The sequence below is a fragment of the Silene latifolia genome, chromosome 7, assembly GCF_048544455.1.
Source record: "Silene latifolia isolate original U9 population chromosome 7, ASM4854445v1, whole genome shotgun sequence".
NCBI classification, from domain to species: Eukaryota; Viridiplantae; Streptophyta; class Magnoliopsida; order Caryophyllales; family Caryophyllaceae; genus Silene; species Silene latifolia.
In genome coordinates this window covers 24128707-24189654 of record NC_133532.1, presented here as the reverse complement: position 1 = coordinate 24189654, position 60948 = coordinate 24128707, and the positions used below count along the sequence as shown (strand labels likewise).

General features: G+C 39.8%; 3 protein-coding genes across 3 annotated transcripts; 1 reads left to right on the top strand and 2 right to left on the bottom strand.

The window, feature by feature from the left end:
* Positions 1-1391: 1391 nt before the first annotated feature.
* Positions 1392-12869, top strand: LOC141591964 (sucrose synthase). The gene is made up of 15 exons (XM_074412492.1): positions 1392-1697; positions 5908-6040; positions 6848-6999; positions 7095-7287; positions 7415-7533; positions 7815-8031; positions 8470-8565; positions 8647-8820; positions 10282-10398; positions 10552-10718; positions 10886-11110; positions 11285-11606; positions 11766-12010; positions 12087-12225; positions 12504-12869. The coding sequence occupies exons 1-15, from the start codon at positions 1603-1605 to the stop codon at positions 12576-12578; spliced, it is 2469 nt and encodes an 822-aa protein (XP_074268593.1). The 5' UTR covers positions 1392-1602; the 3' UTR covers positions 12579-12869.
* Positions 12870-12902: 33 nt separating this feature from the next.
* On the bottom strand, positions 12903-17449 carry LOC141591967 (pectinesterase-like). The gene is made up of 2 exons (XM_074412494.1): positions 16214-17449; positions 12903-13849 (listed from the first exon to the last, which is right to left on the bottom strand). Exons 1-2 carry the CDS (start codon positions 17379-17381, stop codon positions 13152-13154), a joined length of 1866 nt encoding a protein of 621 aa, XP_074268595.1. The 5' UTR covers positions 17382-17449; the 3' UTR covers positions 12903-13151.
* Positions 17450-26187: 8738 nt separating this feature from the next.
* LOC141591965 (uncharacterized) lies at positions 26188-28633 on the bottom strand. The gene is made up of 3 exons (XM_074412493.1): positions 27025-28633; positions 26607-26804; positions 26188-26445 (listed from the first exon to the last, which is right to left on the bottom strand). Exons 1-3 carry the CDS (start codon positions 28573-28575, stop codon positions 26281-26283), a joined length of 1914 nt encoding a protein of 637 aa, XP_074268594.1. The 5' UTR covers positions 28576-28633; the 3' UTR covers positions 26188-26280.
* Between the last annotated feature and the right edge of the window lie 32315 nt (positions 28634-60948).

Sequence of the window (60948 nt, the reverse complement as noted above, 5' to 3'; positions counted from 1 at the left end):
TCCGAGTCACGATTTAAATTTCGTCCTATTTTACTAATTAACAAACTAAATGAAAAATGGGTTAAAATTTCATTTTAAATTTGCACGGGTTCTATAAACGTGCACACGTTTGTCTAAATGAAAAACATGTTTAACAATTTGCACGGGTATGTAACTATTTAGACCAATTCACTTTTACAAGTTTGTGAATATTTCAAGGGTCAGAAGCAAAAAAGGACTGAAGATTATGATTTGCGATAATAATAAACGCGTGTCAACTAGAACAAATAACGTAGTTTATAAAGAAGTTTTCGAAAAATTATAGTACAATTTACTTATGATTTTACACCGTAACAACGTATTGTTATGCTTTGGAAATTTTGAGGAGTTATTGAGTTGGTTATATTAATATTATTACCATATATGCCATATTTCAGATATTTTCTCGATAGATACAACTTTATTATTACTATATTATATTTTAGATACTTTGGATAGATACTTTAGTTAAAGAGCAACCACTATTAAAACATTTTTCTACAACAACCTAAACAACAATCCCGTGCAAATTTGCACGGGTATAAAACTAGTTTCTTGTAAATAGGAAGGTGTGATAAAGATAATAAGGTCATTTTACTTTCTTTTTATAGTAAGTGGTAGAGTAGAGTTGAATGAATAATTATAAAAAAGTGATAGAGTGGAGTTAAATGGAGGAAGTATCAATGTATTAGATCAGCTCGAGTCATTTTCACCTCACTATATTAAAATTTCATCGAATAATATCTCAAGCTACTTGAATCAATCCCTCAAATCCAATCAACTTTTACCAACTTTATTTAGAACATTACCTCCCCATCAACATCACCAAACCACGTCCTCAATAAATCCAACTCCTAGATTACCCCAACATGATGATGACCATCATCCTCTAATCTAATCCAAATGTACCGACCACACTACACTATACTCTTACAAAAACTAATCCATTTACACAAGTATGTAGCCCCACAAATTTGTGCCAAAATCTTACACGACATTAAAACACAACAATTAAAACGAGCACTATTATTCACAGGCTTACAATTAGTCAAATATATATCAAATTATAAAATACCAAAATTTTATTGCTATAATCACTATAAAATAATATTTTAACCCGTTTTAAGTTTTAAAATAGATAATCCGTCCTAAGCCAGAACTTAAAAGCACCTAGTTTTATTTTCACAAAATCTCATTTGTGACGGCACATATCCGTCACTTTGGAGTGACGGATACCATTTCCCCTCACAAATGACCCAAATAGAGAAGAGAGGGAAGCACATGGGGGTGTCCCAACCTTGTCCCCCCTATCCGTTTTGTGAGTGACATTATCCGTCACTTGCTCTAACCCGTCTTCAGCAAGACTAATTGTTTTATTTTACACCTCTTAGAATTTGCTTCTTCAAAATGCCACATGTTCCTCTTATATAATGCCACACTCTTCTACGTTCTTCCTTTTTCTTCACTACACATTTCTCTTCCTCCTCATTTCTCGTACTAAAACTTTCTAAACAAAGCAAACTTAACTAAAAAATAGGAGTTACTATTCTAAGATCATCAAGAATTGAAGAAGTAAGATCAAAGATGACACAAAAGCTTAGAAAATTACCTAGTATGAGGGAAAGAGTAGAGGATACTCTTTCTGTTCATCGTAATGAGCTTGTCTCCCTTCTTTCAAGGTTTGATTTTATCATTTCATTTATATGGCTTTTATTTCTTTCTTTTTTGTGGTTATTTTACACAAATTCATACTTGTGACGATTCAGCCCCGATTTAAATAATATTAAAAGGGTAAGTAGTCGTTAAATGTCACATCCTTGTAAACTTCACAGGCAAGACTTAACTTCTTGGTTATTTTATCAGTTCAATGACTGAGAAGCGGGTTAGCCAGGAGATTTTAGACCATCAGTTTAAGGTTTTGGTTAGGTTTGATCACTTGATATGTGGTATCAAAGCTACTGTGACTAAAAGATCACGAGTTCAAATATGATCACTGCATAACTGTATTAGGGGGCGTGTTAAGAATATACTCCTAAAATCAATCCTTGGCCTCTAACCATCGATAATATTTAAATTTGTAGTTAAAAAATTCCGACTTTTTTCCGTTTCACCTTATCATATTTCTAGTTCGCTCCGCTGAGCTTTAAATCGGATTAGGACCCTCTCCATTTCTGAGATGGAGAGGCTATTTCCTCTCAATAGTCAATCCCTTTTAATAATAATTTCCTTTTAACCCCATTTTTCCTTTATTTTTATGCGTAAATTAGAACCATTAGATACTCCCTCCCATTCACAATAAACCTCCCTATTCAATTTGACACAAATATTAAGGAAACACACTACCCCACCATATAATTAAATTTGAACCACACAAATACACTAACCCACCATACAATTAAATTTGGACCACACAAACACTTACCAAAAAAGGAAATAGGGAGGTTCAGTGGCGTCTCCAGGATTCTAGTAACGGGGTGCGGATTTCTACGAAAGTTTTTTCATTGAAAATATTATTTTATCACTATTACAAATAATAAAATATTTATCTTGGTCATCCATAACATCAAAACATAACAATTTATATTATCTATAGAATAACACTTAAACATATGGTAATAAAGGTTGCTTAAATGAAATAAATTTTTTTTGAGGTTCATACATTTTTTTTGAGGGAAATTTTGAGGTTCATACATGAATACATCTAAATAGCTAAAAGTAGTAATTAATATTTTCCATCAAAAAAAAAAAGTAGTAATTAATCTATATAAAATAATAAAACAACAACCATAACATATTTTTTTTCCCTCCAAAACTTCACTCCACATTTAACATAGATTTTAGGATTCCTTAAAAATAGGCCCACTAACTAAATAGCCCAATATATAAAATTTATTTTATGTTGTTAACATAAAATTTATACCACCATATTTTATTGTTGTTTTTACTAACTTCTCTATATTTTAAGGTCTCCATAATATCATAATTAGTTTTAGAATTTTCTATTTTTTTTAAATAATTTTCAAATCCTATATAGGATATACAATTGTTTGATGGCATGAATTTAAATTTTTTAAGCATCATATTTTTACTCGATTAGACAATATTGTTTAATCATGCAACTTAGATAATTGTTAGTCTCAAAATCATTCCTTTTACATTTTTAAACCGATGTGAATAGCTATTTGTTAAAGTGGCCAGTCATGTTAAAGTGTTCATAATTTTCAATTTAACTATCTATACTAATTAATAAAACAATAACAATTGCCATAGTATCTTGATTAATTTTGTTTACTATGAACTTAATGTTTTGTTGCCGATCTTCGATTATCATGTTATTATAGCATCTCCCCTTTCTTTGCACGAGTAAATTGAATAATCTAACAACTAACAAATTGAATTTGAGAAACATTGGGTAAATGTCTTTAGAGAAGGTCTCATAATAAATTTATTATGAGCTTATTTTATAATTATAATACAAAACAATACCACGGGCAATAAAATAGATGAAAACATGGTTAAAAATAAAATGAGTACACTTATTATAAGAATATATACAAAGTTAAAGAGTTGTTTCAAGTCATGATTAACAATATAATTATATAATGGTCATGAAAACGATAAATGATTACAATGTTATATCAATACTTCTTTAGAGATTATCTCCAATTTCCCTCAAAAAAATTTATTAGTTAATGCAATTTATACGAATGAAATTTGATTATGAGTAGGTTGACATTGTTTAAACATTAATAAAGGATTAAAGGGGTTTACACTCTAGAGTTTCAATGGCCTAATTCTCAAGCACAAATTATACTATGATATGATACCCTGATATGGTGAGACCACATAAAAATGATCATTTTATGGTAAAAATTTAGCTTTTGATAGTAAAAGTTACCACTATTTTGTTACTAGCAGTGACTACTTAAAAAAAACATCATTTTTACACATAATATTCACTATTTCTTATAAATTGGTCACTTTTAGCAGTCTATATTTTAGTTACATTGATAAAATGGATCAATTTCTTATTTCTTATAAATAATAAAACACAAACCATAAATATCTTTTTTTAATTTTCCGCTTAAATACTCACCTCATACTAAGCACAATTTTACCAAAATTCATTAACCCACTAATCAAATGGCCCACAATGATCATCAAATTTATATCTACCAACTCATACACGACTAATATTACTATGAAATGAGCCCACCATGTTAACAAAAATGGACCTCAAATTAATTTTTAAATTGATTTTGTACCAATTTCTACCAGTTAAATATTGAATACCTTGAAACTAAAAAATAAATTCAACTTAGTTTATAACTTTTGAATGTGTACATCAAAAGATATGAGACACGAGTAATGTTATGGGACATAGAGACCAAATATGTTTCGCGATTAACGGGTCGTAAAATAATTTCAAAAGCTCAGAAAGGTTTTACTATGATCATTTACATATACTGTTTAGTACAGTATATCAAATAGAAAATAATTTATAGAGATATCATAATGTGTAACTCATAAGCGTTCTTTCTTTTTATGCCATGTTTTCAAGTGTATACGTTAACTGATATTGTTTTGACTTAGTTCGTAATTCTACTTTTTATTTTGTCCTCATTTCAATTTTAATTTTTGTGCAAACATTTCAAAAATTATTCTATATGGTAAAATTTGCCGATTTTTGAAATTATTAACATGCTTTAACCTAGGTGTAAACATGTCGGCATATGCATGCTCTAATCAAAGATATGAGATACGACGGGTGTAAGCATAATATACAACAAGAGTATAACTATGTTTTTACAATTAATACTCTCTTAATACTAATGTTATTTTGAAAAAAAAAATTAATACTATAATTTAAATATGTAGATTATACTGTTATAGAAGTATTGTATTTGTAATTGTAACTGTCAAGTATATAACTTCCATGTAACATATGGGAAATCAATTACCTCAAATAAGAAACCAAAACAATGTTGTAAATCTAAGAATCTACGAAAAATTTTAAATATATAATCTATACACGCCCGTGCAACTTTGCACGGGTTCTAAACTAGTATTTAATATAACCCAAGTATGATAGGGGTAATAATGCCATGAATATATGAAATGGGCTAGAAGTTGTAATTAATGCTTGCTTTTTTAGTTGATGAAATGGGCCAATAAATCTCGAAACCCAAAGACCACCAAAAAAAATAAAATGCTAGTAGCTGGATTTGAACCTGAATGGCAGGGGGAAGATGGTGGGACTCAAACCACTGCACCAACTAAATACTACTGTAACATATACGCTGTTTGTTTTACTTATTTTTGCAGAAACAGGGGGTGCGGGTGCATCCACTGCACCCCCGTGGATACGCCTATGGGGAGGTTATTGTGAATTGACGGAAAAGGAAATAGGGAGGTTTATTTTGAATGGGAGGGAGTAGTTGTCAGAACTGTTGGTAAATGGACTCTCCATTTGTTTTTAGGAAATGGAGAGAAAATAGAAAATGGAGTCCTTTAAATCCCGGTTTCCTTACTGCTGTAGGGGCGCTCGCCCTGAACAATGAACAATGAAATTTTAGTTTAAATTTCCGAATTTCAACGATTTTTCCATATCATATTACTCGTGGTTCGCCCCCATAGGCCCCTACAGATCCTAGTTCCGTCACTGTGTGAGTTAAATTTGTATCATGAATTATTAGAATGGTTTTATAAAATTGATCAATAAATGGACAGACTTACTATGACCTTATAATAGCTTATGTATCTCATTTAATTACGCAAATAATTGTATTTGCTAATACGGGTTTGTTATACAGTGTCCATACTTGTAGAGTTTGTGCAAAGTTTTGATGTTGGGGTAATTGATTTAATGTTATTTTGAAATATGTATAGGTATGTGTCACAGGGGAAATGTTTGTTGCAACCACATCATTTGATAGATGGATTAGAAAAGGTAATTGGGGAGGACAAAGGGAAGCATTTGCTCAGTGATAGCCCTTTTAGTGAAATTCTTAGGTCTGCTCAGGTAATTCGTTTATATTGATTAATTAATTTTCCTTGTTTTTACCTATTCTTGTAATCGCACATTCACGTATTCTTGTATGAGACGGTCTTTTAGGAGACCAAATATTTTTGGTGTATAAGACCGACACAATACTATTGTGTCGTAAACATAGTAGATTCCTTGGGATTTTGAATCAAATATCTTGTAACAGCTTATATTAGAAGGGGTGGCAGCTGGTAGGGTGGTGGATGAATCATGTATGTGATAATTGTCGGTCTAGATTGGTACTATTGTATGCAGATGTTTTCTACTATGAGACGGTCTTTTATGTTAGAAAATATCACCGTTTATTGGTCAATTGCAATGACCTGTTTCATCTTGATAAAGTTTTGGGGTTTAGATCACTAGATGGTTGAAGTCATGAGAATATGAGAAGCGATTGAAATTTGAGAACATTCCAGTTAACAAGTTCATTTCCGTGTTTTTACTCCCGTTATATATATGACAGAATATTTATTTACATGAGACTGTTGCCTGATTGAGATTTGAGACCGGTATTGAGTCAATGAGTCAAGTGTATGTGCGCCCTCGTGCATGTATCAATGTTATGTATTTTTTATAGTTTCAAACATGTGATTATAATAGAAAGCCGCTTCCTTTGCTTTCTTGGGGCAAAATAATTTCCATTTTGTAAAATAGAACTTCGAAAAATAAGGGCAATTATGTTTTTGATATTATAGCCACAAATGTTCTAAGTCATAAATATCAAAATGTACCCACATTCTAAATTTTACCTCAATTGTTTTTGTTTGCCTTTTTTCGCTGTAGGAAGCAATTGTTGTCCCTCCTTTTGTTGCTATAGCTGTCCGCCCGAGACCTGGTGTTTGGGAATATGTTCGTGTTAATGTTTACGAACTAAATGTGGAGCAATTAACTGAATCTGAGTATCTTCACTTCAAGGAAGAACTTGTGGATAGAGAGTGAGTATTACCGTGAAATTTGTTGACTATTAATGTAGTTCTACAGTGCTTGTTTCAGATCTTGTGTAACTATCTATATGTTTTTTGTGTCATAGGGGCGATGATAACTTTGTGCTTGAGCTTGATTTTGAGCCTTTTAATGAATCAGTTCCTCGTCCAACTCGGTCTTCTTCAATTGGTAATGGTGTTCAGTTCCTCAACCGTCATTTATCTTCGATCATGTTCCGGAACAAAGATTGCTTGGAGCCGTTACTTAATTTCCTTCGTATCCACCGACATAAAGGAGTGGTAAGTTAGGTTGTTAAGGCCTGCAACTTTTGATTGGAAAAGATTTGAAATGCTAATATTATTAATGCCAATCGTTGGACCAAACCTAAGGTGACGATGCTCAGAGCAACTTGTGAATATTATGCAGGCAATGATGTTAAATGAGCGAATACAGACATTATCTCGTCTTCAGTCTGCATTATCTAAAGCAGAGGATTACTTAACCAAGCTTTCCTCAGATACCCCTTACTCCGAGTTTGAATTTGTGTATGCTTTCATTATATGCCTCTAATGCCTGTAACTTGTTTCTTCCTGGTGTAAGATCGTCCTACGGTAAAAAAATTAGACATGGTGAGTTTTCAGGTTTTAAGAGTGAGTTTTCAACTTATTTATAAAGCTCACCCAAACCTGTGAGTCATCGTCACATATTAGTAGGATGGTCTTACCAAATACTTGCCTCTCTGTGAGATACTGAGATGGAAGTTATCTGAGAAGTTTAAAGCAGATTGTTTCAGTAATCTTACATGTTCTTAATATTTCATGTTCAGACTCCAAGGTATGGGTTTCGAGAGAGGTTGGGGTGATACAGCGGAAAGGGTTCTGCAGATGATGCACTTACTCCTTGACATCCTTCAGGCTCCGGATCCCGCTACATTAGAAACATTCCTTGGGAGGATCCCTATGGTTTTTAATGTTGTTATTCTCTCTGTGCATGGATACTTTGGGCAGGCAAATGTGCTGGGACTGCCCGACACTGGAGGGCAGGTATAAGGCTCCTCCCTGTTTAAGTAAATACGTGTATGCTCTCGTAAACATGAAACTCACTGCTAATACACCCATTGCATTTCTAATGGAGACAAAGACCCCCTATTTTGGGTTATAAAGAACGAAACAAAATGGCTCACTGTATAGGTAGTTTTTTTTTTTTTTAATCGAAGTCATTCAATTCAATTTTCGACACAGTTTTTATTACGGGTCATTCAGAAGCTTCTGAGATGCGCGGTAACAGTGTATACATGTCGCTCCCTTCCCTTACCCTGCCACTTTAGGAATCCGATCCCTTGTTGAGGCACTGGAGTAAAATTTGTTGTATTGCTATTACATTACGCTGATAATTACTGATATCCATGATTCTTTGTGATCTAGATCTCTATAGCACATGAAACTGATTGCAGAATATCTGGTTTTTGTCGTTGAATGTAGATTGTCTATATACTCGACCAAGTCCGATCTTTAGAGCATGAAATGCTTCAACGCATAAAGCAGCAAGGACTTGATGTGACTCCTAGAATTCTTATAGTAAGTCTTCTACTGTACCTTCTCATGATCTGTTGATGCTACAAAGCTACAGTCCATAACATGATAACCCACTCGAACTAGGTGACTCGATTGATTCCTGATGCTAAAGGAACCACATGCAACCAGCGTTTGGAACGAGTCAGTGGGACAGAGTATGCTCATATTCTGAGAGTTCCTTTTCGGTCAGAGAAAGGAATTCTTCGTAAATGGATATCGAGATTTGATGTGTGGCCATATCTGGAAACATTTACAGAGGTAACTCATGTTTAGCAATTTCACTTGTACTAATTTGGTTCACATGCACTAAATTGTTCTTGGTTGGTAGATCAGCCAATCACCTGGATCCTGGCAACTTTTCTGCGGGAGCAGATTGTTTAGAACGCCCACCAACCACGACTACCACGTTATAACAATAGCGCTATAAAAAAGAAACCACGTTAAAACTCACTTAAATGCTCCAATCCAGTTTCCATGCCTTGTAAAAATTTACTTGACTATTGAGCTGAATAATTGTATTTAAAAGAGGGAATATTTATTGCATGACATCCTTCCGTAGGTTATGATAGATGAACCAACTCAACCAAAATCTTAAGGTGATGGTTGAGGCCCAACTATTATAAATATTCCTATTACGCTCCCTCACTCAAATGCCCGTTGGGCTTGAAGAGTGGTTAGTTGTGCACCGGCTCCCACGGTACTTTTTGAGGAGTTTTGAGGTTGCCAGGATTTGAACTTTTTGAGGAGTTTTGAGGTCACACTGGCTCTGATACCGTGATAGATGAACCAACTCAACCAAAACCTTAAGGTGATGGTTGAGGCCCAACTATTATAAATATTCCTATTAGGTTATTCCTCTTATCAAGTAGATTAAGCTGAGAAAACGGCCACGTAAGATGAAAGGGTGTGATTTGCAAATGATTGGAAGGTGCACTTATGTTTCAATAAATACCTATGCAAACTGAAACTTTTCTTTGTCTTGGTTGTTTCTCAAAGCATATTATTGTCCTACTTCCTCCCTCTTGAGTCTTGACCTTAAAAGGAGGTAGTTGCTTCGGTATTGGTCAAGTATGTTATCCTGTAACCCGTTATTGCAGCTTTGATGATCTTGTTAATGATGCGATGAATGTTGTCCACTCGAGCCATGTTTGAATCTTATTTCACTATTTGGGTTCCGGACAAACTAATATAGAGCTCGGTGAATGTTATTGTTCTAAAAGACGATAGGTTATTGTGATTTGTCGAACTTCTGACATATTACTGATAAAGTTGTGCTTGTGTAGTAGGAAACAAGCAAGTGGTCTTTTATCAAGTCTATTTTCTTTCTAAAACGACACTCCTGCTAATCTCAAGGAGTAGCTGAGGGATATTTATTTTTGTTAGGAGGGTCGGACGGTTATATAACATGAAAATTATATGCAAAAAGGAAAAACTTCTTGAAGGTAACTTAACCTGCTTGTCTGGTGGATTATGGTGATCCACTGTAAATTCCCAGTGGGAATGTAATAACCCTTCACCTTTACCAAATCTCTAAATTATTTGAGATGTGTTGCGTATTGTAGATGTATGAGGTATGAGGTATGCGCTTTTATGTCACACACCAGAGTGCGACATTGTTTGTGGCATTTCATTTACTTAAAATCAGTATAGGTTCAGATATTACTTATTTACTTGTCAAAGTGCCAAACTAATTTCTGTGCAATCTGCCACCATTATCAGGATGCGGCCGGTGAAATAACTGCTGAGTTGCAGGGTCCTCCAGATTTGTTAATTGGCAACTACAGTGATGGAAACCTTGTTTCTTCTTTATTATCCCACAAAATGGGTGTCACCCAGGTTAAGTCTTGAATTTCTGTTGTCCATTTTTTTTTTCCCATAGTAAAGGATTTCTCTGATTTTTCCGGTTACATAAATATGAAACTCAGTGTGTCCCCGAAGGGTAAATGTGTTATGCATGCATATTTACCGTGTGACAAATTGTGTCTGCAGTGCACTATAGCGCACGCGTTGGAGAAAACGAAGTACCCTGATTCTGATATATATTGGAGAAAGTTTGAAGATAAATACCATTTCTCATGTCAATTTACAGCAGATTTGATAGCAATGAATCATGCTGATTTCATTGTTACAAGCACTTACCAAGAAATCGCTGGAACGTAAGTATAATTCTTACTCACAAGCATGAGAGATCTCAAAGATTTCTCTTCCCTTCACAGTTATTATTTTTGCCTATCTTCATTTCTTGTGCTCAGGTGAGATCTCCAATGTTCCACCAGTTTTAAAATTACTGCCATAAGTCCATAACGATACATTTTTCTTTCAGGAAAAACACTGTTGGTCAATATGAGAGCCACACGGCCTTCACTTTACCGGGGCTATACCGAGTGGTTCATGGGATTGATGTCTTTGATCCGAAGTTCAATATTGTCTCACCAGGAGCAGACATGTCTATCTATTTTCCCTATTCTGACGAGGAGAAGCGGCTCACTGCTCTTCATAAATCCATTGAGGAGCTTTTATTTGATCCTGCACAGAATGACGATCACATGTAATTCTCTCCTTCGCTCATTTCGTTGATGATATTTGCGTCTGCACAGAAACAAAAAATCAGATTAAGTGGTATTATTATTGCATAAATACTTATTCGAGGTGGTTTTACATTATTATTGCAAACCCACAAGGCCGCATGTCATTTACTTAGCTGGTCTTTCTATCACTGCAGCGGTACAATAGATGATCCCTCGAAGCCCATAATATTCTCCATGGCAAGGCTAGACCATGTGAAGAACATATCAGGGCTGGTTGAGTGCTATGGCAAAAATGACAAACTTAAGGAGTTGACAAACCTAGTTGTTGTTGCTGGTTACAATGATGTAAAGAAGTCGAATGACAGGGAAGAGATAGCTGAAATCGAAAAGATGCACAGCCTCATCAAGGAATATAATTTGAAGGGACATTTCCGATGGATCTCCGCACAAACAAATCGAGCAAAAAACGGTGAACTTTACCGTTATATCGCTGACAAAAGAGGAATCTTTGTGCAGGTTGCCTATCTTCTCTCAGTCATTATCCTGCATTGTTCTAACTTATTTTGGGAGTTGTATGATTTTGGGTTTAGTTTCCAACCGATTCACCGCCTCATAGAACTTTCTTACAAAAAAATTGTCGCCCTTTTTTACTTGGACTTGTTATTTCCTCTGCAGCCTGCATTTTATGAAGCGTTTGGGCTTACGGTTGTTGAAGCAATGACATGTGGCCTTCCCACCTTTGCCACGTCACACGGTGGTCCCGCTGAAATCATAGAAGATGGCGTCTCAGGATTTCATATTGATCCATATCACCCCGATCAGGCAGCAACTAAAATGGCTGATTTTTTTGGAAAGTGTGCCGAAGATCCAAGCTACTGGTGTAAAATCTCTGAAGGAGGATTGCAGAGGATCAATGAAAGGTTTGGGTTGATATAAAAAAAATTCAGGTTTCAGTTTTACAGATCTCTGCATGCTCATTTTAAATTTATGTTTCAGGTATACATGGCAGAAATACTCTGAAAGGCTGATGACCTTGGCGGGCGTCTATGGTTTCTGGAAGTATGCCTCTAAACTAGAGAGAAGAGATACTCGACGCTACCTTGAGATGTTCTACATTTTGAAGTTCCGTGACCTGGTAAGCAGGTTTTATTTTTGCAGAAAAACTTGCAAGAGACGGTCTTATAAGTCACTAACCATATATGCGGAGTAATAAAAGAAGTCAAATTGATTTTTGCAATCAGCATATATGGTTAGGACTTATAAGACCGTCTCTTGTAAGTTTTTGTGCGACTGTGTCATATCCTCTCTGCTTTCCTCTCCGCTTCTCAGCTTGTGTCCATTAGCATGGAAAGACGACTATGTACAATTTTTGCAATTCAAAACCTAATTTTTGCTATATGAATGTCACATCAGGCGAAATCGGTTCCCCTGGTGACTGATGAGGACCCTTCGACGACAGAAGGAGTTGGAACGTTTCGTGGACCGTGAAGGGTGACACCGATGCCATGGCGGCCACATTATATGTAAAGTTTGTGAATACATGTTAAAATAAATGCAAAATGTTTGTATTTTCGGTATCAGACACTCTCTGGTACGGAAATGTACAAGGAAATGCATATCCTTGACGACTCAGAGAGTGTTACAGTCCTAGGGTTTGGCGGGATTTGTTACTATATGTATAATATATCCGAACCAGTGTATTCAAACCCTTTGATGATTGCCCGGTTTCTTCATGTTGTATAAATACGATTGTAAGTAATGTGATTCAGATTCGAGCAATAGGGTTCCGACTCTTGCAGACCACTATGAAAATTTTGTCGAGAATTGTGGCCTCCCACTGCAATTACATCATACCATGCCGAAGAAAAACTCTCATCTGTCTTTATTTTACACTATTACCGGTCCTTACATAACATGCGAACCGACTATTACTTTTCTACGTAAATGCTTGAAGTACTTCGAGCATCACGATACTCGAAACAATAAACGATTATGAATCAAATGACAATCTAGACCATCTTAAATCAATGTCCAAGACGGAGTTCCTGTTATCTGTATGATCTAAGCAGTCAAATTGAGATAGAAAGGAAATCCGGTCTTCGGAAGCCATACACCGCCTTCAATAAAATTCGCGACGGTGAAATTGCTTGCTTCGGAAGAACTATTGATTACTCTGTACCCAGGCCATTTAACTCTGGCACTTGTATTAGAGCCTGGCCCTCGATTCATGTACTCGCCATAATACAATGTGTCGAGTGCAAAATCACCGTCCCACTCCAACCAACCAGCCGGGTCCACCACATCTTCGATATTTGAAAACATGTAGACTGTCCTCGAGTACAATTTCCAAGGTCGGCCCAGGTACGACTTGAAAGCGGTCTTATTCGGGGCCAAGTCTGAGGCTGCTGAGACCTTACAATTAAGGATTGATATACCGGTGTTTTGATTAGGGTCTTCTCGGCCCTGTGCCGTAAAAATATTCTTTTGATTGTCGAGAGGCTTACGCGCGTATAAGTTACAATTTTGAAAGACAACAGCCGCGTTACCAAAGATGAAATCAACCGTCCCATAAATGTCACATTCACGGTAGAACTGACGAAGGGAGTGGGTATAGAGGGTGTCTTGGTAGCCTATGAAGCTACATTGGTAGAACGCCGAGAGGTCAGACCCGCTTCTCAAGGCTACGGCTTGGTGTTTGCTTGGGCCGGCGTAATTCTCAACCGTGATGCCTTTTGCTATGAATCCGGTTCCAACCACAGCTGCATAAATGATAAGAAAAACTGATTAGTAAGTGGTCTTCTATAGCGAGATACCGTCTCTCATACCTATTACGAGCAGGGCGAAAATTTTCAGCGGGGGCGAAAGGGAAATATTATAAGGGGGTCTCGGAAAAATCCGAAAATTTTAACTAAAAAATTCGAAATTTTCAAACTTAGCGGAGGCGACGACCCCTGCTAACCCCCTCGCTCCACCACTGATTACAAGTGAGTGAGTGAGTGACCGTGTTGATGAAAAAGTGAATGTGTCGGCATGATTGGGAAAGAGCAGTAAAAGGCAGTAACGAAGAGACAAAATAGGGAAAGTAGGACCTAAGTCGTAACTAATTGACTAGATATAAAAAAAGCCATCAATTATTTAGCGATATAGCAACATCATTTCCACCATTCCTATTTATTATGTTCCTGCATGTGCATTTTCGTGCACATTTATAGCTAGGAGAGTAGGACTATCTTTACTTCCCTACTTCACTGTCATTAGTTACTACACTCATCCTACCGACTGCCGACAAATCTATTATCCTTATTTTTTCCAAAAATCATAGAATAAACAGTTAGTCTTGCTGAAGACGGCTCGGAGCAAGTAACGGGTAATGCCACTCACAAAACGGATAGGGGGACAAGGTGGGGGCATCCCATATGCTTCCCTCTCTCCTCTATTTGGGTCATTTGTGAGAGGAAATGGGGTATCCGTCACTTCAAAGTGACGGATACGTGCCGTCTTCAATGAAATTTTGTGTAGAACAAAACCGTTTTACAATTATTCTTGTACAAAGTACTAATACTTATTATCAATAAATAAATGTTATTATATATAAAATGATTTTCTCACGTGATAAGGCTGTTTTAATGTGTAAAAGAATGATGGCATTTCAAACTTTAATCATAAACATAACACTTGAATAAATTAAAGTTCATAATAAATTCAAACCTGGAATCTATAGTTCACAACAACATAATACGTACTAATTTGTACTCTATACTCTTTCGATTTTAGTGAATAGTTTATGTTTATTTTATCTTGTGAGAGAAAAATAAGGCAAACTAAACTATTGACAAAAACCTACTGGGACAGATGCTGGATAGGCTATAAATTAGTAACCGAGATAATAAACATATTAGCGTACAGTTAGTCTTGCTGAAGACGAGTCGGAGCAAGTGACGGGTAATGACACTCATAAAACGAATAGGGGGGACAAGGTGGGGCACCCTCATGTGCTTCCCTCTCTCCTCTATTTGGGTCATTTATGAGAGAAAATGGTATCCGTCATTCCGAAGTGACGGATATGTGCCGCCTTCAATAAGATTTTGTGATTAGTGTAAATATTTAATGAGTTTAACCCTAGTCATAAACTAATACAGAGTATCTTGAAGTGACTCTTGTCGGATATCGGTGATGTTGTTTCATGGTTACAGGATAATTACACTAAATATTCCATTATAAAAAGACCATGTTGCAGCGTCGGTCACTAGATTTTCTGTCATTTTCCGTCACGTGCAGCGTAATGTCTCATTGTATGTCTGTCTATGACCCTGCTTTTTACATAACATTCCAATTTCTTTGCTCAAATCTATGCTGAACCGTGTAAGCAAGTTCGAAAGTCTTGCTTGTGATCGTAACAAACTTGTCATTTTCAACACTATTTAAATTGGGTGTGATCCGTTATAAGTTTGTGAGTTATATATAGTTGTTACAAATAAGAATTTAAAAACTACTCCATATAGTAAGAATTTGTGATTTAAAGGAATGAAGTATTACGGAGTAGTAAAATAACAATGTTGTTTACGAGGGAATTATTGATTCAATGGTCGTCTGGATAACTAGATAAGTCTTAATTAAAGGCTTGGCATAAATACGCAGCCTATATCAACCAAGACACTGGATTTGTTTGTTTGTGCACACATATACCCTTGACTTTTCAATGCCTCATAGTGGATAAGGGCAAATTGGTAAGCAAGCAATATAAGTTCCGTGTTTTAGTTGATTCTTTCCGTGCTTTTATGTGCTCCCTAATTAAATGGTAGACACGTAATCTCCCTAGGGTTAGAGGTAGTGGCAGAGCCAGGATTTTAACTTAAGGGGCGAATGCGTAATAATATAAGGTGAAAAAAAATACCCTGCTCCATCAAGCTCCACCACTAGTTAGGTCTAAAATCCCTCCAACCTAGAAAATAATTTCGAGTCGATAGATATCTACGGATAAAACTCTCGTCCGATCCCAAAACATAATATAGTCGAGCAGTGTCGACTGCCCGACTGCAATCCAACAGTCGATGATACGCATTCTTAAGCACAAATTCATAACCTAAAATGTCAAAAATTAACAAAAATGCAAAGAAACATACCGAGAGTAGCAGACCTGAAAGTAGTCCAACCATCAATCACATTCCTATTTCCCTTAATATTAGTCTTCCCAATCCCATCTCCTATAAACATTATATTCGTCTTCTTCTTATCAACCTCCACATTCTCAAAATACGCCCCTGCTTTTATATATATCACGTATCTCGTATCACTCTTATTCGGCGCAGCCGCCACCGCGTCCCCGATAGTCGTAAAATTCCCCGACCCGTCTTTCGCTACAATTAGATCGAATTTAGTAGCATTTCCGGAACTTCCACTAACTTGTAGTAACCCACGGTCCCTTCTCTTCATCCAACCGGGAAACCCGGATTGGTCAACCCGGTTGGCCTCTGCCAGGTCATCATCGTCGCTGGGGTAAGGCGACGATGAATTGCAGTGGCGGGGGCCACGGACTTTTTTTAACATTGCGAGGGAGTTGCTGACGTGGTGAGAAATTCTGTACAGACCGGGTTGGAAGTGCTTACGTATAGTCCTGTTGGACCCCACACCGAACCCTTCCAGACACGTGTACTGGTTCGTCATGGCAGCACTTAAGAAAGTGGTCATGTCAGTGAAATGACGAGCAGGTCCACACTTGCTCGTCATTTCACTATAGACTGCCTTGAGCTCGTCGATAGTACTGTCGAGGAGCTCAAGGCAGTCCTTCAGCCCATTCTTCTGTAGTGGGCTGAGTGCGCTCCTGTTGGCGCACTCTATTCCCGAGACTTTAGTCTCGCAGGACTTTACCTCGTCCTCTGTCACATTCAGGGTGTGACAGACGACCTCCGCCATGGATTTCTTATGGAGATTCGGGATTTTAGACAGGGTTTGGATACATAGGTCAGGGTAAAGGGTGCCATCACAATGAGACGTAGCGATTTCGACATTTTTGTGGATGTGGAGGTGAATGTGGGTGTTTTGGGAGTGTTTGAAGGTAGGGATTAGGGTTAAGAAAGCTATGGTGAGGATTGATATTGGTAGAAGTATAAGCTTGGCTTTTCTTCTTGGTATGTTCATAGTGTTTGTGTATGGGATAATGTAATGTAAATATTGGTTGAGGGGTGAAGGGTTGGAAAATGGGAAATATATAAAGAAGAAAAAAGGTGATTGAAAGTTTGGGTGTAGCAACAAGAAATGAATGTAGGATTTATTGTGATTTATGATTTGCATATGCTGTCACATTTGTTGTTGGATGTCAAAGGGAACATATCCGATCCCCGGGAAGTGGAAGGTAATAATGTTTGGGGGTTACCTCAAGAAATCACTCCAAAATTATCTAGTATCCAAAAGGGGTGCCTCTAGACGAGCATGAATCATCTCCATTACTTTCTCTCTCAATTTCCTTTCATCTTCTCTAATATAACAATATTAAATCATTATTAACTAACCGTTAAGATCGTTTGGGGAAGGTAATAATGTTTGGGGGTTAAGATCGTTTCGAGATAAATTATTGGCCATTGAGAGGTAATGAAAGGAAATGGAGAGTATCTCAATTGCCTCTAGACATGGCAAACGGCATGGGTCAGTCAAGTCGGGTTTGGGTAGAGTTACTTTGAGTCGGCCATTTTTGGGTCGAATCATTTCGGGTTAGGATTTTGCCTTAAATAACTCATTTCGGGGCACTTTGGGTTTCAGTTTTATTTGAGTTAGGTGACTTTTGGATCGGGTCTATCGAGTTAAGTTTTAGTCAGACTTTGAGGTCATTTTTAGATCTTAGGTTAGCTTTATCAGGTCTAAGTGTCTTCCACGACAAAATGAGGATAATGATAGAGTGTCATCGAGTGATATCACCCGCTCACATATCTTATGTAAAGACATCATTTAAAGGATCCTATTCCTATATGGTGGACCGGTGAGTGTGAAGCGGTGGCGTCATCTAATTTTCGTAAAAAGGAGTATATGTCAAATATCAAATATCAAATATCTACGAGTAACGAATGTGTGAGTAAATAAGCCAACCTATTATGTGCACATGTTTTCCTGCATCAGATAAAAGAGGAAGAGTAATCTACTTTAAAAATTAATGAGTTATTCCACCCATGGCCAATTGATTTTGGGATGGAAGCTATTTGAACTTGCAAACTAGACACTCTCTCCTTCTCAATGGGCACGAGTCAGATCCATGTGCGAATTTAACAAGATGATATGGTGTAGTATCAGTATTAATGAAGGGTGGTGGCAAGGTCCTGTATTATTGTGCTTTGAGATGCTACAGTCAAGTAGGATTGATAAACTCGTGTGCATACATAGAGTAGTTAGTAGTACTTACAAATTACAAGCCTACTAGGGTGCTTTTCATATTGCCACATTGTCTTTACCCGTGTAGTTCAATTTTTCTCCCTAATTACAAGCGGTTGGAAATTTCAAAGTTTTTAGTTAAAATTTTTCATTTTTTTTTCGAATTTCCCTTAAACTATTACTCGTTCGCCACTGATGGCATGTTTAATGAAGCTAATACGATCTCCATATCTCAGCCAATTCCAACGGCTAGTTTGTAAATATGGCACAATGTATATTTGCCTTACTTAGATTATTTTATAGCTGTTAATATTATTGTGTAATTTCCTCTATATAAACATGTAATTGCAACAGTAGGAATACAAGTTAATCAATCATATTATTATTTCCCAAATCCCTTCCTAATTATAATAGAAGCACCATGGCATTGTCATGAAGGTCGTAAAATGAGTGAATCAAGTACAGAGTATATGCCAAACCAAACACGATGTAGTAATTGACCTTACACCATGCTAATGTAATTCAATCATGTACATGCGGACTGTGAGCCTGTGACTAATCACTAAACTGGGTCGGGTTCGAGTGGTGCCAAAATAAAAGCAGTTTCGTGAATTCACAGAATAAAGACGAACCGACACTTTGATGATTCAACAAAGGGGACTCTGATTGCTTCACCCATGTTCCATCATCAATTTTTGGTCCTCTTTCATAAGTGGCTCAAAGTACACTATTTCCCAATAATTTTTTTTGGCTTTTCTTGTCATAACTAAATTATCTCAATAATCTGAGATAATAAAGAGTTTGATTAGGATTTGTGTTTTATCATTGAGCTAATACATTATTTGCTTGTATGTATTTTATACACGGGATATGTTAATAGAAGCAAATCGTGAATTAATAAGGATACTTCAATTTTAAAGTACTCCATACGTAAACTTCATATGTTTATTAAGGCAAAATAAAAAAAAAGTTTTAAAAGATCTTAACTTAAGGAGTTAAGGGGGTGTTTGTGTGGGGTGTTGGAATGAAATGGAATGTATTTGAGTGATTTTTAGTGTTTGATTAGGGCATTTTGGAATGGAGTTAGAATCCTGATGTATTCTAATTCCAACTCGACCCCTTCAAATCCCATACCCACCTTCTCACTTAGGTTTCTAACTCAATTCCCCTACATACAATTTTAGAGTGAACCAAACAATAAATAATAGGTATGGGGTTCTAAATCCACCCCCTCATGGTATCTCATTCCATTCCAATCCATTCCGACCTTTTGAACCAAACGGCTCCTAAAACTGTTTTAAACAAAACTTAATATTTTTATAAGACAAATTTTTAGTTAAGACAATTCTAAAGTAAGACGCCACGCATAACCGATTTCAATAAAGTAAAAGCAAAGAGTTATAAATATCTCTATTTAATACACCCCCGATCCAAACAAATGGTAACACTTACCTAAAACGGACGATTCACACCAATGGTAATGGTTAACATACCTTATTTGACCTAAAAAATTACTTAGTTACCCTTATACCCTATTACCTATTTACATGTATGTCATCAAATGTCCCACTCATCCACTCACTTAATGTTAATCTATATATATATATATATAAGAGAGTTTTTTCGAGCGATCTGAGAGCGTCCACATCATCAAAAATAAATTTAGGAAAGTATAATTTTTGATGTAAAAAATAAAGTAGAAATTTTTTTAATTATTATAATATGTATATTTCCTAAATTATATTCAAGTGATATTTCCAATTTTATATCAAAGTTTTACATTTCATTTTCAAAAAAATACCGTTAAAAAAATTATGAAAATAATATAATTAGCTTTGTGGTAAAAAAATGTTATCATTAGAGTATAAATTTCATATTATTTGCACATATTAAAGATGGTGTACTTCTTAGTATGTAAAATTGTGTAATTTTTAGTATGTTTTCTCCCACATTGGAAAATAAGTAGGTGTGGTGAACATACTACATATAAATAGTAGAATAGTCCCACATTGAAAGATTAGTATAAGGTGGGTGATTCTATAATTATAAATAAGAGGCATACTTGGAACTTATGCATCAACCCAAAATCTTTTGAGTCTCTTAAGTATTGTCTTGGAGAGTTCTTAAAATTTTATATCATTATATTTTCTACCTATAGATTTTATATGTCTCACATAGAAAAATAATGTAGGTGTGGTAAATACACTACGTTTAAATAGTATAATTAGAATTGTGTTAAAAAAAATAATGTAGGTGTGATAAATATACTACGTTTAAATAATATAATTAAAATTGTGTTAAAAAAATTCTATCATTAGGGTAAAGGTTCATATCATTTGCACATATTTTAATTATGATAAAAAAAACGTATGAATATTAATAGATGTATTTGCTTATTATTAAATCGGGTTGGATGTCGAATTAGGTTCAAAAATTATGGTGTACTTTTAAATATGTTATTCATCTCACATTGAAAAATAATGTAGGTGTGATAAATATATATTATGTATAAATAGTTGAATTGTCCCACACCATACGATTATCATAGGTGCGGTGATCCCATGATTATAAATAGGATTTATCCTTGGAACTTAGGTATCACCCCAAATATATTAAATCTCTTAAAGTATACTTATTATATAAGAGACTTTAAACATAATCTTGAATTAAATGTTTAATTTTTAAAGTTGCAACATTTTTTTAGGTGGGAGAAAGATCGATAAAATGGTTAATATTATAGCGGAAATTTTTCATGTTACCCTCGAATTTTGTTAGATTATACATAATACCCCTAATTTTAAGTTTGTACATATAATACCTTTGTGTTTACTTTTTTTTTTTTATAACGCTCTTACTCCTATGAGTAACTAGATGAGTAATTGAGCATGTCATGCTATTTGTGTTTTGTTATTTAGGTATTAAATGTTAGTTTATTAAATAAAATATGGATTTAAGAATTAGATGATGAAGTGTTTGTGTAATAGACGATAACAAAAGAAAAAGGCGTCAAAAGTCATAGGAGTAGTGACATTATGACGGAAGTTGTCAAATGGTATTCTAGGAAAGAAAAAGGTGAACACATGGGGTACCATTTGTAGAAACTTAAAATTAGGGGTACCATGTGTAATCTATCAAAGTTCAAGGTTACCATGAGAAATTTTCAATATTATAATGATATAGTTAACTAAATATTCATTTAAAAGAAAGAGATATCTGTACCAATAAAACAATAAAGGAGGTATTATTTTTTAATTGTTATTTTATTGTCACGCCATCAAACTTAACGTCCATTTAACAGCCTTTATATGGGGGTACAATGGGCAAAAAAATGGAACCTCAAGGATACTATAGGCAGATTCTTAAAAGTAGGGGCAAGGTGGAAAATCTGACAAAATTAAGGGGTACCACAAGAAATTTCCGTATCTCAATTATGATAAAAAAAAAAAAAGGAAGAAAAACAACGGCAAATATTAATGGAGAATACTTGATCATATTATTAAATTTAAATACAACTATTAGATATAATGAGTAACAATTAACCGTATTCGGTATTCGGGATCCGGTGAATGTCGAACTAAATGCAAGTTTGATGATATACATACTACGTATAAATGGTAGAATTGTCCCACATCAGAAAAATAATCCAAGTTTAGTGAACATATTACTTATAAATAGTAGAATTGTCCCACATGGAAAGATTAGTATAAGGTGGGGGTGATTATATGATTATAAATAAGAGTTAACTCACGTATATATTAATCTTTTATTTTTTTTGAAAGAGATATTTTAATAATATGTAAACAAATCATTAGACATAGAATGTAGACATTAAACCCTTATGTTTTTTTTTTTGCATTATAAATAAGTTAATTATCCCGTTGCAACGCACGAGCATTCAAACTAGTTACATAATATATTATTCTTGTGGCTCCATTCAAAGCTTACAACTTTACCCCTTACTTTTCCACCTTTTCTTAAATAACCAATTTTCCTTATGTTATCATTTGTCTGGATCGGAGGGAGTACGATTTTAAGTAAGACATTTGTTTTTATAAGTATGAGAAGGCACATCCGCTGATCCGCACATCTCAATAGCATGGAAAGTAGTAAGGCCATGTTCTTTTGGATTGAAACTGATCCGATCTGAACTGAACTGAACTTATAGGATCTGAACTGAACTGAACTGAACTTATAGGATCTGAAGTGAACTTAAATTAAGTGACTTTAAGTCCAAAAGAACAGGGCCTAAGTAGATTATACATCCGATGTACTACCATCAATTGTATAGTTTCTGAGTATTATAATAAAGTTTTTGAGTTTTGTTTTAAAAATTATGAGTTTACTATAAAGTTTTTAATACCATTCACTTAAACATTAAACTCAAAAAATTACAATAAAACTAAAAAACAAGCTTAGTTAAATTTGAGTTTTGACGGAAAAAAATTAAAATGATAGCTTATAAACTTTAATAAGCTCAAAAACAATACACATATACTTAAAAATTAATAAAGTCTGAGATAATAAGCTCAGAAAAAATACGCATATGCTCAAAAAACAAATAAAATGAGATAATACATCCGATGTATGTTCATTTTTCCCATCGAGAGATCCCAAGGCAATTTAATAATAATTTTCCCTTTAATCTCCATTTTCCTTTTATCTCTATACCTAAATTTAAAACCGTTAGATATTGTCAAAATGCGATCTCATGAGAGCACCCACAATGAAGAGGATTGAGCATCCTCTTAACCTTCTCTCTCTCTTCTAAAAGGACACCCTCTCTATTGTGAGGCATATGTTACATGTACTCTTAGCAAGAGGAAGATGGTTACTTCCCCTACTTTTAGAGGAAAGTAGAGGAAAGTAAACATTGGCCCTAGTGCCCACTAACCAACCATTATTTTCTTTGTGTCTAATAATTTATTTATTTATCAAATATGAGATTATTTAAAGTAAGATTAACAATTTAAGAGGATCTTCTCTATTGTGGTAAGAAAACTAGAGGAGATGAAGGAAGAGGATGATAATAATGAAAAATAAGGTAAATGAAAAGATATTGAGGTGTCATAAAAATAGAGGGTTAGTGAAAAAATAAGAGGAAGGTAACCTCCTCTCTATTGTGGGTGCTCTGAGTAGGGTTCCTCTGTCCCATTTGTTGTCCCAAATGTGTGTGTCACTCCAATCACCTTCTAACACATCAACAAATTAATATAATTATTGCAATATTTTATTTTGCAACAAATGATGTGTTAAAAGGTAAGTGCAGTGACACACACAATGAGACAGAGGATCCTTACTGGCGATCTCATTCGTAGAAAATAAATGGTCTCCATTTCTTTTTTGGAAATGAATCATTGAGGTCTTGAGGATGCTCTGTCCTATTTAGTGTCCCATTCCGTGTCTTACCCCGTATACATTTTGACACATCAACATAATACCATATTTATTGGTGACGGAAATAAGGTCAGATTCTGGACGGACCCATGGATGAATAGGGGACACCCTCTCAGACTAATTTCGCCAGCTCGAGGTGAAGTGGGAAGCAAAGTGGCGGAGTGGATGATGGAAGGACCGAGAGGAGGTGGAATGTAGACAAATTGCAGCAAAACCTCCTTGATTTTGAGGTGCACGACGTCGTTAAAATACCTCTGTGTGACGGAGATGTGGAGGACAAACTGATATGGCATTATGAGAAGTCGAGTAAGTACACAGTCAAGACGGGCTACCACTTTATCCGGTGGAGGAAAGAACAAATGGAAGGAAGGGGAGATTCGAGTGAGGGATCGAAATTATGGGGCAATTTATGGATGCTACATGTCCCACCAAAAGTGAGGAGTTTCATATGGCGGGCAGTCAAGGGAGCTTTGCCATGTGCCATGAATATTCACCGGAGGGTTGATGACGCGGACCCAACCTGCTTTCGATGCCAGGGACAATTGGAGAGTGAGTCACATGCGCTTGTTTGGTGCCCATATGCTCAGACGGTATGGGAGAAAGCTGGAGTTGAAGTGAATGAGACCTGGGATCGACTTCTATTGCTACCGGACCTAATTGAGATGATAATTACCAACAACAGGGGGATGGAACAAAGCAAGTTAATCATCCTGCTGTGGGCAATTTGGAACCAACGAAATAAAGAGTTCCATGGAGGAGAAGTGTGGGATCCGGACGTGTGGTTGAAGCGGCACAGGGGTACCGCGCGGGCGTGGAATGGAGCACAGGGAGAGGAGAGGAGGAAACAGGGAAGGACGGATGGGAGTACGGAGAGATGGAAGCCACCTAGGGAGGGTTTCTTTAAGGTAAATGTTGATGTTGCGGTCTTGGGTGCGATGGGTTGTGGTTTGGGAGTGGTTATTCGAGACCATGAGGGCCATGTTGAGAGAGCAGGAGTTCAGCAAACACGAGAGAGATGGGAGGCGGAGATTGCTGAAGCCAAAGCAATGGAGTATGGGTTAAGAATGGATTTACAGATGGGCATTGCGAGAATCATCGCGGAATCGGACTGCAAAACTCTGGTGAACATGCTGAAATCAGGAAACATGCCGTCAAGTTACTTGGGTAATATTGGAAGATCGATTCAGAATTTAGCTTCTCAATTTAACGTTATTGAATTTAGTTTTGTACGTAGAGACGGAAATAGAGTAGCCCATTGTATGGCTCATTTACTTCCCTTACTGTACACTACTAGAGTATGGGTAAGTATGGTGCCGGAATCTCTGGCTGAACTCGTTGCTTCCGAGTTAAACTCGGATATCTTTCTTGAATAAATAAAGTTGGTTTTTCCCCTCAAAAAAAAAATAATATGTTATTTTTTATTTGCAACAAGTAATGTGTATGAAGTGAGATGCAGTATAGAACACAAAAGTGGAACATGTGATAGTATGTCCTCACTCGAAATGAAGAGGATGTCCCCTCACTAGGGAAATAGTGAAGGTCTGAAGGAGCATGTAGGTAGAGCCGTAGAGTTAATCAAAATGGCAGGCTTCACGTGTGTCGTGTGGGAACAAATGTCCATGGTGTCTGACGACTGAGGCGTATCCATCTAGTTCCATATATTCAATGACCGAGGTATCACAGTTACGAGTACTTGCACTATATTGATTTCTAGTATTTCCTCCATTCCGTTAATTGTTGTCTCCCGTTAATTGTTATCTTTTAATTTTGGTACAAGGACAAAAAAAAGAGGAGGTGATCAATTATAAGATGATAAGTAGATCAAATTGAGGTTGAATGATCAAATTGCTCATCAAATACAATCTTAAAATAGAAAGGACAACAATTGATGAGACATCCTAAAATAAAATTGGACAACAAATGACCAAGACGGAGGGAGTAATAATTATGGCGTATTTAGAACAAGTTCAAAGTTGACTAATAATAGAGTCGGAATCTGATGAGGTCAGTCATTTTAATGAGGCCATTTGACCAATCCTAGCCTTCATTTTAAACAAGATCAACGGCTGAGATTGAAAGTTGAGCGCATTTGCAGAAACGAATGACATCTCATTCCCACTCCATGGTTCATTTAGCAAAAGCTAGTAAGTTGCAAAGTCGAAATTAGAGTCGGATCAACTCAGATGCAGTACGTTCTAGCATTTACATTCTCGCCATTTAAACAAAAAGAGTAAATCTGCAATTCCAAAACCTTGAGATTACAGCCCTTATAATACCGGTCACTAGGCTTAACGTAAAGAGACTTTGAAGAAAAGCACAAATCTTCAAAACTCATAATTAAATTACTTATAAGCATTGATTCAGTTTCGGAATATTGGCGTACGTCTTCTATCAGGGAGACTTAGGTTAATGGCATGAATGTCCAAACGCACTGTTGTTAGCCACATGCAGTGACCTCGGTCTTGTTAAATGCTTGCTCGAGCATTTTTCTCATCTGATCAACACCGCCAAGTCCTCTCTCACGCCAAATCTCAAAATCTTTGAAAACAGATCCCCGGCAGTTGCAACTTTCCTCCTCTTTCATTCTGTTTTCATAATGAACCTGAAAATGCAACAAGATCCCCCAACAGTAAGCAATAAGAATAAGAATCACAATAGAACGAGACTGGCCTGGACGGTCTGGACGTATTAGGGCGCATCAAGTTCCACAACCCTCACCGAGTCATACACAAAAGAAATGAAGAAAAAGAAACTGGTATTTACCATAACTAATAGTTCGGATTGCAGATCTTTAGAGGATAAAGAGATTGTCCATGGGTGAGAAGAAAGCCATAACAACGTATCCAAATACTGGAGAGCAGAATGACATGTCAAAGCTTTTGCTACTTTAAGGGATAGTTCTCTGACCCCGCTAAGTGGAGGGCAAGCGCTTAGTCGCAATTCTTGTGGGATGATCAGGGTCTGTATGAAATTATGAATACACCAAGTAAATCAAACAAGGCATAACGTCATCAAATCATAACTTACGCCTTTTTCTTCTGGACTTAAACTGCTGAACTGAACTGAACTTACAAAAACTGAAATTAAGTCCAAAAGAACAGGGCCTTATTTCAAAACGGAAACCAAAACAAATTGGAAGATAAACTACATGGAGATAAACTAGGAGGAAGGAAGACAATACCCTTTTGGAATCGGAAGATAAGTTGACATATTTTGACTGGCGGAAGTTGGTGAGTAACGCTACAAGCTTGGAATGCCATAAAATTTGGTTAAAGGTAGCAGCAGGAGGACATTTGAAATGAAGAGAGACTTTAGGTATTTGACATTTCGACGAGCATGTTATGATGTTATAGTTACCAGTACTAGAATATTGGAAGGAGAACAAGTTGGGTGTATCAAGCTCAATGTGGCCCAAATTTGGGCACTCTTCAACACGACAAGTTTTAAGAGAAGCGGATGAGATATTAATACGCTTCAACTTGGGACAATCTATGAGGGATATGGTTTTCAAGTAGGGAAACTCGGCCACATTATTAAAAAAATCATCAGTTATACGACAGCCATCAATTTTCAATTCCACCAAGTTCTTACGAGAATTAGAAGCCACCTCGACTTTGCACTTATTCGTTTTAAGCTCAGTAAGGGTCAAGCATTGAAGAGGCATTGCTGCATCAATCTGTAGTCGATGTAGATCGTGTATTAGACAAACTCTAAGGTCTTTCAATTTAGAAAGACCTGAAACTCGGAGCACCTTAAAACCTTTACAAGACGAAAGTTGAAGGGTTTCCAAAGCAGGACATTTAAGAAGCAGGATGTCCAAAAGCACCTGGTCTATCTTAAAAGCGGCCAAACAGAGTTGTTTCAAGCAAGGAAGATCAATTGGCACGTCCACACCACCACCACCACCACCCAAGTAACATCCATGTAACTCCAACTTGGTTAAAGTTTTAGATTCTAAAATACGACGACAATTTAAAAAGTCGTAATTAGAATCAGGGAGATAAAAGTTGCCATCAATCCAACAAGTAAGTTCCTGGACATTGCGTTTCGCAAGGGAAAGCCACATTGATACAACACGAGAAGCGTAAGCACGCATATCGAGGTTAAAAAGTAATGGTACATAAAGGCATAGCTCTTTAACCTCTAAAGTTTGAGTCTTTTCTGTGTATATCCTCCAAATTTGTTCTAGTAAATGCATATACCCAACATGGTTAATTTCCGAATCATTATAATCACGATTCTTCCTACAAATTTTTCTTTTTTTGGCGTATACCATCCTGTTTAGTCCGGATTCAAGACGGGTAAGACCACGGCAATTTTTTCTTTCTTTGTTTGGGCGGTAAAGCTTTCCCTCATGAGTTTTAACACTGTTGTATTCCCGGGATTCATTGGTTAAATTAGAACAACCCGTTACCAGTTGATCTAAGTGTCCATACTCGTGATAATTAGTAGAATAAAGATGGTGTTTAGAGGGGTGAGTTTTAGGGAGAGGATTAAAATAATGGGAAAAGAATTTAAAAAAAAAGCGATCAAAGATAAGAGAAGGACGAGTGAGCCAAGAATACCTCCAAAGAGAGGATAATGAGCTTGTAACAATCGCATCTATCATACTAAGATGAGATAATATATGTTGTTTTATTTCAATTGGCATCTCTGTAATTCTGTCTCTTTCTTCCCCAATCTTCATCTTCTTAACCCTCAATTTCTTTTGTTCAACACAACTTTCCTCCATCTTTCCTCTTAACCCTATACGGAGTTTTTTTTGTTTTTGTTTTAGAAAGACAGGATACTAGGGTTTTTAAGAATGGTTTTTATAACATGTCCTAAGAGCACATGTTAATAATCTAAAAAAAAAGAAAAATTGATGAGAATATATCATGAATAATTGATACACAAACTCATATTTACCATAATCAATCAGTCAATATGATATATATATGTCCGAAATCAAGGGACTTTAATTTAATTAAATAAATCTATACAGATTAATTATACTATATATTCTCTCCATACCAGACCAATGGTAACACATACCTAATACGGCCGTACCACACCAATGGTAACATACTATAAATGGGCTGTTTTTTTTTCAAATAATACCTTATATCGTTCTTATATTTACACAAATGGCAAGTAGTGGACCTCTCACAACCCCAACATTAATCCTTATTATATCAGCTTATTTTCCATATTTGCCCCGGCTTTTTCCCTTTTTTCTTAAAACCCCCATTTTTTTACCATGTTACCATTAGTCTGGTATTGAAGGAGTATTTTTTAATCGATAACGCTGTGTAATAAAACTAATCAAGGGATTTCAATATAAATATTATATAGTTTTGGTGAAGTAAAAATTTAGAGAACACCAGAATATGTTGATGATTTTTCTCAAAATAAACATGTCGCACTTATGTTATTAACCCCCCTCGTACTAAAAGAATAAGAAATCTCCAAATTTTCCCGCCTAAATGAATTTGACTATAATTAGGCTTTCATTATATTATATCTGTAATTGGCTTTTCCACCGATTAATGTAAAACATTAATAATAATATAATAATACTTTACAATTAAATTTCGAATTAAGTTAAATATCAATTGTATAATTGTTATTTCCTTTAATATTCCTATTAAAAAACCGCGAATTCGGGCGAGATCTATACTAGTTAGTATAAAGATATTAACTATTTAACATACACAAATATATAAGTATGTTATATTTTGGAAAATATTAAAAAGTAAATAAAACTACATGGCTACGGGTAAATTGATAACTTATTCTGAATATAGTTCACGTTTTCAAATTTTATATCTAAGATAACTCTTTAGTGGTTGAATATGTGTTAATGTGGAAGAAGATAGAGAATATGACGAAGTAGATGAATTGTTTTTTGTTTTTGGTACAAATGAGGGGCATAGCCCCAAAAATTAACTACTTGCTATTCACGGGGAATAGCTACCCCGAATATGTCTTCTCGAAGAATGGGCGTAACTCTTCTAGAGGGGCCTCTAAATATGAGGGAGTAGTACTTGATGACACTCCTCGATTGGCTAGAAGATCATCTGCTCTATTCGCCTCTCTATAGGTATGGTCTAGCTTAACCACCCAATGCTCGTCCCAGATCAACTCTTGGCATTGTTTAACAATAAACTTCATGCTATTGCTAACTAATTGCTCCTCGTTGATAATCTTTACACAATTGGAATTATCCATGTGAACTAAAAGCCTTGTCAAGCGAAGAGACTTTGCTCTTTTCAGACCTGTGAGAAGTGCTAGAAACTCCGCCTTTATAGACGTGCAAAAACCACATGAGAAATAATAGGCAGATAAGAAATTACCCGTCTCATCACGGAAAATACCTCCTCCGCCAGTTGGCCCTGGGTTACCTTTGGACGCTCCATCCGTATTCAGTAGGATCCAACCGTGTGGCGGCGGTAACCATCGAATAAATATTTCAACATTCGGACTTCTTTGTTGCGGGATAAAAATACTAAAGCGATCGAAAGCCTTTTTGGACATATCGAACTGTTGGTATAGAAAGGGTCGTGGTAGCGTAGGTGATACCATCGTAAAGTATCAAAATTAAATTTATATTCCGAACTAAAACTATAGATAGTGATAGTAAGGGTCGAACCACAGGGAGGTATGGAATTATTAGTTGCTTTCTATTTTAGTCTAAGGGTAACAATGAGGGGGGTTTTGATTGATTTATAACTAAGTCTAAAAACATAAACTAAATAAACAAATGTAGATACCTCGTTTCTGCACCTCCCGCAAACCACCCGGTGATGATTGGGCCGCATGTTTGGTACGCGGAACGATTTGTGACAATTCGTAAGATTATCGTCAAGTGATTGCTCAAATATTAATGTCTACCTCTTAGTTGTCATCTACGCGCCGATACGGTCGTTTTGACAGTAATTAGAGTACATTCGGAGTCCGGGCCTAAAACCGTCTCCATTTTCTGATAACCGTTTAATCCCGAGTCAGAATGTTCTGAAATGTTCCGGATATTTCTATTCCATATTTCATAATTTTTATCTTTTGGTATACAATTTCCCGTAAGATTCACATAAGATATTAAGGAAAACCGAATTATTTCCGTCCTACCATAACTCAAACACAGAAATCTTTCTTCCGCAGAGAGAAACCCCTTGGGAAAGACGCAGGTGCTGCGCCTCTTCCAAGAGACGCAGTGGCTGCTGCGCCTCTTCCCAGGCCCTTTTCTGCGTATTTCTCGTATCTTTTTTATATCTTTTCGAGATTCACTTCCAAAGAGTCTCCGAAACCCTAATTCCTTCACGTGATTAGTATAAATAGGAGCCTTCGCTCCTCATATTTATCACGCGAGTGTCCGCCCTTCTCTTCTCCCTTTGCATTCTAGACTTTGTTCTTACTTTTTGGCGTCTACGTGCTTGAACTTTCGACCACGTAAGCTCGGATCCTTCTGAGTACCAGCCTCCCCGTTTGCATGACCGACCAATTTGACCAACTCCACATCAATCAATTTTAATTAATCTAATCGTTTTCCTCTTACGAGGGCACTTTCTTTGCATTCGCGTCGAGCATCACTAATCGATATCTTAGTCCTTCTCGTTTCGTCAACATGTAAGTCTGAGGGTGTAAATCTCTCTTTCATTTATTGTATTTACTTTTTGTAATCAATTGTAAGGTTTATGTCGAAAATATCATTAAAACCGATTTCTAAAACCATGCTTTAAAACCTCTTTTTACGGATTTCCAGTAGATAACCGTCGAGAAAGGACGCAAAGAATCGCTGCGCCTCTTGAAGGAGCGCAGTTCCTGCCGCGCCTCTTCGTGAGGCTGCCGCAGTTCCTGCTTCCTTTCTTCTTCGTTCGTCCTCTGTTATTCGTCAAATTCTTTCTTTTGTTTCGTTTGTTTGTTAATTCTTCGTCACGATAGCATTAGTTTCACATGTATATTAATTCATCATCTTTAATATGTTTTAATCATCATAAATCCGACTTAAATCCCAAATAATCTCATATTTGCGGGTTTTCGTCATTAAATTCAATTCCGGGTTATAGAGATTCAATTCATCAATATTGGGTTTCTGGAATTCGTCTTTGATATAGTTTTTCATCTGTCTTTTATCATATTCGTCATTAATCCATCGTATTTAACTTAATTAATTGATCTAATTTGTTTAACTTGTTAATATTTTTTCACTTTTGTAATTAATCCATCTTAATTCGTTTAATTCCGTCTCATCCATGTTTTATCACTTTTATGACCATCATTCATATGTAAATAACCTATTAATCACTTTCATCCGAGTAAATAATTTTAATCCATCATTAAAATCACCAATTTACATTAACGGATTGCAATTACGGCTTCACAGCCAGAACTGAGCCAAGGAACAGACGCAGCGTCTGCTGCGCCTATTCCAAAGGACGCAGCTCTGCTGCGCCTGTTCCTGGCTGAGTTCTGCCCCTGAACTCCGTTTTTGCCTTGACATAGTGTAATTAGTTTACGTATTAATCAACTATTAACCGTAATATCACGCTAATTCCTGTTCGTTAATTTATTCTTTTATTTCTTTTATTCCTTTTTTCTCAAATTATCCGTTTTAAAGGTATTTTCGACATAAATCGCCTATTCCAATGTAATCATTGTAATTTTCATTATTGCAATTTTCTTTATTGTATTTATCATTATTTCTTGTATTATTTGTATGTCTTCACATGTAATTGAACATTAATCCCTAATTCGACTTAGTTGTTTGCTAATTAATTGTCAATCGACTTAGTTAATTCTTCACATGTTAGGATTAAAACTTGGATGTTGCATTGCATGCATATAGCCGACAATATATCAAGTACGAATAACTTCCCTAATCATTAGTAGAGGCCGCTATCGAGGCGGGCGGGATTAGGTGTTCGATCAAAAGAGCTTCCTAATACGTACCCTCACCCCTTACTCCAGATCTCCGTGAGCACCCGTGTTCATTGGCATCCACGAGAGTCATTCTAGACATAGAATGCTAAGGGTAACGATTGCTTAGTGTTCATGTCACTACTTTGTGTCTTGACATGACACGAGGTATTCGAACGGTTCCAATTTCCCATAAAAATTGGTGGCGACTCCAACAAAATGCAAACGCTTGTTTCTCTTTTCCTCCCAAGCGCCCCCGTGGGGCGGCCCGGTGTCCACAGTTTGGCGACTCCGCTGGGGATAATACACTTACGTGTAGCAAGGGTGAAACTTGAACAAGGTTAGGGAATAGTTTGTACAAGACAATTGTCGGTTTTCTTATCTCGGTCTTCCTGGACCGTTTTATTCGGCCTTCCTAGGCCCAACCCAACCCATTCGGCCAATCGTCCCGTCTAAACGGTCCTAATTCTTATTTGGGCCTAAGGATGGATAGCGATTGACGTCATCCATACCATGATGCTTACTCTTGTTTGTATCAAGGGCCTTCACTACTTGAGGAAATGGACTAGGAATCGGCCTTACTCTTGTTTGGTACGAGCCTCTCCACAAACTTCGGGTTTGATGGTTCGGTATGGCAACCCACCCTTTAAGCCAAAACCCTTTTAAATGCACTCAGCATCCCGTTATAATGCTTGTATAAATGTTTGTGCCTTACGTGATCACCATTTCTAAACAAAACCATGACGATTTTTCAAAATTCAAAACCCATTTTCAAACAAAATTTCGAAATAGGCTTTCAATTAGCGCAAAATCCGGTCAAAACTCTGTCCGTTTGTCGTGTCAAAATTCGGGCCACAAGTCCATTTCAAAACCTCACTTCGAGTCCACTCCTACAACTACACTACAGTTGACTAGGACACACATTTTCAAAAACCTTGTCTTTCTTCAAAGCTCACTCAACACAAGTGGCACACACCCACTTCACGAGTCAACATTTTTTTTTCTTTTAGCAAGTGTGTTAGAATGGTCGATCGTGTTTTGATTCGTCGCCGATCTCTTATCCAGTTTTCAAGATGCCCGGATCAAGTGATGAAACAAACCGCCACCAACTTCAGGATGGTAATGATCGAATCCTAGCCGTGCTAGCCCAAATGCAAGTTACCCAAGACCAAGTCTATGACTGCCTTGAGCTCATTGAGGGTCGTATCTATGCCGTAGAGGGAAGGTTGCCTCCTCATGAAAGTGAAGTACTACGTAACTCCGTTGATGAATCTAGGGATGAGAATCCTCTCATGGGGATGACTGTAGCTGAGAAAAGACTCCAATACTTAGAGGAGCAATTAATGTACCTTAAGGGGGATGACATTTATAGGGAGAACAATCGCAAGTATGAAGCCGTCAATTCAAAATTGCCAACTAACTTTAATATGACAGATATCCCTAAATTCAAGGGGCATGAGAACCCTTTGAACCACATCCGTGCCTTCAAGGATTACATGTCTATCAAAGGCATCAAACCCGAGATGTTCTTAAGGATCTTTCCTTCATCTCTTGACACCATCCCGAAGCAATGGTTCTACTCCTTAGATCACAAGAAGGTCGCTATTTGGGAAGACGCCGCAATCGAGTTCTCTAAACAATATGCGGATAATGCCGATATCCAAGTAAACATGCGTACTCTAGAGGTTCTTACCCAAAATGACAAAGAAGGATTCACCGACTTCCTAAGTAGGTGGAGGAAGACTAGCACTCAACTAGTTGAACGCCCGGACGAGGCTACCCTTGTGGAAAAGTTTGTGGATAATCTCAAACCCATCTATGCCAATCATTTGAGATACCAAAACATCAAAACTTTCAAGAACTTAACCGTGCTAGGGACAAGGATTGAAGATGACATCCGAAAAGGACTCTTGTCCAAAACGGTAGGTCGAGGATATCAGGGTTCCACGAGTCGTTCATACGGCTCCACTAGCAAGACCGATGAAGTTAACCTTCTCGAGCCATCCAAGAAAAGTACCCCACCAAGGAAATTCACAAACCTTGGGGACACTTACTCCAACGCCCTAAAAAGGTTAATGAAGCAAGGTAAACTCCAACCCATTGGACCTACTCTCGAACCCGAAAGGAAGTCCAAATTCTGGGACGAGAATTCGTACTGCGAATACCATAGAGGCAAGGGGCACGACACAGAAAAATGCTATAAGTTGAAAAACGTGCTTCAAGACATGATTGAAGATGGTCGACTACCAATACCACCGGGAGGTAAGCCCAACAACACTCAGAATCCTCTTGGAGTTCTAGTGATCACAAGTGATGAATCTACCCTAGATTGCTCACACCTCATTTCTCCAATCGAAAATGAAATTCATGTAATCGAGAATGAAGGTTTCTACTCTACTATCTCCCCTACCATTTCCGACTTCATCACATGGGCAAGGAGTGTGGATAGACAAGTTTGGGAATTAGAAAATGTGGTGACCACTTTACGCGATCCCAACGCAACACCCGAAGAACATGTGCCACTAATCTTCTCTCAAAACGCTACTATGCAAGAAATAATAACTGTAGTTGATAAACTAGTCGACCAAATCATACGACTAGAAGATGATATCATGAGAATGAGGGAACTAGCTGCAATCAATGGAGTTTGGGCCGACGATGATGAGGACGAGTACCTCATTGAAAACTCCCTAGTCAAAGAAATAGTCCAAAATGGTGAAGACCAAGATGTGGACCACCTAACTCGTTCGGGTCGTCCATATCAAAGCACTACTCAAAATGGTCCAACCAACGTCATCACACCAAATGACAATGAGGATGACTCCACTGATCATTTGCTCAAGCAATTACAGAAGACAAAGGCTGATCTTTCAGTCTGGCAATTAGTAGCAAGCTCATTCCCACATCGCCAAACTTTACTGCAAGCTTTGGCCAAGCTAAATGTAGCACATAACTCCACTCCTGAAGATGTAGTCAACTTGGTCTTCCAAGAATCACCGAAACTAAGTAATCCTATTACTTTCTCAGACGAAGATTTGCCACCTTTTGGCGCTAGTCACAACCTTGCTCTATACATCACTGTCATTTGTCTAAAAAAGAATGTGCCAATGACCTTGGTGGATGATGGCTCAGCAGTCAACGTCATACCCCTCAAAACGGCATACAAACTAGGCATGAAAGAGTCGGATTAGACCCCTACCAATCAAGGTGTGTGCACATATGACGGTACACGACGAAAGGTGGTAGGACTTGTTAACCTAACCATAGCCATATGACCAATCGAACGAAAGGTTAACTTCCAAATAGTGGACATTGAAGCTTCATTCAACATACTTCTGGGAAGGCCTTGGATTCACTCTTCCAAAGCGGTAACATCCACCCTTCATCAAAAGATCAAGATCCCACTAAATGGCAAAGTAGTGACGATCACTTCGTCACCCATCAAGGCAATAATCGAAAAACAATCGAACAATCAAGTCCTTGTAGATCCTGTATACGAACTTGGGGGCTTCCAAAGTGTAAGTGTCATAGAAAGTGAGTTGGCACCCTTATACTATGATCCCTACTCTAACTTGGTGGTCAACCACATACTCAAATCCCAGGGATACTTCCCTAGAATGCCTTTGAACCCTATTCGGAAGAATACCTTCGCACCATACAAGGAAGGCAACTCAAAGAGGATACCACTTGGACTAGGGTACAAACCCACGAAAGAGGAGGTTCTCGAAATGCTTGCCCAAGTCCAAAACCGTAAGCACGTAGGAGTCCAAATGCGACCCTATCTCCCTACGTTAAATGGGTACTTTGTTCAAGAAGGAAGTCTAGAACTCTTTCACGGATTTCCCGAGCCTTGGCATTACCTCGAAAGGAAACTAGCCGGAATCGAGATCTTTCACGATTGCTACTTTATCCCTCCAGAAACGGTTCCTACCGTCAAAACCCGTCAAGCACCTTGCTTAGACGAACAAGCTGTTAGCCTATTGTTTGGAGAAGATCGATTCGTTAGGGCCGCGCAAGATGAGATCATTACCATGATACTTCAAGACGACCGCTTCAACCCCACCGCGTTAATCACAGAAACCAACGCAAAACAGCAGAAAGGATGGAGAAAATCAATCAAGTGGACCAACAATCAAGGAAGGCTCTTCAAGCTCACCACGGGAGAAGGAGAGATGTTCAAAGGAGAACCAGAAGACGATGAGTTCGAGTCTGAGTCGGAGTCGGAGTCGGAGTCTAGAGAAGTCATTAGAGAGTCTACTCCTGTCGTCATCCCCACTCCCTTTGTTTCTCCTAGCTTAGCCTCGAATAGTCACAGTAGTTCGGGAAATGCCCCAACCACTGTCCCTTTGCCGCCACTGACCATGGATCAGTTGGCTTCTTTGTTTCAACTTTACTCAAATTTTAATATGAATAAATCAGGTTCTGCTTACTCTTTGTGTTATCTTGAGTGCAATTCTGTTTATGATGATATTGAGGATGACCAAGACCCATACTCGATCGAAATACCTCCCTACGTAGCCAAAGAAATACTACAGGAAGGGGAAGGGGGACCAGTAATAGAGGACACCGAACCCATCAATGTAGGAACCGAACTAGAACCCCAAGAACTTAGGATAGGGACTACCTTGAGCTCTACCGAAAGGGCCGATTTCATAGACCTCCTAAATGAATTCAAAGACGTTTTCGCTTGGTCCTACAAAGACATGCCAGGGATCGACAGGGATATCGCCGAACATAGGATTCCGATTAAGCTAGGTTTCAAACCTGTAAAACAGAAGCTTCGACAAATGAGAACAGAATGGGCTCTAAAGATTAAGGAAGAAGTTGACAAGCAATTCAAAGCCGGGTTCATCAAAGTTTCCGAGTATTCTGACTGGGTAGCTAATATAGTACCCGTACCCAAAAAGGATGGGAGAATCCGTGTTTGTGTTGACTTTAGGGACTTAAACAAAGCAAGTCCAAAAGATGACTTCCCTCTACCTCACATCTATATATTGGTGGACAATACTGCAGACCACGCGTTACTATCCTTCATGGATGGGTATGCGGGTTATAACCAAATCAAGATGGCCATGGAAGATATGCATAAGACCGCCTTTGTCACCCAATGGGGAACCTATTGTTATACGGTAATGCCGTTTGGATCGATCAACGCCGGAGCTACATATCAACGCACCGCAACTACACTCCTACATGACATGATGCACAAAGAAGTTGAGGTATACGTAGATGACATGATTGTCAAGTCCAAGGAAAGAGAGGGACATATTGCGAACCTTCGCAAGTTCTTCGCAAGGCTACGAAAATACAACATGAGGCTCAATCCTCAGAAATGCACATTCGGGGTAACATCTGGCAAACTCCTGGGATACGTCGTTAGCCAACGAGGTATAGACATAGACCCTTCCAAGATCAAGGCTTTGATCGAAATGCCACAACCTCAAACAGAAAAAGAAGTCAGAGGATTCCTAGGAAAAGTGCAGTACATAAGTCGATTCATATCGAAACTTACGATGATTTGTGAGCCTATCTTCAAGAAACTCAAGAAAACGGACCACACCATGTGGGATGATGATTGTCAAAAGGCATTCGACCGAATCAAAGAGATATTGGCTAAACCACCAGTGCTCATGCCACCTCAACGAGATCAACCTCTTGGTTTATATCTCACAGTAACCGAAACCGCCATGGGTGCCATGCTGGCTCAAACTGTAGGAAGTGAAGAAAGAGCTATCTACTATCTTAGTAAGAAGTTCTTGGAATACGAGTGCAAATACTCACAATTCGAAAAGACATGTCTCGCTCTCTTGTGGGCAACGAAGAAGCTACGTCATTACATGCTTAGCTACTCCGTCAAAATATACTCCAAAATGGATCCAGTCAAATACCTCTTCGAGAAACCCGTCCTCAACGGACGTCTAGCAAGATGGACCCTGATGCTCTCAGAATTCGACCTCAAATACGTACCACTGAAAGTTATAAAAGGTCGCGCCGTGGCCGAATTTTTCGCAGAAAATCCTATCAATAACGCATAAACAATAGACACTTGGTCATTTCCAGACGAGGATATACTCCAAACCGAGGTAGACTCTTGGGACCTGTACTTTGATGGAGCATCGAACTTAAGAGGATTCGGAATAGGAGTGTTGCTCATTTCTCCTGAAGGCGAGCATACACCAATTGCTGTCAAACTCGACTTCGAGGTGACAAACAATGATGCAGAATACGAAGCTTGTCTCATTGGGCTACAAGCGGCAGTGAGCTTAGGCATTAAAAACCTCCGAGTACATGGGGATTCGTCACTGATCATCAACCAAGTTACAGGATCTTTGAAAATCCGAAGCGAAAGCCTCGCACCTTATCAGGCTAGAATAGACCAAGTCGCTCAATTCTTTGATCACGTAACCTACCTACACCTACCTCGGGAAGAAAATCAGTTTGCAGACGCTCTTGCGAAACTTGCATCTTTGATTAACATGCCAGATCACATGGTGGAAATGCCTTTGTGCATCGAACGACGGTCAGAGCCGACTTATGTCCACCAAATCACCGATGAAGAGGAAATCGCACAGGAACCCTGGTTCCAAGCAATCCTGAATTTTAAGCTTAATGGTACATATCCACCGGATATGGACAAGAGGGGACAACGTGCTATACGCCTACTAGCTTCCCAATACGTTCTCATGCAAGGAGAGTTATACAAAAGAACACCTCTTGGTGTAGTCCTACGTTGCCTTGATCATTCACAGGCACGAAAGGTGATGGAAGAAGTCCACGACGGAAAATGCGGTCCTCACATTAGTGGGCCTATGATGGCAAAGAAAATCACACGTTTGGGATATTATTGGACCACAATGGAATCCGATTGCATCAAATACGTAAGACATTGCCACAACTGCCAAATCTTTGGAAATGTGCAACATGTCCCTCCTTCATTGCTCTATACAATGACATCCCCTTGGCCATTTTCTGCATGGGGAATTGACATAATCGGGAAGATAACCTCGGCCGGAACAGGAGGTCACTGTTTCATTCTAGTAGCAATCGACTATTTCATCAAATGGGTAGAAGCGGCTTCCTACACTGGTCTTACAGCTAAAAATGTGGCAAAGTTCATACAAAACAACATCATCTGTCGGTATGGATGCCCACATGAGATCATTAGCGATAACGGATCACATTTCCAAGCTGAGACCGAGCAATTGCTAGCCAAATACAAGATTAAGCATCACCACTCTTCGCCCTATAGACCACAGACTAACGGCGCGATAGAGGCGACAAACAAGAATGTTGTCACAATTCTCAAGAAAATGATTGACAACTATAGAGGTTGGCCAAGCAAGATACCCTTTGCTTTATGGGGGTATCGTACATCTGTCAGGACGCCCACTGGGGCTACGCCTTTCTATTTGACCTACGGCATGGAAGCTGTACAACCAGTCGAGCTAGAAATACCATCCTTGCGTATTTTACTCGAAAGTCAAATCCCGGAAGCCGATTGGAAGAGGGATAGATATGAAGAACTCATCCTCCTGGATGAACGTAGGCTACGCGCCTTAAATAATGTCCAAACATATCAAGCACGTATCAAACGAGCTTTCAACAAAAGGGTTAGGCCAAGAAACATCAAAGAAGGGGACTTAGTACTTAAATCGGTTAGAGCTCTCTTACCTGTTGACCCACGGGGAAAATTCAAACCTAATTGGGCCGGACCATTTCTAGTCAAATCCATACTCCCAGGGGGTGCGGTTAGAATCACGGACCTAGACGGGAATGAGTTTTCAAACCCAACAAACCTTGACCAACTGAAACGGTACTATGCCTAGAATAAGAACGAAAACGCGCCTCGCGTAACCCCACGTGTCGCTCTTGTGGCACTAAATAAACGGCCCCTGGCCAAGCTGAAATAAGCTAATGTCGCTGTGCTCTTGCATTTTGACAAGTTCGTCATCCTCATATCATCAAATAAACTAATATGCACCTTCAGAGTAAGCAAAAGCTCATGCTCCTTTTCTAAGTTCATTACAAGCTCTTGCTTAGAACAATTATTCTTTTATATTTACTCGAACTACGCGCAAGGGTTTGATTTCACTTTTTAAGTGAATACGTAGGCAATCCTTCACAGGATTCAACCCATTATATCTAAAATGTAAATAGAAGGACATTTGCATTGCATTTGAAATTCGACAAGAATAATAAATAGAAAATCACAACGGTTTCATAACCATTTAACCTTTTTTATTTCATTCATTTGCTAATAATAATAGTAAGCTACATAATAAAAATAGAATAGGCTAGGATTCTAAAAACCCCACCCTTTTTTATTACAACAATAATAATAATAAAGAGACTCAGGCTATTCCTCCATCTTCCCCTTGCCCTTGTCGTTCTTGTCATATTTCTTGTCACGACCTCGAGCCGGACGCTCTTGCGCCACTTCAGACCTAATCACCAACGGTCTTTCTCGAGGCCTAGCTTTTCCATTCTTGCCAATCACCATTTCCGCGACAGGAGTAGTCTTTGGTTTCTTCGAAGGATGAACAACTTGAAACCCGACTTCTTCTTCTCCCTCTGTCAGATGCTTCTCTTTCTCTTTCTCTACCTCGCGCATCTTGTAGTCAACGGGCTCGCGCTTCCTCAATTTCTCGCGCTCTTCCGGAGTAGTAGCCTTTCTCCATCTCAGATAAGAATCCGACACCCATAAAGCATTGGCGGAGAAATTCAAGAACCACATGTTTCTTTGGGCCCATTTAATGGCCCACTCTCTTCGGCTCTCTGTAGTAAGCGCCATAGCAGTCTGCAGGACGGTGTCAAGCCTCGGGATCGTCTGTTTCAGCCCAACTTGTCTCATCAGCCTTTCCGGAAAGATGCACACCATAAACTCCAACCTGGGAATGCGCACGGACCTAGTGGGATCCAAAGAAGACACTCCAGTGACGGACTTGAGGTGCCACCACGGTACGACCCACCTAATCAACGGGCCATCATCACTCTTCAGCTTGTTCTTCCACTAATCACAAACCCGCGTGAAGTCCACCATTTACAACCTAGTCCTCATCGCAATCGAGCGAGCATGATAGGAAAGCGCATGAACTGGGGGCTCGATCAATCGGAGCCGTTCCATAAGCCACACCTACCAAAAGCGGGTATTAGACATCGAAAAAAAAAAAAAAAAAAAAAAAAAAAAAAAAAAAAAAAACGAAAAAACGAAAAAAAAAAAACGAAAAAAAAAAGAAAAGAAAAAAGAAAAGATGCCTTTTACCTGCAAAATGACGGGACTTCCCAAATACGGTAGATCGCGGTTGGATTTCCTATTATCCAAGCCCAAAATAATCTCTCCTAAGCATAAGCAAGCTGGGCTCCTGCGCAGCTCCATCTGCTCAACAAAGCCCAAAAGACGGGGATCACCTCTCAAGTCTTCATCAACATGCCCTTGGAAGATATACACATGCAACAAGCAGAAGCCAAATGCCCTCCGCCTAGCAACATGAGAAACTGTGGGGTCGGCCCTGTTGATGAATCGATCTATAAAGTCCAACATTCTCACGCCTTTCGAGGTAACTAGACGGTCCACCTCAAGTCTAGTCAATCCAAGCAAGTCTCTAAATTTGCTCTTATACCCTTGCGAAGTAGAAGGAATGACGGGCAAGTGTTCAGGGTCCCACCCACCAATAGCAGCAATTTCTTCAGGAAATGGGCAAATATCACCCCCAGGGAACGCAAAAACATGGTAATTCGGGTCCCAATAGTCAAGGCAAGCATCCAAGAACGGTTTCACAACCTTGATGGGTTTCAAACTCAACAAAGATCCAAAATTATAAGAGCCCATGTCATGCTTCTCCATATTTGAAAATTCGTTGGTCCATTCCTTCAAGCGGATCTCCAAAGTATTCATGGTGAAAAAATTATTTTGAGAATTTTATGTAAATAGACGAAGAAGAGACGGAAGATTTGTGTGAATAAAAGCTCCATCGACGTTTCTATTTATACTAATTCTTGTTTCCAAAAATCCGTCGAACAAAGACACCTTGGGAACAAAGCGCAGACTGCTGCGCCTCTTCAAAGGGACGCAGCTCATGCTGCGCCTCTTCCTCAGCTTCACTTCTGTGATTTTCCGCGTTGGATATTTCCTTATGACATGACGAATAATTTCCTATTCCTACGGGTTATTATTTTGGTAAATACGTGAGAATTACCATGTTTCAAGTTTCCTAATTTCGCGGGCACGCATTTCGAGGCGACATCGACATTTTCGCCATTTTACCACACGTGCACATTTTCATTTTAGGAAATAATTTCATTTTCTTTTTTAGGAAATAATTCCAATTCATCATTTTAGGAAATAATTTTTACATGTATATATTAATTTTTAATTTCTTAATTTCATTTCTACATTTCTAACTTATAGATTTCATTTTTTTCTTTTTTTTTGGGGGTAACCCTCCCTACCGTCCGGTCATTTTCGGCAAATTTTTTGCATCCTTTTGAGTCACCCGCTTTGCGCTAATTAAGGCCATATGTATATATAAATGTATGCTTTGCGTGTTTTCTATGTAAATTTCGGCAGCATGACGGCGTAAACCGTCATCTACCAAACCTGTTCGAAACTAACCTGCAGATACAAGCAACACAACCCAGCAGCAAAGGCACTCAGGCCGTCTTATATACACCAAACGGAGGAAATGTACAAACTGGGGGCTCGAGCCCCAAACAAAGTCCAAAACAAAATGTTCAAAATCAATGTCCAAATGTCCAAATGTACAAAATACGACAAAAAGCTACACAAAACTACTGTTGGGCGCCCTCCAACTCTGCAACTCTCGCCACAAGAACGGCGATCTCGGCGTCCTGAACCTCGAGCTCCCTCAACAAGCGAGCTGTCTTCTCCCGAGACTGGGTCAACTCTCGCTCCAGCTCGCGGTCACCCTGTAAACAATAAATTGGCTCATGTCAATCGTTTCAAGCAAAATCGGAAAATCAAAAATCAAAAATGAAATAGGCATAAGGTTCATACCTGACGACCTCGACCGCCGACAAGTGCCTCGACGGCAGTAGCTCGCAGCCGGTTGGCCACCCTCCACAACGCCACAAACCGAGACGGCGCAACCTGCATTTTCAAAAAGAAATTCTCAACAATTGAACAAACTCAATGTGACACCCTTAAATCTAGCCTTAATTAATTACGTAAATTCTACAGAAAAACTGACAGGATATGTTTGTAATTGGTCCAACCGTATAAAAACCTGTAATTTCAAAAAAATTTCTAAACCAATCACAACATTTCCAACATTCCCATGAGGCAGGTGCCAAAACCTGCAATGCTAACGAACTAATTTACATACATAACTAAAGACGCGAGAATAAAGTGATACAAGCCAGAATAGAAAAGGGAGACATATGTCCCAAAAATGTATGTGACATAAAAAGGGTTTAAGGGTCACAATGAAATAAAACTAGTCTAGGTCCCAAGGTTACTTTGCTCGCTAGCTCGTCCATGTACCCCATATATGTGTGGACAGCGGGCCGCCCACGGGGGCGCTTGGTGAAGGGGCTCGAAAACAAGCGTTTGCATTTTGTAAGGAGTCGCCACCAATTTTTATGGGAAATTGGAACCGTGCGAATACCTCGTGTCATGTCAAGACACAAAGTAGAGACATGAACACTAAGCAATCGTTACCCTTAGCATTCTATGTCTAGAATGACTCTCGTGGATGCCAATGAACACGGGTGCTCACGGAGATCTGGAGTAAGGGGTGAGGGTACGTATTAGGAAGCTCTTTTGATCGAACACCTAATCCCGCCCGCCTCGATAGCGGCCTCTACTAATGATTAGGGAAGTTGTCTATACTCGATATATCATCGGCTATATGCATGCAATGCAACAAACAAGTAGATTAATCCTAACATGTGAAGAATTAGTACTAAGTCGGTTGACAATTAATTAACATACAATTTATGTCGAAGTCGGATTTAATGTTCAATTACATGTGAAAAACATACAAATGAATAAAAGAAATACAAAAGAAATACAACAATGAAAATTACATTGAGATAGGTGATTTATGTCGAAAATACCTTTAAAACGGATAATTTGAGAAAAAGGAATAAAAGAATAAAAAGGATAAATAAAATTAATAAAAGACGAACAGAAATTAACGTGATATTACGGATAATAGTTGATTACGTAAACTAAACAAACTAGGTCAAGGCAGAAACGGAGTTCAGGGACAGAACTCAGCCAGGAACAGGCGCAGCAGAGCTGCGTCCTTTGGAATAGGCGCAGCAGACGCTGCGTCTGTTCCTTGGCTCAGTTCTGGCTGTGAAGCCGTAATTGCAAGCCACTAATGTCGATTGGTAAATTTAATGATGGATTAAAATTATTTACTCGGATGAAAGTGATTAATAGGTTATTTAACATATGAATGAGTCATAAAAACGATAAAACATGAATAAGGCGGAATTAAACGGATTAATTACGTGAAGGGTCGATGTTAATGAATGAGATTAATGAATTACGAACAAACTAAACAATTAATTAGACTAAACATGATGAATGATGACGAATTAACAATGAATATGGATGCAAATATATCAATGACGAACCCAGAAACCCAATATGAACAAATTGAACTTCCAAAATCCGGGTTTGAAAATTAATGACGAAAACCCGTAAATATTGATTATCTAGGATTTAAGTCGGAACAACAATGAATAAAACATATTAATGATGAATGAATAATTTATTAACGATCATGCGAACGAATTAACAGAAAACAATTGAAAGCAAATAAAAACGAAAGACGAATTACAGAGGACGAAGAAGAAGAAAAGAAGCAGGAACTGCGGCAGCCTCACGAAGAGGCGCAAAGCCCAGTCTGCGCTCCTTCAAGAGGCGCAGCGATTCTTTGCGTCTTTTCTCGACGTCTGTCTACTGGAAATCCGCAAAAAAGGTTTTAAAGACGGTTTTAGAAATCGGTTTTAATGGTGTATTCGACATAAACCTTACAATTGTTATACAATAAAATCAAAAGTACAATAAATAAAAGAGAGATTAATACACCCTCAGACTTACATGTTGACGGAACGAGAAGAACTAAGAAGATCGATTAGTGATGCTCGACGCGAATGCAAGGAAAGAGTGCCCTCGTAAGAGGAAAACGATTTAACAAGTTGATTAATTATATTGATTGAGTGTAGTGGTCAAATTGGTCGGTCATGCAACGGAGAGGCTGGTACCCGGAAGGATCCGAGCTTACGTGGTCGAATGTTCAAGCACGTAGGCGCCAATTAGTAAGAACAAAGTCTAGAATGCAAAGGGAGAAGAGAAGGGCGGACACTCGCGTGAGAAATATGAGGAACGAAGGCTCCTATTTATACTAATCACGTGAAGGAATAGGGTTTCGGAGACTCTTTGGAAGTGAATCTCGGAAAGATATAAAAAAGATACGTAAATCATGCAAAGAAGGGCCTGGGAAGAGGCGCAGCAGCAGCTGCGTCTCTTGGAAGAGGCGCAGACTGGGCCGCGTCTATTCCCGTGGGGTTTCCTCCTGTTTAAGAAAGATTTCCGTGTTTAAGTTATGGTAGGACGGAATTAATTCGATTATCTTTAATATCTTATGTAAATATTACGGGATATTATTTGCCAAAAGATAAAATTTGAGAAATATGGAATAGAAATATCCGGAACATTCCAGAACATTCTGACTCGGGATTTAACAGTTATCAGAAAATGGAGACGGTTTTTGACCCGGACTCCGAATGTACTCTAATTACTGTCAAAACGACCGTATCGGGACGTAGATGACAACTAAGAGGTTGACATTAATATTTGAGCAATCACTTGACGATAATCTTACGAACTGTCACTAATCGTTCCGCGAATCAAACATGCGGCCCAATCATCACCGGGTGGTTTGCGAGGGTGCGAAACGAGGTGTCTCAGAGCCCCCACTTTGACTGAGGCTTGGACAAGGCGAAAGTCAAAGTATAGCCATCAGGTCAATCGAAGATTACAACCTGACGACTATGGCGACGCGAGGCGGTTCAAGGGGTCTGAACCAAGGACCTGTCGTCGGGAACATTTTAGAGTCTGTCGACTATCGGGGAGGGTCGTTTAAAGTCCATTAGACTACGTAAGGAGGCTCGCCAGCCATAAGAAGAGACCATACCTGAGACTTCTTCTCGAGATGCTTTCGGAGTTGCGTAGGAGCTAAGGTTGAGCGTAGGAGCTAAGGGTAAGACCTAAAAGATATATAAGGATTGTGCTAGGATGTGGGACCCTAAAGGAAAGCATTGACGGGAAGGAGGCCAAATATGAGTTTCGACCTAAGGGTAACTAAGCTTTGGCTATAGGAACCTCTGGAGAGCGACACCCTGTCGAACTCCGCGGGGAAACACAAAACATTGAAAGCAGCAGGACGTTGGTAGAAACTGCTGGGGGGAATCCGCTTGCGTTGGTCTCAAACGAACTCAGGCAAGAAAACTTGAGGTTGAAGTTGAATTTGCTTGCGTTGGTCTCAAGCGAACTCTTGTTGGGGAACACACCGACGACTAGGAACATCTTGATCGTCGGGGAAGAAGGTCTTGAGTGAGCAGCACTGCAAAATACTACTGCGCTGGGCGAAACAAACTGAGCAATACTGCAAAATACTGCTGCGAGGGATAAAATGAATTTGGACGATACTGCAAAATACTGTCGCGCTGGATAAAATGCGGGCCGGAACGAAGGGAAAATCGTTGAAACGGACCAAAATGATAAAAATGTCATCGAGGAAGAGGCGCACCAAAGATGGGCCCACAAATAACGAACTCATAACGAATTTTCGAAAATTCGTAAGGAGGGAAATAAGGGAAGAGGCGCAGCAAGAGCTGCGTCTCTTGAAAGAGGCGCAGCGCCTGCTTCGTCTTTTCCCCAATTTGGCAATTTCTGCGTAAAAACGCGAAATCAGAAGGGTTTTATTTCATTATTTCGAAACACAAATCCTTCAAATTCTCTCTCAAATCTTCACCATTTCCGTCAAGGTTGGATTCAAAAGCTTGCTTGAAATATGACTAATCGAGGTATGTGTTTTAATCTTGCATTAATCTCCCATATTTGTCGAATTTTGAGCCGCAAACATTAGGGTTTTCGACCCTTTTGATCGAAAATTTGGGGCTTTTCCCCCAAATGGATTTGTCTTGCCAAATTGATGCTAGAAATGGATAATAGGCAATGTTAGGAACATAACCATGTATTTGCTTTGAATTTTCATCGAGTTTTGAGCCCTTGAGCGAATTTTGAGACGGTTTAAGAGCTAGATCGAAAATTGCTTCGAAAATGGCCTTAGGATTGCCCATTTGTGATGAAATTTGATATTTGGGACCCTTGGATGATGGGTAAACTTCCTGTCATCTCGGAATTTTGGTTGGTGACAACTTTTGCAGGGCACCTTTCTAGGGCATAACCGCCATTATAGCGAAATGCTGCCGAATTTTTGACTTGAACCCGGAACTAGGCTTTGATTTTGACTTGACTTGACCCAATTTGTCACATGAGTGATTGAATTGGTGAGAATATGGCCAAGGATGGCCAGAAAGGATAGCTTCCAGGGCTCCGGAGGCTCGAAAACTTCTTAACACGGGCTCGCCGCACGTGTGACGCGCCCGTATTTGTTTTAATGTTGCAGGTGACGATGCTTCTACTTCCGGGAGGACTCCCATGGAGGTAGACGCCAGTGCGGTTGAGGAGGCTTTAGAGCAGGCTTTCACCGACGCGGTGATGGCTGCTGCAGACGAGGTTCCTGAGGAGGAGGCTGCTGACGAGGAGGAGATTCCGAGACGGGCCCACCTCGGACGAGGGGGTCGTCGGAGAGGAGCTCCGCGTGGCCGAGACACGGGAGAGTAGGCATCTTGTGTGGGCTGCAGAGGGTCACTTGTCCTACAGACGACGGTGAAGAGCTTGGTAAATAGAATTCCCTAACTCATTACCTATCCCTTTACTCGCTTTTTGTTCAAATTTCTTTCAAATTCACTTAAAAACTAAAGATAGCTTTATTTCGAATCCTAATAGGAGGCGGGAACATCCGGTCGTTCTCGGGAGTACACGACGGCGATGGAGCACTTTGTGAGCGGGTCGGAGGAGGAGAGGGCCATGATCGAGCGTGGAGCGTTCGGTCCTCTGGTTCAGTGCGGAGGGATATCGTGAAGAGGAAGTTGCGGGCCAACCTTAGCCTGGTCCGCGCTTTCTTGGATCGATTTTGGGATACGACTTCCACGTTTCACCTGCCTTTTGGTGAGGTGGGAGTCACCTTGGAGGACTACGACATGATTTCTGGTATGCCGTGTGGGACTGAGGAGATGGTGTGGCCGGAGACTGGCATGAGAGCGGATTCGGCCGAGGCGAGGAGGTTGATCGGGCCGGAACCCGTCGCCGAAGGTCAAGTGTTCTGCGGTGCCGGGTTTGGTACCCAGTACCTATGTTCGAGATTACTTCGCGGGGAAGACCCCGGCGTCGGTGGTGATTGACGGGAGGGAGACGGCTCCTCCTCCTTGTACAGCTGAGCAGAGGGCTCGTATGTGGCTTTGGTGGTTCTTGTCTTCGATTTACCTCGGAGACAAGGGTGAGAGGCTGTCGACGAAGCTTCTTCCCTTTCTTGCTGACCTGAGCTCCCTAGGGCGTTGGGACTGGGTCACTGCTGGTTTTGCGGTCCTCATCCGCTTTATGAGGGCCATGGTTCGTCCGGAGTTGATGGAGAAGGGGACTTCTCCTGGTGCCGCTCGGACACAGGCTCTTGTTGGAGGTATGAACCTTCCTTTGGACCAAAGTAAATTCCTTTCTTTTATCAAAGATCGAAAGATCGTCATTGACTATCTGTTTTACAGGCGTGGGTGTACTCTTACTTCCCGGGCCTCGCGCCCAAGAGGACGGAGCCGTTGGAGAGGGCCTATCCCGTGGTGAGGGATTGGGTCATGTGCCGGACGAAGAGCAAGCGTTCTTCTCACAATGTCTACCGGCGGGATGTGAACGCTCTTCAGCTGAGCAGCGTGAGTATCCCATTTGTATGCACTTATACTTCTTTTCCTTCATCTGATCATAGGAATGATCTCTGCCTTTATCTTGTCGCAGTGGGTGCCCAGACCTTGGGCGGAGTACGCCGAGGCGCCTCCTTTTGTTGCTGAGGTCCTTCGACCTAGGAGCCCGAGTCGGCTGTTGTTGTGGACGTCGATGGGTCCTGTGTGGTACTTAGGCGAGCGTTTGGCTCGTCAGTGCTCTCGGGGCGCATTGACGGTTCCCATTGACCCTCCGAGGACGATGTTTAGGGAGCCTTCTGAGGCTGAGAGGGAGGCAGACTTGGCCGGTGCCAGTGGCGACGACCTTCTTCTTCCTGGTGAGGACTACTCGGCGTTCCTTTACGGGAGGTTGGCGTACTGGCCGGTAGTGGTGAGTATCCTTTTATTTCTCTTTGATTGACTTCGGGAATTGCGCTGAAAGATCATTGATTAATGAAAGCTTATTTGTCTTTGCAGGAGTTTGAGGCGGCGGGCATCGAGCCCCCAGTGTATCCCGAGACTCTCGAGTACACCGACGCGACCGGGAGGACGACGATCTCCGAGCTGCGTGATTTTGACGTGGCTGTGACGGATGCTGGCTTAGATGACTGGCAGCATCTGATTCGGAGGGTGGGCCTCCAGCTTTTTTACCTTTCGTGTAAGAACACATTCGATTAAACTCGTTCAGTTTGCTGAGAATTTTTTTTTGAAACGCAGGTCGCGCCATCTCGGTTTGTGGCACTATGGAGGGTGGCCAACCGGCTACGAGCTACGGCCATCGAGGCACTTGTCGGCGGTCGAGGTCGTCAGGTATGAACCTCATTTGATCTCTTTTGATTGATTTTTTTCATTTTGTTTGAATTGATTGACATGAGCCAATTTGTTGTTGTTTACAGGGTGACCGCGAGCTGGAGCGGGAGTTAGCCCAGTCCCGGGAGGAGACAGCTCGCTTGTTGAGGGAGCTCGAGTTTCGGGATGCCGAGAATGCCGTTCTTGCGGCAAGAATTGCTGAGTTGGAGGGTGCCCAGCAGTAGTCTGCGTGGTTTTGTAGTCTTGATTTTGAACTTTTTGGATTTGCTTTGGGGCGCAAGCCCCCAGTTTGCCTGGATTTGGACTTTGTTTGGGGCGAAGCCCCCAGTTGCACATTTGGACTTGTTTGGGGCGAAGCCCCCAGTTTGCTTGTACATTTGCTTTTTTGTTGTATATACGACGGCCTGAGTGCCTTTTGCCGCTGGGTTGTGTTGTTTGTACCTGCAGGTTAGCTTTTGGACAGGTTTGGTAGACAACGGTTTGCACCGTCATGCTGCCGAAATTTACATAGAAAAAAACACATACATTTACATTTTTATATACACATAAGGCCTTTAATTGGTGCAAAATGAGACTCGAAAAGGACGCGAAAATGCAAAAATTTGTCGGAAATGACCGGACGATAGGGAGGGTTACCCCCGCAAAAAAAGAAAAAGAGAAATCTATAAGTTGAAAAAATGGAAAAAATAGAAATTAAGAAAATGAAGCGACTAAATAAATGTTGAAATAAAAAGAATTAAAATGAAAACTAAATATAAAAGTGTGAGAAAAATGGCGGAAAAGTGTCGATGTCGCCTCGAAATGCGCGTTCACGGATCAAGGAAACCTGAAGCATGGTAAATTTCTCGGATTTACCAAAATAAAATCCCGTAGGAATAGGAAATTATTTGTTTATAGAATTAGGAAAGATCCAAACGCGAAATCACGAAGTGATGTTTGGGGAAGAGGCGCAAAGAAGAGCTTCGTCCCTTTGAAGAGGCGCAAAGAGTGCCGCGCTGTTCCCAAGCGGTCGGTTCGACATGATTTTTGGAAACAGCAATTAGTATAAATAGAAGCGTCGACGAAGCTTTAAATCATATAATTCTTCCGTCTCTTCTTCGTCGATTGACACATAAAACTCCCAATAAATTTTCAAGAGAAAATTATCATCATGAATACCTTAGAAATTCGCTTGAAGGAATGGACTAACGAGTTTTCGAACATTGAGAAACATGACATGGGTGCTTACAACCTTGGGTCTTTGTTGAGTTTGAAACTCATTAAGGTTGTAAAACCGTTCCTGGATGCTTGCCTTGATTATTGGGACCCAAATTATCATGTTTTTGCGTTCCCAGGAGGTGATATTTGCCCGTTTCCTGAAGAAATTGCTGCTATTGGTGGGTGGGACCCCGAACATTTACCTGCCATCCCTTCTACTGCTCAAGGGTATAAGAGCAAGTTTAGAGATTTGCTTGGACTTACTAGACTTGAGGTAAATCGTCTCGTTACTCCGAAGGGCGTGAGGATGCTGGACTTTATAGACCGATTCATCAACAGGGCCGACCCTACTGTCTCTTATGTTGCTAGGAGGAGAGCATTTGGCTTTTGTTTGCTGCATGTTTATGTCTTTCAGGGACATGTTGATGAGGATTTGAGAGGTGATCCCCGTCTATTGGGTCTTATTGAGCAAATGGAGCTGCGCAGGAGCCCAGCTTGTCTATGCTTAGGGGAGATTATCTTGGGCTTGGACAATAGGAAATCCAACCGCGATCTTCCATTCTTGGGGAGTCCCGTCATCTTACAGGTAAAAGACACTCTTCTTTTTCTTTTTTTTTTTTTTTTTTTTTTGTTTTTTTTTTTTCTTTTTTTTTTTCGTTTTTTTTTTCGTTGGGTGTCTAATACCTGTTTTTTGGTAGGTTTGGCTTATGGAACGGCTCCGATTGCTCGAGCCCCCAGTTCATGCACTTTCCTATCATGCCCGTATGATTTCGATGAGGACACGGCTGTACATGGTGGACTTCACCCGGGTCTGCGATTATTGGAAGAACAAGCTGAAGAATGATGATGGCCCGTTGATCAGGTGGGTCGTTCCGTGGTGGCACCTCAAGTCTGTCACTGGAGTGTCTTCTTTGGATCCTACTAGGTCCGTGCGCATCCCTGGATTGGAGTTCATGGTATGCATCTTTCCTGAGAGATTGATGAGACAAGTCGGGTTGAAGCAGATGATTCCTAGGCTTGACACCGTTCCTGCATGATCGCTATGGCGCTTACTACAGAGAGCCGAAGAGAGTGGGCTATGAAATGGGCCCAAAGAAACATGTGGTTCTTGAACTTCTCCTCCAATGCCTTGTGGGTGTCGGATTCTTATCTGAGGTGGAGGAAGGCCGCAACTTCGGAAGAGCGCGAAAGACTGAGGAAGCGCGAGCCCGTTGACTACAAGGTGCGCGAGGGAGAGAAAGAGAAGGAGAAGCATCGACGAAGGAGAAGAAGAAGCCGGGTTCCAAGTCATTCATCCTTCGAAGAAATCGAAGACTACTCCTGTCGCAGAGATGGTGGTTGGCAAGAATGGAAGAGTCCGGCCTCGAGAAAGACCGTTGGTGATTAGGTCTGAAGTGGTGCAAGAGCGCCCGGCTCGAGGTCGTGACAAGAAATATGACAAGAACGACAAAGGCAAGGGAAAGATGGAGGAATAGCCCAAGTCTTATTTATTATTTGATTATTATTATTATTGTTGTAATAAAAAAGGAGGGATTTTTAGAATCCTAGCCTAGTCTATTTTTATTATTTGCCGTATTATTATTATTAGAAAATGAATGAAATAAAAAGATTAAGTGGTTATGAAACCGTTGGATTTTCTTTAATTATTCTTGTCGAATTTCAAATGCAATGCAAATGTCCTTCTATTTACATTTTAAATAAAATGGTGGGTTGAATCCCGTGAAGGATTGCCTACGTATTCACTTAAAAAAGCGAAATCAAACCCTTGCGCGTAGTTCGAGTAAATGTAAAAGAATAATTGTTCGAAGCAAGAGCTTGTAATGAACATAGAAAATAAGCATGAGCTTTTGCTTACTCTGGAGGTGCGAATTTAGTTTGTTTGATGATACGAGGATGACAAGTTTGCCAAGATGCAAGAGCATAGTGACATTCAGATGGGCCAGGGGCCGTTTATTTAGTGCCGCAAGAGCGACACGTGGGTTTACGCGAGGCGCGTTTTTGCTCCTGTTCTAGGCATAGTATCGTTTCAGTTGGTCGAGATTTGTGGGGTTTGAGAACTCATTCCCGTCTAGGTCTGTGATTCTAACCGCACCCCCTGGGAGTATTGATTTGACTAGATATGGTCCGGCCCGATTAGGTTTGAATTTTCCCCTTGGGTCGACAAAAAGAGCTCGACCGATTTGAGAACTAAGTCTCCTTCTTTGATGTTTCTTGGCCTAACCCTTTTGTTGAAAGCTCGTTTGATACGTGCTTGATATGTTTGGACATTATGTAAGGCACGAAGCCTACGTTCATCCAGGAGGATGAGTTCTTCGTATCTATCTTTCTTCCAATCGGCCTCCGGATCGACTCTCTAGTAGGATGCGCAAGGATGGTATTTCTAGCTCGATTGGTTGTACGGCTTCCATGCCGTAAGTCAAATAGAAAGGAGTAGCCCCAGTGGGCGTCCTGACGGATGTTCGATACCCCCACAAAGCGAAGGGTATTTTGCTTGGCCAATCTCTATAATTGTCAGTCATTTTCTTGAGGATTGTGACGACATTCTTGTTAGCCGCTTCTACCGCGCCGTTAGTCTGTAGTCTATAGGGCGATGAGTGATGATGCTTGATCTTGTACTTGGCTAGCAATTGCTCGGTTTCGGCTTGGAAGTGGGACCCATTATCGCTGATGATCTCATGTGGGCAACCATATCGGCAGATGATGTTATTTTGTATGAATTTGGCTACATTTTTGGCCGTAAGAGCGGTGTAGGAAGCCGCTTCTACCCATTTGGTGAAGTAGTCAATTGCTACTAGGATGAAACAGTGACCTCCTGTTTCGGCTGGGGTTATTTTCCCAATTATGTCAATTCCCCATGCGGAGAATGGCCAAGGAGATGTCATCGTATAGAGCAACGAAGGAGGGACATGTTGTACATTCCCGAAGATTTGGCAATTGTGGCAATGTCTCACATATTTGATGCAATCGGATTCCATTGTAGTCCAATAGTACCCTAGACGCGTGATTTTCTTTGCCATCATAGGTCCACTCATATGAGGACCGCATTCTCCGTCGTGGACTTCTTCCATCACCTTTCGTGCCTGTGAATGATCAAGGCAACGTAGGACTACACCAAGAGGTGTTTTTTTGTATAATTCTCCTTGCATGAGAACGTATTGTGAAGACAATAGGCGTATAACTCGTTGTCCCCTCTTGTCCATATCTGGTGGATAGGTACCATCAAGCTTGAAGTTCAGGATTGCTTGGAACCAGGGTTCCTGCGCGATTTCTTCTTCATTGGTAATTTGATGGACATAGGCCGGCTCCGACCGTCGTTCGATACACAAAGGCATTTCCATCATGTAATCTGGCATGTTTATCAAAGATGCAAGTTTCGCAAGAGCGTCTGCAAATTGATTTTACTCTCGAGGTAGGTGCAAGTAGGTTACGTGATCAAAGAATTGGGCGACTTGGTCTATCCTAGCCTGATAGGGTGCTAGGCTTTCACTTCGGATTTTCCAGGATCCTGTAATTTGGTTGATGATTAGTGATGAATCACCGTGCACTCGGAGGTTTTTGATGCCTAAGCTTACTGCCGCTTGTAGTCCAATTAAACAAGCCTCATACTCTGCGGCGTTGTTTGTCACCTCGAAGTCGAGTTTGACAGCGATTGGTGTATGCTCACCTTCAGGAGAAATGAGCAACACTCCTATCCCAAATCCTCTTAGGTTTGATGCTCCATCAAAGTATAGGTCCCAGGAGTCTACATCTGTTTGAAGTATATCCTCGTCGGGAAATGACCAAGTATCTATGGCTTGTGCGTCGTTGATGGGATTTTCTGCGAAGAATTCGGTGACGGCGCGACCCTTTATTACTTTTAGTGGCACGTATTTGAGGTCAAATTCTGAGAGCATCATGGTCCATCTTGCCAGGCGTCCGTTGAGGACAGGTTTCTCGAAGAGGTATTTAACTGGATCCATTTTGGAGAATATCTTGACGGAGTAGCTAAGCATGTAGTGACGTAGCTTCTTTGTTGCCCACACAAGAGCGAGGCATGTCTTTTCGAGTTGTGAGTATTTGCACTCGTATTCCAAGAACTTCTTACTTAGATAGTAAATAGCTCTTTCTTCACTTCCTACGGTTTGAGCTAGCATGGCACCCATGGCGGTTTCGGTTACCGTGAGATACAAACCAAGAGGTTGGTCTTGTTGTGGTGGCATGAGCACTGGTGGTTTAGCCAATATCTCCTTGATTCGGTCGAACGCCTTTTGACAATCATCATCCCACATGGTGTGGTCTGTTTTCTTGAGTTTCTTGAAGATAGGCTCGCAAATCATCGTAAGTTTCGATATGAATCGACTTATGTATTGGACTTTTCCCAGAATCCTCGACTTCTTTTTTCTGTTTGAGGTTGTGGCATTTCAATCAGAGCTTTGATTTTGGAAGGATCTATTTCTATACCTCGTTGGCTAACGACGTATCCTAGGAGTTTGCCAGACGTTACCCCAAATGTGCATTTCTGAGGGTTGAGTCTCATGTTGTACTTCCGTAGCCTTGCGAAGAACTTGCGAAGGTTCGCAATATTTCCCTCTCTCTCCTTGGATTTGACGATCATGTCATCTACGTATACCTCAACTTCTTTGTGCATCATGTCATGTAGGAGTGTAGTTGCGGTGCGTTGGTATGTAGCTCCAGCGTTGATCAATCCGAACGGCATTACTGTATAGCAATAGGTTCCCCATTGGGTGACGAACGCGGTCTTGTGCATGTCTTCCATGGCCATTTTGATTTGGTTATAACCCGCATATCCATCCATGAAGGATAGCAATGCGTGGTCTGCAGTATTGTCCACTAATATGTCGATGTGAGGCAGAGGGAAGTCATCTTTTGGACTCGCTTTGTTCAAATCCCTAAAGTCAACACAAACTCGGATTCTCCCATCCTTTTTTGGGTACGGGTACTATGTTAGCCACCCAGTAAGAATACTCGGAAACTTTGATGAACCCGGCTTTGAATTGTTTGTCAACTTCTTCCTTGATCTTTAGAGCCCATTCTGTTCTCATCCGTCGAAGCTTCTGTTTTACAGGCTTGAAACCCGGCTTAATCGGAATTCTGTGTTCGGCAATATCCCTGTCGATCCCTGGCATGTCTTTGTAGGACCAAGCGAAAACGTCTTTGAATTCATTTAGGAGGTCTATGAGGTCGGTCCTTTCGGTAGAGCTCAAGGTAGTCCCTATCCTAAGTTCTTGGGGTTCTAGTTCGGTTCCTACATTGATGGGTTCGGTGTCCTCAATCACTGGTCCCCCTTCCCCTTCCTGCAGTATTTCTTTGGCTACGTAGGGAGGTATTTCGGTCAAGTCGGGGTCTTGGTCATCCTCAGTATCATCATAAACAGAATTGCACTCAAGATAACGCAAAGAGTAAGCAGAACCTGATTTATTCATATTAAGATTTGAGTAAAGTTGAAACAAAGAAGCCAACTGATCCATGGTCAGTGGCGGCAAAGGAACAGTAGTTGGGGCATTTCCCGAACTACTGTGACTACTTGAGAGTAAGCTAGGAGAAACGAAAGGAGTGGGGATGACGACAGGAGTAGACTCTCTAATGACTTCTCTAGACTCTGACTCTGACTCCGACTCCGACTCTGATTCGAACTCGTCGTCTTCTGGTTCTTCCTTGAACATCTCTCCTTCTCCAGTGGTGAGCTTATTTGATTGATTTTCTCCATCCTTTCTGCTGCTTTGTATCGATTTCTGTGATTAATGCGGTGGGGTTGAAGCGATCGTCTTGAAGTATCGTAGTAAATGATCTCATTCTGCGCGGCCTTAACAAATCGGTCCTCTCCAAACAACAGATTCGTGGTGGAGTAGTTCCCTTCATTCTTGATTGCATGGATTTCATTTTCGATGGGAGAAATGAGGTGTGAGCAATCTAAGGTAGATTCGTCACTTGTAATCACTAGAACTCCAAGAGGATTCTGAGTGTTGTTGGGCTTACCTCCTGGTGGAATTGGAAGTCGACCATCTTCAATCATATCCTGAAGCACGTGTTTCAACTTGTAGCATTTTTCTGTGTCATGCCCCTTGCCCCTATGGTATTCACAGTAGGAATTTTCATCCCAGAATTTGGACTTCCTTTCGGGTTCGGGGGTAGGCCCAATGGGTTGGATTTTACCTTGCTTCATTAGCCTTTTCAGGGCGTTGGAATACGTATCTCCAAGGTTTGTGAACTTCCTTGGTGGGCTAGTTTTCTTGGATGGCTCGAGAAGGTTAACTTCGTCGGTCTTGCTAGTAGAGCCGTATGAACGACTCGTGGACCCTTGATATCCTCGACCCACCGTTTTGGACAAGAGTCCTTTACGGATGTCGTCTTCGATTCGTGTCCCTAGTACAGTTAAGTCCTTGAAGGTCTTGATGTTTTGATATCTCAAATGGTTGGCATATATGGGCTTGAGATTGTCCACAAACTTTTCCACAAGGATAGCCTCATCCGGGCGTTCAACTAGTTGGGATGGTGTCAAGAGATGAAGGAAAGATCCTTAAGAACATCTCGGGTTTGATGCCTTTGATAGACATGTAGTCCTTGAAGGCGCGGATGTGGTTCAAAGGGTTCTCATGTCCTTTAAACTTAGGGATATCCGTCATGCTAAAGTTAGTGGGCAATTTGGAATTGACGGCTTCATACTTACGATTGTTCTCCCTGTAAATGTCATCCCCCTTAAGGTACATCAATTGCTCCTCTAGGTATTGGAGTCTTTTCTCAGCTGCGGTTGTCCCCATGATAGGATTCTCATCTTTAGACTCGTCATCGGAAAAAACCTAGTACCTCACCTTTAATGGGAGGTAGCTTTCCCTCTACATCAAAGATGCGGCCTTCGATAAGCTCAAGGCGGTCATAGGTTTGTTCTTGAGTGATTTGCATTTGGGCTATCGCGGCTAGGATTCGATCATTACTCTCTTGAATTTGCTGGAGGTTTGTATCATCACTTGACCCAGACATCTTGGAAACTGGATAAGAGACCGGCGACGAATCAAAACACGATCGACCATTCTATCACACTTGCTAAAAGAGGAGAAGACTTGACTCGTGAAGTGGGTGTGTGCCACTTGTGTTGAGTGAGTTTTGAAGAAAGACAAGGTCTTTGAAAAAATGTGTGTCCTAGCCAACTGTAGTGTAGTTGTAGGAGTGGACTCGAAGTGAGGTTTTGAAATGGGCTTGTGGCCCGAATTTTGACTTGACAAACGGACAGAGTTTTGACCGGATTTTGTACTAATTAAAGGCCCTATTTTCGAAATTCTTGATTGAAAACGGGTTTTGATTTTTTTGAAAACTCGTCATGGTTTTGTTTAGAAATGGTGATCACATAAGGTTTACATATTTATACAAGCATTATTACGGGATGCTGAGTGCATTTAGAAGGGTTTTGGTTTAAAGGGTGGGTTGCCATACCGAACCATCAAACCCGAAGTCTGTGGAGAGGCTCGTGCCAAACAAGAGTAAGGCCGATTCCTAGTCCATTTCCTCAAGTAGTGAAGGCCCTTGATACAAACAAGAGTAAGCATCATGGTATGGATGACGTCAATCGCTATCCATCCTTAGGCCCAAATAAGAATTAGGACCGTTTAGACGGGACGATTGGTCGAATGGGTTGGGTTGGGCCTAGGAAGGCCGAATAAACGGTCTAGGAAGACCGAGTTATGAAAACCGACAATTGTCTTGTACAAACTTAGTCCCTAACCTTGTTCAAGTTTCACCCTTAGCTACACGTAAGTGTATATTCCCAGTGAGTCGCCAAACCGTGGACGGGGAGCGCCCACGGGGCGCGCTTGGTGAAGGGGCTCGAAAACAAGCGTTTGCATTTTGTAAGGAGTCGCCACCAATTTTTATGGGAAATTGGAACCGTGCGAATACCTCGTGTCATGTCAAGACACAAAGTAGAGACATGAACACTAAGCAATCGTTACCCTTAGCATTCTATGTCTAGAATGAATCTCGTGGATGCCAATGAACACGGGTGCTCACGGAGATCTGGAGTAAGGGGTGAGGGTACGTATTAGGAAGCTCTTTTGATCGAACACCTAATCCCGCCCGCCTCGATAGCGGCCTCTACTAATGATTAGGGAAGTTGTCTATACTCGATATATCATCGGCTATATGCATGCAATGCAACAAACAAGTAGATTAATCCTAACATGTGAAGAATTAGTACTAAGTCGGTTGACAATTAATTAACATACAATTTATGTCGAAGTCGGATTTAATGTTCAATTACATGTGAAAAACATACAAATGAATAAAAGAAATACAAAAGAAATACAACAATGAAAATTACATTGAGATAGGTGATTTATGTCGAAAATACCTTTAAAACGGATAATTTGAGAAAAAGGAATAAAAGAATAAAAAGGATAAATAAAATTAATAAAAGACGAACAGAAATTAACGTGATATTACGGATAATAGTTGATTACGTAAACTAAACAAACTAGGTCAAGGCAGAAACGGAGTTCAGGGACAGAACTCAGCCAGGAACAGGCGCAGCAGAGCTGCGTCCTTTGGAATAGGCGCAGCAGACGCGCGTCTTCCTTGGCTGATTCCCCGCCGTGAAGCCGTAATTGCAAGCCACTAATGTCGATTGGTAAATTTAATGATGGATTAAAATTATTTACTCGGATGAAAGTGATTAATAGGTTATTTAACATATGAATGAGTCATAAAAACGATAAAACATGAATAAGGCGGAATTAAACGGATTAATTACGTGAAGGGTCGATGTTAATGAATGAGATTAATGAATTACGAACAAACTAAACAATTAATTAGACTAAACATGATGAATGATGACGAATTAACAATGAATATGGATGCAAATATATCAATGACGAACCCAGAAACCCAATATGAACAAATTGAACTTCCAAAATCCGGGTTTGAAAATTAATGACGAAAACCCGTAAATATTGATTATCTAGGATTTAAGTCGGAACAACAATGAATAAAACATATTAATGATGAATGAATAATTTATTAACGATCATGCGAACGAATTAACAAAAAACAATTGAAAGCAAATAAAAACGAAAGACGCAATTACGAGAGGACGAAGAAGAAGAAAAGAAGCAGAATCTGCGGCGGCCCTCACGAAGAGGCGCAACAGTGCCGCGCTCCTTCGAAGAGGCGCAGCAGTTGCTGCGTC

Bases quoted from the DNA above. Each gene is read 5' to 3' on its own strand.
- LOC141591964 (XM_074412492.1), top strand. From the start codon at position 1,603: ATGACACAAAAGCTTAGAAAATTACCTAGTATGAGGGAAAGAGTAGAG. The intron at 8,566-8,646 runs GTAAGTCTTCTA...CACTCGAACTAG, and splicing joins TGACTCCTAGAATTCTTATA to GTGACTCGATTGATTCCTGA. The intron at 12,011-12,086 runs GTTTGGGTTGAT...TTTATGTTTCAG, and splicing joins TTGCAGAGGATCAATGAAAG to GTATACATGGCAGAAATACT.
- LOC141591967 (XM_074412494.1), bottom strand. From the start codon at position 17,381: ATGCAAATCATAAATCACAATAAATCCTACATTCATTTCTTGTTGCTA. The intron at 13,850-16,213 runs GTATGTTTCTTT...TCATTTATGCAG, and splicing joins TTTCAGGTCTGCTACTCTCG to CTGTGGTTGGAACCGGATTC.
- LOC141591965 (XM_074412493.1), bottom strand. From the start codon at position 28,575: ATGGAGGAAAGTTGTGTTGAACAAAAGAAATTGAGGGTTAAGAAGATG. The intron at 26,805-27,024 runs GTATTGTCTTCC...AATTTCATACAG, and splicing joins TATCTTCCGATTCCAAAAGG to ACCCTGATCATCCCACAAGA. The intron at 26,446-26,606 runs GTAAATACCAGT...TTGCATTTTCAG, and splicing joins AATCCGAACTATTAGTTATG to GTTCATTATGAAAACAGAAT.